Raw genomic sequence first — 72,089 nt, 5'->3', positions numbered from 1 at the left:
AAACCAATCTTCTTAAATTACCTTAATTATTATTTTTGAATCAACACAATTCGATTAGTCCCTGAGGATTCACACCTGGTCTTAACCGCTATACTTCGGAGTAATAGTTATTACTTGGTTTTAAATAGAATATTTTGGTGCGTAAATGACTACATCAATACTTAAAATATTGTAATTTAATTATTTTATGTTTTATTTGTTTGGACGAAAAATATTTTTTATGAATTTGTTTTTTCCAACCATATTCTCGTATTTTTTATGTTTGGTGGTGGTAGTAAGACAGTAGAGTTGGCGGCGGCGGCGGCGGCGATGGTGACGATAATGGTGATTGTGTCCGTGGTGATGGTGGTGTAGTGGCGGTAGTAGTGTAGTGACATTGACAAAATTGTAGTTTAGAAAACGTTTTCTCCTTTTTAAAAGTAAAAAATATTTTATGTCCAAATAGATTAGTCTTTTTTGTTGATTATGAAAAATATTTTATGTTTGAATATTTTTTTTATTATACCAAATGTCAAAAAATAAGAAAAATATTTTTTTATACAAACAAAAGGGGCATTAGCCTCTAAAATGTACATGTAAATAAAATTAATATTTGACTGGGTGGTGGTGGTGAGAAAACGGTGGAGATGATTGGAATTTCCAGTCTTTTTTATTGGCTCCCAAGTCCAAATGAAAGGTACTAGCTTGCTAACCATAGAAAAGTCCAACTGAAGACTTACTGTGCTGTAAGAGCACTTGAGTTTTCTTTTAGAGAAACAGATGAATTCCATGAATTAGACACTACACTATCAATGGAAGGCCTCAAAATACCTTTCTTGTTTTCCTCTTTGTTTTCCATCTTAATAAACTCCAACGCAGTAGACACCATAACCAAAACTCAATCCATAACAGGCAACAATACCTTAATTTCATCTGGTGGAATCTTTGAGATGGGGTTTTTCAGCCCTGGCAATTCCCAGAATACATACTTGGGAATATGGTACAAGAAAATTTCTGTGAGGACAGTCGTATGGGTTGCCAACAGAGAAACTCCACTTGTCAATTCGTCAGGCATCTTAACAGTAATCGACCCTGGAATTCTTGCCCTTGTCAATGCTACCGGAAGTGTCATTTGGTCTGTCAATGTGACGGGATCCACACAGAACCCTATTGCACAACTTATGGACTCTGGAAACCTAGTTGTGAAAGATGCCAATGATAAGTCCGACCATTTTCTGTGGCAAAGTTTTGATTATCCGTGTGATACTCATTTACCGGGCATGAAGCTTGGAAAGAACTTTGAAACAGGCCTCGAGCGCCACCTATCCTCCTGGAAGAGCAGCGATGATCCAGCTCGAGGTGAGTTTACATACAGGTGTGATCCTCAAGGATACCCACAAAATATTCTGAACAATGGTTCTGTTGAGGTGTTCCGAACTGGGCCATGGAATGGTCTCGGATTCAGTGGGAGACCAAATCTTAAACCTAATCCAATCTACACATATGGATTGGTCTACACTAAGGCGGAGGTGTATTATCATTATGAACTCATCAGCACAGTTGTTTCAAGGTATGATGTGAGTTATGATGGCTTTGTGAAGCGCTGGATATGGGTTGATCCAATCCAGAAATGGGAAATTTACCATAGTTCACCAATAGATAACTGTGATACGTATGCACTGTGTGGTCCGAATGGTAAATGTAACATTGCAAACTCACCGGCATGTGGTTGTTTGAGTAAATTTGTGCCCCGGAACCAAACGGAATGGGGAAATGGAGATTATTCTAATGGGTGTGTTCGGAGGACACCATTGGATTGCCATAACGGAGATTTGTTTCTCAAATATTTGCGATATAAAATGCCAGACACACGGAACTCCTGGTTTGACAGGAGCATGACCCTGATGGAATGTGAGACGGTGTGCTTGAAAAATTGCTCTTGTACGGCTTATGCAAATTTAGATATAACAGGAGGTGGAAGTGGTTGCTTGCTTTGGTTTGGGGAGTTGATTGATATGAAAGAGTACAGTGAAAATGGGCAAGATATTTACATAAGGATGGCTTCCTCTGAGTCGGGTAAGAATTCATACCAAGCACAGATTAATTAGATTATACAGATGTAAGAATCATAGTTAAATATGTTGAACATTTACAATTCTTCCTCAAAAAATTCCTCTACAATACATTTCTACATCTAACTACAGTTTAGCAAAAAGAATTATTCATTTTGGTTTTTATCTTGGACTTTGATTTCTGTTGTTGGTGTATCTTGAATTCGATCTGAATGATGCTTATTACCCATCCTTGGCCCGAATGGGTGGATCCTATAGGTCTGACTTGCTATTTGTATTTGCGTCTATTTTGACCTGATTGGGTTATTTATGATGATTTTGTGAACTTCTGTAAATTGGTACTTGAGAGAGAGAGAGAGACTCTATATTGAATATAAAACATTTTTCACCCATAGACATAGGCTTATAGGCGAACTTAATCCTTGTGTGGTTATGTTTTTGTTCTGTTTTAACTTTTTTATGGCCTTTCCCACAGCAATTTCAATATATAGGAAATATTCAAAGGTTTGAAATCTGAAGTCATGGTTGTATTATATATAACTGACTTGACCATTTCTGTTAATGGATTGAGGATTCAACAGTCCAACAAGCTGGTGTCAAAGGCAAGAAAAGGGAGATAATGGCAATGACATTGGCATTGCTAATTGGACTTCTTCTGCTAAACATGAGTGTTGGATTAAAATAACAGATTACTGTTTTCTATTTTCAAAAACAGAATACAGAAATTGTAAACCATACCAAATGTGCCCACAATCTTTTAATAAATCGTTTTCAATGTTTTTTGTTTTTTGTTATTTTTTTTTTTGGATAGAACCAGTTGGCTCCAATGGGAAGAGAAGAGAGAGTATCATAGTCGGCTTGACATTAACAATTGGAATGCTGCTGATATGCCTAAGCCTGACATTGTATGTGTGGAGAAAGAAGAACAGGGAGCAAAAGAGAAAAGGTAATTGATCTAAAAATGACATTTTCTTTTCTGCTATTTTGCAGGAAGCATTGAGTGCTTGTATGACTTGTACAGTACATGCACGCCTTACCACGACAAGTTCTATTGTTTAAATCCATCATTGTTAATTCTTTGCAGGACTATTGAGACAGAGATATAACGATGACACCAATGAAAGCCAGAAAGAAGATTTGCAGTTACCATTGTTTGACTTAGCTGCAATTATAAATGCAACTGATAACTTCTCAGAAAATAATAAGCTCGGAGAGGGTGGATTTGGCTCTGTTTACAAGGTAACCTTGAATGTTAAATTGTTTTAATTAGAATATCGATGCTCAAAAACAAAAAAAGAAAAAAAGCGAAGTTCCTAAACCACGAAGTCATTTTAATAAAAAGTTATTGAGACTGAACTAAAATCTCTCTGTTTTTTTTATTTTTTTATTTTTTTATAGCAAATGCTGAGTTCAATAGATAAATTCATATTTTTGTCTTATGTATGAAAAATGCAATAGTCATTAGTAGAACTTGTAGTGAATGTGTTAGACTTGAGGTAGAAAAAGGCAGTAAATAATGAAGATGACAAAAGGGAAAGATGAAAAAAAACATGCCTCACAACTCACAAATGGTAATTTGTCCTCAGGGTTTTCTTCAAGAGGGACAAGAAATAGCCGTGAAGAGACTTTCGAGGAATTCTAGACAAGGACTAGATGAGTTCAAGAATGAGGTTATTTGTATTGCCAAGCTCCAACATCGGAATCTTGTGAAGCTTTTGGGATGCTGCATTCAAGGAGACGAGACGATGCTGATCTATGAGTACATGCCTAACAAAAGCTTGGACTTCTTTATTTTTGGTTCGGCTTTAAAGCTTAACAAGTCCATCTTTTTTATTTTAGTTTTCTTGGCATTCAAGTGGTTTTATATTTAGAAACTCTTTTCTATGTATATTAAAAAACTTTGCACAGATCGAACCCGTGGCACATTACTGGATTGGACTAAGCGCTTCAACATTATCAACGGCATTTCTCGAGGGCTTCTTTATCTTCATCAAGATTCTAGACTCAGAATAATCCATAGAGATCTCAAAGCTAGCAATGTTCTGCTAGATGTTGACATGAACCCAAAGATATCGGACTTTGGCATGGCTAGAAGTTTTGGAGGAAATGAGACAGGAGCGAATACAAGCAAAGTGGTTGGAACATAGTACGTATATATGCATGTTTTATGTTATTCAATCTTGTTTCCGTAAAATTTTTCTTCTTCTAACGTTTTATTATAGTGGCTATATGTCTCCAGAGTACGCAGTTGATGGGATTTTCTCAGTAAAGTCAGATGTCTTTAGTTTTGGCGTTTTGGTGCTAGAGATTATTAGTGGGAAGAGAAACAGAGGTTTCATTCATTCAACCCACCGTCTCAATCTTGTCGGGCATGTGAGTTCCAATCTACTAATATACATTATATTACATATCAATGTGCTATTAGACCAACATTTTAAATAGCAGTATCACAAGATGAATTTGCATGAATCACGACACGGTTGCATTGAAAGTCAAATGACGTGATCGTAATTTTTTCAAAAACTGTCCAAAAATTAGTTTTATTTTTTTTATTTATTTAAAACAACCTAGTTTGTATGAAAAATGAAAAAGTAGTTTTTTGAATTAAAAATTAAAATGATACGAAAACATTAAGTGTTTTTAATTTTTTGTCATTTTGTTTATGAAAACACAAAAAAAAAAAAAACAAAAACAAAAACAAAAATTAAAAATTAAAAATTAAAAGAACAATTGAACCGAATAAGCCCATATCGACTATGAACCGATATGGGCAGTTCTGCACTGATTTTCATTTTCATCATTAGTTCGTATTGGCCAATATTTAAAACATCGCCTTAGATTTGTTTTTATTTTTATTTTTATAATGTCATCTTCATGTTGAATTGTTCAGGCATGGACACTCTACAAAGAAGGCAGGTCACTAGAACTGATGGATGGATCTTTAAGGGACTCATGTTATCTATCTGAAATGCTGAGATCAATCCACGTGGCACTATTATGTGTACAACAATGTCCAGAAGACAGGCCAAGTATGTCAAGTGTGGTTCTGATGTTGAGCAGTGAAGGTGCATTGCCTCAGCCTAAACAACCTGGTTTTTACACTGAGAGGAATCCACTTGAAGCTGATTCTTCTTCAAGCAAAGATGCACCAAGTTCAACTTCAGTCAATGAAATCACCATTACACTCTTAAATGCTCGATAAGGAATGAAACAGTTAAGGTACATAGAAATTATTTACATAATCAGACACAATCCTTGTTATATAAAATGGGTCTCACTTGGACAGAGTTATGTTTGATTTTATAATTAATTTCTGTACAAATAGAAGAACTGAGAGAAAATATATGAAGTTGGTGTTTTGTGTCTTCCTAAATCTGTGAATTATACAACTTTGTTGTTGTTTGTGGCCATTTAATTTGGGCACAACTTGTCTGAACGGTCTAATTGAACACGTGTGCAAGACCAAGGGTCAGGTGCCCCCACATTTTTTTTAATTTTTAAAATGTTTTTTTTAAAAATAAAATAATATAAGTGCTTGTTTTGGTAATTGGCTCAAATAGTCAAAAAAATTAAAAAATTAACTTTTCTCTCTAATTTTATGTACATCTTTTTATAAAAAAATCAAAAAATTAACTAAAATATTCAACTCCCCAAACAATCCAAGATGTCCCACCAATGCCCTACCCGTGCCACGTGTCGCGTCCCCTCATTTTTTTATGAGGTCTCCTATCTCACTTTTCTATAACAGCTTAAATAAAAATTAGAGATATTAATTTATGGTGATTTGTGCTAAATGTGATAGCATTTTAATGTACTGAAATTAAGAATTTTAATTTCCTATGATTTGTATTAAAAGCAAGAATTTTTTATTAAGAGATTATGCACTTATTGTTATTTTAGTTTCTCAAGTTCTAATTTTGACATTTTAGTCCTCAAAGTTAACCAATTTCAGTCATTTTAGTCCTAAAGCTAATGTCTCTTACTTGCTGACTTCAGCTGAGGGCATTATTGGGAAAAACATCTCCACACGTGGGAAAATGTGTAGCTGGATCCTCGGTGGAAGCTTTCCCGCCCAAACTATGCAACAGAATGTGGGAGAACAGAACAAGGCAAAAAAATCAGCTAAGGGAGAAAAATAAAGTAAAGAAAGAGAAAAAAATTGATAAAAAAAGGGGAGGAAAAAAAGAAAAGAAAAGAAAAGAACCAAAAAAAATTTAAAGAAAAGAATAAAAAAATAAAAAAAGGCCTAGTCACATGACAACTTCATGGACTGATGTTAACCCAGGAAGGGGATTTCTTGGTTGTGCATGTCCTTATATTGTGGCCTTTGTTCCCACAATTCTTACACTTCACTGAGTCTTGGCCAATTCTCCTTAGCTTATGTTGTTTTCCTGGTTTGGTTGGCTCATCTGGTTCCCTCCTTCTTAGTTTCTTAGGCCTACCAAGTTGCTTGTAGTTGTGTGGAGGTAGCATTTGAGGCAACCCTGTCCTAGGCCACATCTTATAGCCATTCATTGGTTGAATCATAGGTTCATAAGCCCTTTGGTAAGATTCATTCTTGTAGTATTGAGCAACGTAAGTCTTCCGGTTCATGTTCTCTGTCATGAATTGCAGCAATGGCATGTGCACATGGGATCCCTGATAGATCCCACTTTCTACATGAACAAGTATGCTCAGTCAAATTCACAGTGTACTGATCACCATAAGGGCAGCTTATCTGGTAGTTTAGTTGGCTAAACCAGTCTGCAATACACATAGGCCATGTTTGTTTGGGCGGACTGGATTAGCATTTCCATGACTAATAGTCCTAAGACTACGAATCCGTTGGATTATGTATCCTATCTTAATAATAGTCCAGTTTAAAATAATTAGTCCGTACTTCAATTATTTAACCAAATATCGGATTAATAATTTTATTGGACTATTAGTCCAATCCCAAGCTCATGTCCACCCAAACAAACATGGCCATACTTGACTGCTCTCTGTTTTTTTCCAACACTTGTATCTTTGGGCATAACTTGCCATCATACTTCTTCACCCACTCACTCCCTTCTAATTAGCATCCTACTCTTTATGTATGTCTTCACTCTCTCAAGCAACTCTATGATTGGCTTGTCCCTTGCATCTAGAATCTGAGCATTGAAACTTTCATATAAATTGTTCAACAAAAGGTCACACTTTACATTAGTAGGAAAATGTGAGCTACTCCACTATGTTGCCGGCTTATTAGCTAACCAATCAAAAGCCTTTTCATCCTCCTCTTTTAACAACTCCATCTCTGCTGCAAACCTTTGTATTGTGGTTGCCATTGCACATCTCCACATCCTATCCTTCAGTGCTAAACCAGGAAACTGTTTCTTGAAGTTGTTGTGTAGTTGCCACACACAATGCCTATGCTCTGACTCTGGGACTAGTTCATTAAGTGCAGGAATTAAACCCTGTCAAATGGAAACCAAAATCAAGTTTTAGAAGTAAGTAAATGCTATATACAAGGTAAAAGTAAAAATTAATAATAACAAGTATTATACCTTTTGTTAATCTGTTATAAAGGCCCAGTGATGTTGCTGTTGAGGAGTAATACCCAAATCTTGGAGAACCAGCCCAATGAACCACTCCCATGAGTCCTTATTTTCAATCTCAACTATAGCATATGCAATTGGAAATAAGCAATGGTTGGGATCAATACCAATTGCTGTCAACAATTGCCCACTGCGTGTACCTTTTATATGGCAACCATCAAGACCAACAAATGGTCTACAACCTTCTAAAAGTCCCCTTTTGCAAGCCTCCAAACAAACATATAATCTCAAAAATCATGGCTTTGGCTCTCTAAGTTCCTCATCATCTGGTGCTTCCACCACTACAGTGGAGCCAGGGTTTGTCCTCAACTTTTCACAATAGTCCCAAAGATTGGAATATTGATTAGCATCAGTTCCATGAATCATTAGAAATGCCCTTTTCTTGGCTCTATAAACTTGACTTGTTGATACATCCAATTTCAAATCCTTTCTAATCCTTTGCTTCATGGCAGAGACAGGCCAATTTGGATTGATTCTGAGTTCCTCCATAAACTGTGCTAAAATCTTAGAGGTTATATTCCTATTGTTGTATGTCTTAGAACAAGTGTGCTTCTTGTTATAAGTTTTCACTGAAATGCATCCCCATCATATTTAGACACACACAAAACCCAAGGACAACCTCTTTTACACACAGCTTTGACCCTTAATTTGTTATTTCTCACCAACTTCACCTTTCTCTATTTCCTCAATGCATACTCTTTTACTGCAGCCTTGCACTCCTTGGCAGAGGTAAATATCATGCCTAACTTAAATTCAGGTTCCATCATGTCAGTTTCAGGTCTGAAATGCTTAAAACGAGCCTCTTGGATCTTGAGGTGTCATCATCAGATGAATTGTCCAAGCTCAACAGCTCATCATCTGAGTCCCCATAATCAGAGTTAATGTCACTCTCCTCATCTTCATCATTAAAGTTCAAGACCCCACCATCCCAATTTTCTCCTTGCACAATGTTTCACCCCAGACCATTCAACATCTGCATCTATGTTAGCCTCATAGAGTTTATCATCATCAATACACATGCCATATTCATCATCTATGTAACCTTCATAGTCACTTGAATCCAAGTCAGAATCATGTTCTCTTCTAGTTCCCTCATCTCTCTGGCCCTCAGTATCAGTTTCATCCCTCTGGCCCTCAGTATCATTTTCATTCATGTGACCCTCAGTTTCACCTAAGCCTAAATCATCCCTCTGGACATGACTTTCACCAACAGTAGTACTAACCCTGTCACACCCCAAGCTCCGTGACAACGCCGCACACTCATTTAAGTGAGCATGCAAGGCTAAGAGTCTAACACATTGTTGGAAAAAATGATTTTTGGTGACTTTAATTTAATATTAAAGTGTGGTGACTTTAATTAAATATTAAAGTGGGTCCCAACCTTTTATTGTGTTAGGTCCAAGTGAGCCAAAAACCATTGGGTTTTGAATAAGAAATTGCCAAGAAATTGCCTCATGATATTAGATTCATGAATAGGATTTTAAAGAGTATTTAAATCCTTTTTCTTGGCTAAAGGGTGCGAATCCTTTGGGCATCCAAACTTTCATATTTTTGGAAAGGGGCTATGGATGCTTGGTGTTTTAATGACCAGCCTTAAAGGCTGGAGGCTCTTCTTCTCTCCCCTTTACATGTATAAATTGAGACCCTCCTATCAAGTTTCAAAATAGAAATTTTTTGCTTCTATTTTACAAGTCAGTTTGCCAGAAAGTTCCTACATTGAGAGATTGTTGCCACTGTTCTTGTTCGTTAAGCTAGACAGAAAGTGCTTCTGTCGTAGCTGGTTTTGACCGTCGTATCCTGGGAGACAGACACCGGGATTCCTCAAGCACTCGACCCGTGAGGCGGAGAAATCTGTTTTAAGGAAACTGCTTCCATGCAGGCTTCAGTTTCGTCTCTTTACCTTTTTATTGTTTTGTGTATTTCTGTTGAAATTTAATTGTAATTATCAGCATATGTTATTGGTATATAATTTGATTTATTCATAAATCTATTTATTTAATTTCACAATTTGAACAACAAGCTTAAAACAGATTTTATATATATTTTCTATGAAATTGATCGAATAGATTTATATAGACTATTAGGTTAGCTTTGTATAATGTTACTAGGAATTGTTGCGGTATTGCTCACTATTTCAATGATTGTAAATTATGCAATGGTACTCTCTAATTGCTTAGTTTAGTTAGAATTATCTATCATAATTTGCATGGAATTTAAGGTTATAAAATATAATTTATGAATGTTACAATTTTGACATGCTAATTCTATTCTAGTTTTAATTTGTTACATGCTTATTATTTTCTAGACTAGATTACATAATTTAATGAATTTTGGAGTTATAGAGTTTTTTTTTTTTTTTAATGAATTGTGTACATGATTAATGTGAATTATGTAATTAGGTGCATTAATCTAAATTATCTAATTGGGAGCATTAATCTAAATTATCTAATTGGGTGCATTCATGTGAATTATTTAATTAGGTGCATTAATCTAAATTATCTTATTGGGAGCATTAATCTAAATTATCTAATTGGGTGCATTCATGTGAATTATTTAATTAGGTGCATTAATCTAAATTATCTAATTGGGAGCATTAATCTGAATTATTTAATTGGGTGCATTAATCTAAATTATTTAATTGGGTGCATTAACTATGAATTTAACTTATTTATTTGGAGTTAATAGTTTAAATGTTTATTATGAATTAATTTCATTCATAACCCATGAGTATAGAACTTTATTTTAAAGTTTTAATTTAATTGGCATTTTAATGCATTGGTTACTTATATAATTAAAAGTTGGCTAGATGGTTTCATTTAATTTATTAAATTTTTTAGATTATTTGTTTGTATTTTGTTGTGGTTTGCTACTAACTTTCTTTGTAGGGATACCAATGCGAAAAACAAATATAAAACCAAATGAATAGTATTTGGGATGTAAAAACAAAAATGTTTGGACTACTAACTTTTGTGTTGAATAGGAATACCTAAGCGTGGAAAGGCCTTTGGACTAAATAGAATCCTTATGGATTGGCTATTTTATTTAAATGTTTGAAGCATGTTTGCTTGAGATGTAGTTGGTTTGTTTACCAATTTGTAGTAACAAGTTTTATTTGCTTATATTGTTGTAGCAATCATTTTACATTGCTTGTAAAAATTTTGGACCTTGGTTTGTTTTAACCTAGTTCATCCCTAAGAAAATTTAATTCTTAAAATTATTTATCACGGACTAGGAGTCAACATGCTCTTAAAAGTTTTGTCAAAAGGTTAACTGGGTTTTAAGTGAGACCGATGTGACCCCTCCAGTCTTCCTGGGAACTTTCTTGACCATGTTCGATTCTAGATTTTGTGGTGAGACTAATTTTTGAATTAATTTTTCTTCTAAGGGATTTTCTAAGGGTTAAGTTTAATTTTTGGAAACACAGAAGTGATATTCTAGTGTAATTTTCAGAAAATGGCAACTATCACTGATGCTGCTGCTACTGCTAATGTTGGTGGAAATTTGAACTCCGGGGCAACTGGATTACCAACCCCTATTGCTGTGACCTCTGTGGTCAACCCTGGTGTTACTCCGGCTGTTTCGGGAGGACCGCTTAGTCAACATGAGCGCCCAGAAAAATTTGCTGGGGAAAATTTTAAGAGATGGCAGCAAAAGATACTGTTTTACTTGACCACGCTTAACCTTGCCAAGGTTCAGAGCGAGGATCCTCCAGCCGTGGCAGAGAATGAGCTTGACAGGTAGAAAGTCATGGCGCTTGACACATGGAAGTAGACAGACTATCTTTGCCGGAACTATGTGTTTAACAGCTTGGCAGACTCACTCTATAGTGTGTTTTGTTCCAAGAGCTCAGCAAAAGAATTATGGGAATCTCTGGACAAAAAGTACAGGACTGAGGATGCCGGGCAAGGAAATTTGTGGTTGGCCGGTTTCTTGATTTTAAAATGGTAGATTTTAAAACTGTGATAAGCCAAGTCCAGGAGTTCCAAGTGATCTTGCATGATATTCATGCTGAGAGGATACTTTTGAACGAGTCATTCCAAGTTGCTGTGATCATTGAGAAACTTCCCAATGGTTGGAAGAATTTCAAGAATTACTTGAAGCACAAGCGCAAGGAAATGTCAGTTGAAGAGCTGGTTGTCCGACTCCAAATTGAGGAGGATAATAAAAAGAAAGGAGGGAGTACCTTCTCAGTAAAGGCCAATGTCGTTGAGCATGGCAAATCTTCTGGGATAAGAAAGAAGCCCCCTGTGAACAAGAGCTCTAAGCTGGGGGCCAAGGGGTGGTGTTGCAAAGAAGTTGGCTTACAAGCCGCAGGAACCAGGTTATCGGTTCTTTGGGAAGTGTTATAACTGTGGTAACGAGGGGCATCGGGCTAGTGACTGCCGCAAGCAGAAGAAGCCATACAAGACCAAACCTCGTGCTCATATGGCAGACTTACAAGAGCACTCCCATGAGGAGGATGATATGCACTTGTCTGTCGTTGTCTCTGAGGTGAATCTGGTGGGTTCAAACCCAAGAGAATGGTGGATTGATACTGGGGCTATACGCCACATTTGCTCCGAGCAGAAGCTGTTTATAACTTTCGAACTGGTTACTAACGGTGAGAAGTTGTTTATGGGAAACTCTGCTACCTCGATTGTTGAGGGGAAAGGAAAGGTGGTCCTGAAGTTGACGTCAGGAAAGGAGCTGACCTTGAACGAAGTCCTATATATTCCAGATTTTCGTAAGAATCTTGTCTCAAGGTGTTTTCTCAATAAACATGTTTTCTCATGGTTTTTGAGTCCGACAAGGTTGTTCTGACGAAACACAAGAGTGAAACTTGTGTTGAAGCGAGGTGGACAAGACGCCGTATGAGTTATGGAAAGGCGTTAAGCCTTCTTATAAATTCTTACGAATGTGAGGGTGTCTTGCAATAGTGGCGATTCCTACACCCAAATGGGTTAGGATAGGCCCGAAATCCGTAGATTGTATATTCATTGGTTATGCACATAATAGTAGTGCATATCTGTTTCTTGTACATAAGTCTGAAATTCCAGACATACACAGGAATACCATCATGGAGTCAAGGAATGCATGTTTCTTTGAAGACATTTTTCCTTGCCGAACCCATGAAGGGGTTTCAAGGTCTTTGGAGCAATTTGATGAGCTTGCTAGTGAGGATGATCATGTTGATGATTCAGGTGATGATCAAATTGTGGTTTTAGATGAGCTCAGAAGGAGTAAAAGGGCTAGGATATCCAAATCTTTTGGTCCAGACTTCTTGACTTATATGGTTGAGAACGAACCTCAAACTTTCCACGAAGCTGTGACTTCTGCTGAGAGTCCTTTATGGAAAGAAGCGATCAAAAGTGAGATTGACTCTATCTTACAGAACCACACCTGGGAGTTGGTAGATTTATCTCCAGGTTACAAGCCTTTAGGCTGCAAATGGATTTTTAAAAGAAAGATGAAGGCCGATGGGCCAATTGACAAGTATAAGGCGAGGCTCGTTATCAAAGGGTACAAGCAACGAGAAGGCCTGGATTACTTTGATATGTACTCACCTGTAACTAGGATGACATCCATTCGCATGGTGATTGCGATAGCAGCTTTGCGCAATATTGAGATACACCAGATGGATATAAAGACAGCTTTCTTAAATGGGGATTTGAATGAAGAAATCTACATGGAGCAACCTGAAGGGTTTTCAGCTCCAGGACAAAGCAAGAAAGTCTGTAAACTTGTCAAATCTTTGTATGGTTTGAAACAAGCGCCTAAACAATGGCATGAGAAGTTTGACAATGTAATGTTGTCAAATGGGTTTAGAATCAACGAATGTGACAAGTGTATTTATGTCGAAGACACTGACAGAGGTTATGTCATTTTGTGTCTATATGTTGATGATATTCTCATTATCGGTAGTAATGATGAAATGATCAAAACTACCAAGAAGTTGTTAAACTCTAAGTTTGACATGAAGGATATGGGCATTGCAGATGTTATTCTGGGAATTAAGATTACCAGAATCTTTGGCGGAATTGTACTATCTCAGTCTCATTATGTTGATAAGATACTTGAGAAGTTAGTGGATCAGATACGAGTGTGTCATCGACACTTATAGACTTAAGTCTACATTTTACCAAGAATAATAATGAAAGTGTCTCACAGTTAGAATATTCTCGGGTAATTGGAAGTTTAATGTATTTGATGAGTTGTACTAAGCCGGATATAGCTTACTCGGTTAGCAGGCTTAGTAGATACACAAGTAATCCCGATGCTTCTCATTGGTAGGGCATTGTGCGGGTGTTAAGGTATTTACACTACACTCGGGATTATGGGATGCATTATACTCGATATCCAGCGGTGCTTGAAGGATATAGTGATGCGAATTGGATATCAGATATAAAGGACTCAAAGTCCACTAGTGGATATGTGTTCACTCTTTGTGGGGCAGCCGTGTCTTGGAAATCTTCCAAGCAAACGTGTATATCTAGATCAACGATGGAATCAGAATTTATTGCTTTGGATAAAGCAACGGAAGAAGCAGAATGGCTTCGCCATTTCATTGAAGATATTTCACGTTGGTCTAAACCTGTGCCAGCTATTTGTATTCATTGTGATTGCCAATCTGCAATTGGTAGGGCACAGAGTAATATGTATAATGGAAAGTCTAGACATATCCGTCGTAGACATAATTCCATACGACAACTACTCTCGAATGAAGTTGTCTCTTTAGACTATGTAAAGTCTAAGGACAACATTGCGGATCCGCTAACCAAAGGGTTAAGTCGAGTGTTAGTCGAAACATCGTCAAAAGGAATGGGGTTGAGGCCTTTGGAAGTTACCGGAATGGAAACCCAACCTAGTTGACTGGAGATCCCAAGATCTAGGTTCAATGGGACAATCTAATTGCGTGTAACGGTGGTATGTCACTGAGGAGGTTAAACCTCCAGCCATTCCTTTTATCAGTGATACCTGCAAGTGTAGAGGTTAAGCTGAGCTTTTAATGACTCTTGTGTGTTAAGTTGTTGAGCTGAGTATTGCAGGATACTCAAGTAGAGTCACCTATGTGAGTGTGAAGTGGGGCCGCTTCTAGAAGAATTGGGCAGGCTAAGATTCTTTGAAACCACTCGCTGAACCAGGCTAGTGTCTAGGGCCACACAGGGCACACCAGTGAGAATAGAATGGTGGTAGGAGTAATTCCCGTGTGAGATCTATTGTCTCAGTTTACATAAATGGCAGAGCAGTTCAAGATGTCTTATTCACTGATCAGCCAGTAAACTCGATAGGTTTTCACTGGGAGAGGTTCAAAGCCAAATGCTACCTTCTCTGATGTCGGGGTTAGTTCGTTGTACTCTCTCTTTGAGTCATTATTGTTGAACGATGTCCGTTTGTTGAGTCTTTCGGTCAATTTTTATTGATGTGGGGGATTGTTGGAAAAAATGATTTTTGGTGACTTTAATTTAATATTAAAGTGTGGTGACTTTAATTAAATATTAAAGTGGGTCCCAACCTTTTATTGTGTTAGGTCCAAGTGAGCCAAAAACCATTGGGTTTTGAATAAGAAATTGCCAAGAAATTGCCTCATGATGTTAGATTCATGAATAGGATTTTAAAGAGTATTTAAATCCTTTTTCTTGGCTAAAGGGTGCGAATCCTTTGGGTATCCAAACTTTCATATTTTTGGAAAGGGGCTATGGATGCTTGGTGTTTTAATGACCAGCCTTAAAGGCTGGAGGCTCTTCTTCTCTCCCCTTTACATGTATAAATTGAGACCCTCCTATCAAGTTTCAAAATAGAAATTTTTTGCTTCTATTTTACAAGTCAGTTTGCCAGAAAGTTCCTACATTGAGAGAGTGTTGCCACTGTTCTTGTTCGCTAAGTTAGACAGAAAGTGCTTCTGCCGTAGCTGGTTTTGACCGTCGTATCCTGGGAGACAGACGCTAGGATTCCTCAAGCACTCGACCCGTGAGGCGGCGAAATTTGTTTTAAGGAAACTGCTTCCGTGCAGACTTCGGTTTCGTCTCTTTACCCTTTTATTGTTTTGTGTATTTCTGTTGAAATTTAATTGTAATTATTAGCATATGTTCTTGGTATATAATTTGATTTCTTCATAAATCTATTTATTTAATTTCACAATTTGAACAACACACATAACCAACAATGTAAAATACTCAAATTAAATCCTTAATTATCATAATGCTAAAATTCATACAAATAGATGATTCTTATCATATGAAATTGTCTACCAAGTCCACTAATATAATCCACTAACAAAAAAAAAAATCCAAGTACTTAAATCATAGTCCTACTCTCGGCACTCCCACATGTAAAAGCCCAGGCAGCTCTACTCCTCAGAATCTGAAAAAAAAATAAGAGTAAGCTAGACAGCCCAGTAAATAACCAACCATCACTGCTAGCTGGATCAATGATACCAAAAAAAAAAAAAAAAATGGTTGATAACCAATAAATATATTTTTTTGCTACCATTCAATAAATGAACAATTATTTTGTACGATGGTTTCATAGTTGAAAATAAACAGTGTAGCAATACATTTTAATTGAAAAGATAACGAGATAATTCGACGGAATTTCGTTGTTCAAAATTGATGGTTCGATATTCAATGGTTCAATGATGCGATTCACAAAACCCAAGTCTTGGTGACTATGGTTACTTAGCCTGTGATAAGGCCCAGAACCACACATAGGCCAGTGGTAAAGCCCCAAAAGAAACTAGTTTCTGTACCAATAAATAACCCCTATTGGCTAGGGTCCAAATTATAGTCAGACTAGAGTGATGTTCAAAATTCAAACAATACACAACTTTTAAACAAAATATTCGATATTTTCAGAATAAACATTTAGTACAATTTTCATAATAGTTCCATAAAATATTCAAATAATTTTCATAATAATATTCGATACTATTTTATACTTGACCCATATTTAATTTTAAGAGAACATGAAGGCTATAAATAAATACTTATAATTTTAAACGATTCAATATGAATAAAAAATGTACTAACAGTGATAGAGGGTTACTTACCTCAAACGCTTAGAAATAATATTCCAACACCAACTCCAACTCCAAACCCCAAACACCCAGCTCCACCACTTCAATCACACAAACCTAATAAATAAAACCTTAAATAAATTAATATTTTTACGTGTTACATAAACCCACAAAAGCCCCACCATATTAGATTAATGTATTGCTTTAATATCCAAGTGATCAAACCATTCAACCCTACTTTATAGCCAAACACACCCGTACCCATGATACAAAACTCTGTTGTTTCTATTACCCACCCAAAGTTACACTTACATATTGCACCCAATTCTCAAAACCTAAGTAGGCACCTATAGATCTTCCAAATCCCCTTAATGCATTGATTGTTTAATTCCTCAACATAAACTTAATAATCAACAGTAAAGGCAGATTTTTACCTCAACCAATGGGTGTCCCAAAAACCCAACGTGCTGCCTCCAATCCCTGTTGCAGCCTCACTTGGACCTCTCTTCTCTTTTTCTTTTCTTTTTTTCTTTTACCTTCTTAAACCCTTGTCGCCTATGGAGCAATTCCCAGCCTCTGTTTTGTTTGTTTCCCAAGACTTAAAGCCACAACAAGTGGGCTTATTAACCTAGTTTCTCAAAGTTACAAAATTACCCATCTAAGTAAAAGAAAATATAATGTCATCTCATAACTAATTCTTTGATATTAATAAATGACCTATATAAATTTATTTAATTATTAACCTATCCAATAAAATAATGCTACACACAACTTGGGTTTTACAAACTCCACCATATGACCCAAGATCAATATATGACAGATATTTTGACAAGTTGGTTAAAAGTCATTTTTTTTAGCTTTTTAGCTTTTTTGGGTCACTGGCCTTGTTTGGTTTGTATTTCAGAAAAAATTTTGAGAAAAATTCTTTACAAATAAATTTTTAAGATTAATCAAACCACACAAATTTTTTCAAAAAAATTTCAAAATTTTGTTTAGTTACCTACTTTCAAAAATCACTCTCTCTCATGCATATCAAATCAATCACTTTTTTTAAAATTCTCTCCCCAAAACAATTTTCCAAAACCATTTCTGAAAAAAGGTAAACCAAACAAGTTTTCCTACTTTTTATCTCGAAAACTACTCTACAAACACAAACCAAACACACAATCTCTCTACTTTTTTTGCACATTTTTTCAAAAAAAAACAAAAAAAAATCAAAAAAATTGACTTTTAACTTACTTCCCAAATGTCATCACCTATTTCCATGTCCAAATAAAAATTATTCTTTTCACCCAAAAGACCAACATCAACCCCACTTGTTTCCTGGTTACAAGCTGTGACAAATAAAATAAAATAGTGAATTTTGCTAAAAAATTCAAACCCATGATAAAGTTTATAGATATTAATAATTAAATTCATAATTTTTTTCACTAATTTGTAAATATTTTTCCAAAACCCCACTGATTTGTAGCTTCCCTAATCAAATAAGGCAAACACAGAAATCAACTCAGAAGTGGTCCCATATGTTGACACATTCTCTAACAAAGTTTCAGCTTTTGCGAAAGAGAAAAAAAATGTAGTATAGAAAACCAAACGACGACAACAACAAAAAAAGCAAAAAATACAAAAACACAATAAAAAATAGAACAATTGCATGTAGAAACTGACAAAAACACACAATAACATATCACGGATCAAACCAAAAATAAAAACCAAAACCAAAACCTTAAAATTCTCGTTCTCTGTCTCTCTCTTTCTTTGGTTTTCAGTATTGCCCTTGCAAAAACAGGATGAAATAGATTTTCTGCTAGTAAGGGAAACAGATGTTTAGTTTCAGGACCAAAATGGCTCAAATTACTAACTTTAAGCACTAAAATGATAAAATTAAAATTTAAAAGACTAAAATAACAATAAATGTATAGCTTAGGAACTAAAATTATTTTTTATCCATTATTTTATTATTGTTGACGAGAAGAATACAACTTTTGAATTTGCATTTAATAGGTGACATCTCTAAATTGATTTTCTAGCTCCGCCATTGCACATGGGATCCATCATGAATCTTACTTCAATAATCTAATTCATTAATTTTATAATCTCATGTAGGTAAACCATCTAGAAATAAATAAATAAATCAAACTGATCCATTAATCATAACACATTATTTCATTATATTTAATTTCAAAAAAATGAATGGTCTAACTTTATCTTGTAAACATAAATTTCAGAACATGAAACTTCATGTTTCGGATCATCTACCATGTATATCATCAAGAAAACAAGACTAAAACGACATACCTGAATCCATCGATGAACGGTTAAACGGAAGCGTCTGATTGTCAATAAAACCTTTGATATTGACTATGTTATTGCCTTCTAATCCTTTCCCCTTTGGTGCCTTATGTTTCTCCTTGAGAGGATTTAGAAAAACAAAACAGTGTTCTTATCTTTTCACCTTAGGAAGGAATAGGGACCATAACCTTTTAAAGGTTGTAATTGGTTTTCATAACTGAAAGGTAATGAAAACCAATAAATTAACCATTATTGGTTTTAAAACTGAAAGGTAATGAAAACCAATAAATTAACCATTATTGGTTTTAAAACTGAAAGGTAATGAAAACCAACTTTAACCAATATGTTTTAATTTCTATTTCTGCCCCTCATAGAAGTAGAAATTATACAACTAGTATCTACACATTAGGTCCATAACACATATACCCTTATGCCTATTAACTAAATTGAATCACTTAAATTGTAGGCTTCTTATAAATGATAACACCACATTTAATTATGTGGTCCCATTGAGACATTATCTAACAATCTCCCACTGGACCACATATGTATCTTGAAAAATGTGCTTAACTTTAGTGAGCTCAGAAATTTGTTATCATAACTTGAGGGTATCCAAACAATCTTGTCCATTAACTATATTAATATAGGATCAAAGCGGTCTTCGTTACATCAATCGTAACTCGACCCACCAATGGTCACGTATACAAATATAGCTAAATGACATAGATCAATCATGGATGCGTAGCATGGAAATTACATGTGATGTGATCCATACATGCATATGTCCAACTGGTCCTACTTAACTTTATTGAGATCAATACTTCACAATACGTAACAGAGCGTAATAAACTGAATACTTCATTTCTGCAGAAATTAATCTAATTACATAGATAAAACTCAAGGCTGACATAAAGCAGTAATATAAATACAAACTCCCACTAAACCAGAATGTTCTCAAATAGAACAACACCCATATGAGCAGTGTGCTCATGAAAGACCTTGGGTGGTAGTTTCTTCGTAAGTGGATCTGCTATCATGGAGTTTGTCCCAATGTGCTCTATGGAAATCTGTCCACTCAGCACTCTTTCTTTTACAACTAGGAACTTGATATCAATACGCTTTGATTTTGTCGAGCTCCTGTTGTTATTGGAATATAAAACTGCAGACTTATTGTCACAATATATCTTAAGTGGTCTTTCAGTGCCTTCCAAAATACGCAACCCAGTGACAAAATTCCGCAGCCATATCCCTTGGTTTGATGCCTCATAACATGCTACAAACTCTGCAGCCATAGTGGATGAAGCTATGAGCGTCTGCTTTGCAGACCTCCAAGAAATTGCTCCACCAGCTAACAGATAAATATAGCCTGATGTGGATTTCCTACTGTCTTGGCATCCAGCAAAATCGGAGTCGGAATATCCAATGACCTCTAACTTATCCGATCTCCTATATGTGAGCATATATTCCTTTGTTCTCTATAAATATCGCATAACACGCTTGACTGCTTTCCAATGATCCATGCCAGGATTACTTAAATATCTGCCTAACATGCCAACTATAAACGCAATATCCGGACGCGTACATACTTGAGCATACATTAGACTCCCTACAGCTGAGGCATAAGGAATCTTCTGCATTTCTTGAATTTCAAGACTGTTCTTCGGGCATTGGCTGAGACTAAACTTGTCTCCCTTAGCAACCGGGGTTTTAACTGATTTACAATTTTGCATGCCAAATCTAATGAGTATTTTTTCGATATAGCTCCTTTGTGATAATCCCAGAATACCCCGAGAACGATCTCGGAGTATTTCGATTCCTAATACAAAGGAAGCATCACCAAGATCTTTCATTTCAAAATTCTTAGATAGAAATCTCTTGGTGTCATGCAATAAATTTATATCGTTTGTGGCAAGCAATATGTCGTCAACATATAAAACCAAAAATATGTGTTTACTCCCACTGAACTTGTGATACACACATTCATCAACAACGTTAGTTTCAAAACCATACGAAGTGAGAACTTGATGAAATTTGAAGTACCACTGACGAGAAGCTTGTTTGAGTCCATAGATGGATTTAGTCAATTTGCAAACCATATTCTTTGGGTCTCCTGACACAAAGTTTTCTGGCTGCATCATATAAATTGTTTCTTTAATGTCACCATTAAGAAAAGCTGTTTTGACATCCATCTGATGCAACTCAAGATCAAAATATGCAACAAGCGCCATAATTGTCCTAAAAGAATCTTTCGAAGAAACTGGAGAGAAAGTTTCTTTAAAGTCAATTCCTTCTTTTTGAGTAAAGCCTTTGGCTACAAGACGTGCCTTATACCTCTCCACATTACCATTTGAATCCCTTTTGGTTTTAAATATCCATTTACAACCTACGGGCTTCGCACCAACTGGTAATGAGACAAGTTCCCAAATTTTATTGTCTTGCATAGACTTATATTCTTCATTCATGGCTTCTATCCACTTATGAGAGTTGGAACTTTCCATGGCTTGACGAAAGTTGATTGGATCATCTTTCGACATTCCATTTTCTACCTCATGTTCCTGGAGATATACAATATAATCATCTGAAAATGCAAATCTCCTTTCTCTGGTGGATCACCTTAATGGCACAGATTAGAGTTTGTTCCTTAGGAACAATTACCTCATCTTCACATTAAGTTACCAAACAGATAATCTCTAAATTAATTAATTTAATGAAAACATCTCAAGATACCTAGCACAACATTAATACCAAGCCTTTGGGTAGTGATATTAACTGTAAGTGGTATTCTTGTTGTAATGATCAAACATTGACAATAAGTTATGTCAAATAACAAATCTATCTTTTGATGGATTTATTATTCACATTAGGTTTCCTTGACAATTGGCACATGTTTATTACCATAAAATGTGTGTGTAATTCTGCCAAGTCTTAATCATGTCTTTGGACCGATAAATACCCGCATGAGATACACAGACATGAACTTCAAAACATTCCATATAAAACAATCTAGACAAGAGAGATCACTTTTGTGACATCTTGTTTGAATTGACTTATATTTAGAATATTAGAAAATTAAATTTCCGTAGACGTTGTATGAAATTACATTAAATTTAAAGATTTCTAAATTTGTTACCCCGTATATGTTATATAATCTGCAGCAATCCCAATTATATACATATATATATAAATACATGATGTTCACCATTTGAAAAATGAACCGCCCATCCGAATTATGTTCTATTTCCAGAAAACAAAACAGAATTTGCAGCAGAGGGAAAAACAGAAATACAAAAACAGAATCTGATTCCAAGAAACTAAATAGGATGAATAAAAGCATATCTATTCTAATAATACACATGATATAACCGCTCTGATACCACTTGTAAACATAAATTTCAAAACATGAAACTTCATGTTTCGGATCATCTACCACGTATATCATCAAGAAAACAAGACTAAAACGACATACCTGAATCCATCGATGAACGGTTAAACGGAAGCGTCTGATTGTCAATAAAACCTTTGATATTGACTATGTTATTGCCTTCTAATCCTTTCCCTTTTGGTGTCTTATGTTTCTCCTTGAGAGGATTTAGAAAAACAAAACAGTGTTCTTATCTTTTCACCTTAGGAAGGAATAGGGACCATAACCTTTTAAAGGTTGTAATTGGTTTTCATAACTGAAAGGTAATGAAAATCAATAAATTAACCATTATTGGTTTTAAAACTGAAAGGTAATGAAAACCAACTTTAACCAATATGTTTTAATTTCTATTTCTGCCCCTCATAGAAATAGAAATTATACAACTAGTATCTACACATTAGGTCCATAACACATATACCCTTAAGCCTATTAACTAAATTGAATCACTTAAATTGTAGGCTTCTTATAAATGATAACACCACATTTAATTATGTGGTCCCATTGAGACATTATCTAACATATCTATGTTTGGCTACCAACACATGACTAACCAACATTTAAAAAGAAAAAGAAAAAAAGTGACTTAATTTTTTATTTTAAGTGACGTTTTTTTCATCTTTGAATCAAAATTCTTTACTTTCAGCGCTTTGGTGATTACTTTGGAGGAGTGGAATAGAATACCTTCTTCCACTTTCGACAAACCCCACTTCTTAAACTTTCAACAACTCATCATCAAGCATATATTTTTATTTTTATTATTTTATATTTTAAAAACAATTGTGCATATCAAATAAGTTTTATTTTTGTTTTTATTTTTTGTAAAATAAAAAAACTAATAACATTATCAAAAGGGTATGGCTTCTGTCCAATCCGGGATTGGACTGGACCGTGCTGTTGGGCCCGTGGGGGCCACCACGGGTCCCGTTTTGATAATCTGAACCGTTCAATGTGTAGAACTCGTCGAGTATTATATGCCTATAAAAAATCATGTTGATCGGATATCGATAGCTATATGATCAAATCAGTTTCGTATTAAAAAAATTGGACGGTGAACAAATTAACGGTTGACAAAAAACTATTTTGATCACATAGCTATCGATATCCAATCAACGTGGCATATAGTACTCGACAATTTCTACATATTGAACGGTTCAGATTATCAAAATGGGACCCGTGGTGGGCCTCAAAAGGCCCAACAGCACGGTCCAGTCCGATCGGACTGGACAGAAGCCATACCCTTATCAAAGCATTACATAAATAACTCCCAAAATTTGTATTGTAAAATATTTAAATATAAAAAATCCTCTAATTGAGATTTCTCTTTAGGCCTTATCTTATAGTTTGGGATTTGTATAATTTTGGTATCTCACTTTTCAATTATGATATATTTGACCATGAATTTTGAATCTCGTTTCAAATAAGGACAATTGAAGACATTGTTGCTCCATTTGAATCGCAAAGTTGTCATACAACTTATTTTGTGTTGGTTAACTTATATGTTGTTTGAAATATAAAGATTTTTTTTTAATGAATAATGTTGAATTTTTTTTTGTTATAAAGTTCTGTTTGATTTGGTTTTCAGAATCTATTTTCAAAATTTTTTTCTAAGAAACTATAAATTAAATTGGTGAAAAAAATTAAAAATACATCATGTTTATATAATTTTATCCTTTGGGAGGGTAGAAATAATTTTTTTTGATATTTATTTTCATTAAATTAGTTTTTATTTTTTCAAAAGTTAAACATGGCGACAATTTTGGTGTCATTATTAAATCAATCAATTAAATTAAAAAAATCCAAAACTAAAAACATTTCATATATTAAATCAGTTATACATTAAAAGTCTAATAACCATCTATTAAATGATAACCATAAAAAAATATCTATTAACAATATATATATATATATAACCATCTATTACATGATAACTATCCAAAACTATCAACAAAAACAACCACTCATATCATCATCCAAACATATACTAAAAATTAATTTGATAAAAAAATAAAAATGTAAAAGATTTATTATTTTTATATAGTTTTATCTTTAGTAGGTAGAAATAATTTTTAAAAATTTGAAAATAATTTTTTGATATTTTTTTTTTTGTCAAATTAATTTATATTTTATCAAATTGACGACTCTGCCCTTGAAATTGAGTAACAATGTCTTAAATTGTCTTTATTTGGACTGAGGTTTAAAATTGAGAGTCAAATGTATCACAATTAAAAGGTCGAAAACTAAAGTGACAAAAATCCCAAATTACAGAGATAGTTAGTATAATTCATCCTTATTTTCATATTATTTTATCTTCTTCTTCTTCTTCTTCTTCTTTTTTTTTGTGAGAGAGAGAGAGAGAGAGAGAGAGAGAGATTACTTATATATGGTGGTCTAAATTAACGCGTGTAGCGAAAAAATTTGTGAGTGAAACATACAGTAACTCACCTTTGTTGGGTGGTTTTTAGGCAGGATTACGATACAGAAATTTTGTGTAGAAATTTTATATAGAATGACACGATATTTTCTTAGTATTATATTTTAAGTTAAAATACTTATTATTGTGTCTCGTAATTGTAAGAACATTATTGCTATGTCATTTTAAAAAGTTGTTTGTAAATCAATTTCATGCCGTCATTATTTTATCAGTGGTGCTACATGCCTCAGTTAGTATACTAACTAATGTATTAATACTAGTTATGATATTATTATTGACCCTACTCATTAACTACATTATAAATATAAAAAATCTCTTAAATTATGACACATCATCAATTGATACACTAGTTAGTACACTAATTGATGCATATAACATTATTCTTATTTTATATATATTCTTAATACTTTTTTAGAGAATGTTTGGTCTACTAGAATGAAATTAAAATAGAATAATCATTTTATCATAATACTCATTTTCTTGTTTGGTTCAATAAAAATAAAAGAAATATATATTTTTTACCAATTTGAAATAAGGATTGGATCCTCTCTTGTCACGACCCAAATCTGCTCCTATAGATTTAGCTTCGTAACCGGTTAGTAATCCTTAGATTACTAAAGGCCTTTTAACAGAATTACTTATAATTAGGGGCTATAGAAGCAAATATAGAAACATACATAGTCCATTGAGCAGTGGAGACATATGACATAAAATTTTAAGCCTTTATACACATATACGTGACGTTATAATGTAGTAGTCTTACGTCACATTCATTACAAATATAGCCAAAAGGGACTTAGCCCAAATACAGTTAACAGAAAACTTGTTCATAATCCAAAGAGAAAACAAAGCCTTATGCATTCACAAAACTTGTCTACAAGATGTATGGAACCTCCTCGGGAGGCACAAAGGCTGGTTGACAAAAGTTGAGACGCCAGGTTCTCAACTCTGAGCCTGGTCACACACTTAGTCATCTACATATATAATATAAATAGTGAGCGGAAGCCCAGTGAATAATAACGGAGTAAAGGGTTTAATGAATGATGTCTGTCACAGATATAACTTTCAAATCTCTTATTGAACAAGAGCATAAACATATTCATGTCATAAACAGAGTCATAAACATATTCAAATCATGAGTAATATATCCGTTAGCATTAACATATCTCTTTGGTCAAGTATATTAAGTTCCACATTGGAACCTCTGGTACCGAGTAACATATCTCATACGTGAGCCACGGTATTGTTTTCCTTGGGCGAGGGCCTGTGCCACGATATTATTTCTCCCGGGTGAGGGCCTCATGATCATAAGCCATAATATTATGTTCCTTGGGCGAGGGCCTCTGCTAAGGATGCCACAATTACATTTTCAAAGAAGTGGATCATCATTCATGTAATCACAACACATTTCTTTCTCTCATTCAAAAACAGTTCATTCATATCACAATATTCAAAAAGTACTTTATATCGAACATAGCTTTACTAAGTTATTACTCACAGATAGCTTCACAGCTAGCTTGATAGCAAACCAATGGATCAACCGCTCATGGTGCGTGACCTACACCAACATAATAGATACATATACTGAAACACAAGCTTGGATTGAACATAACTCATTTCATTTTGCTCATAGTGTGTTTCTAGCCTTTACTCTCATTACTGTGTCTTAATCTTGGCCTAGGAGTGCCTAGAATACAATGAGGATGCCAAAATGCACTTGGAAACACTTAACAAAACTTGCTGAAAATAGGGGTCTTGCTTGAGCATACCTTTCTTCGTTCGAGCGGACACGCAAAATGTGAGTGGTTGCTTAAGCGCACCTTCTCTTGCTCGAGCAATCTGTAAAAGTATTGGTTATGTGATTTTCACGCTTGATGGCCGCTCGAGCGCGAGATTCAGGTCCTCACTCGAGCGCAACTTTTGTCGCTCGAGCGGTCTGCAAAACATGTGAACTTTTGGGAGCATGCATTTTACACTAGAGCAAACTTTTGGTCACTCGAGCAGAAGTGCAAAAATAAAGGTGGTCGCTCGAGCGCAGGATCTGTCGCTTGAGTGGAGAGGTTGAATTATGGAATTTCCAAATTCACCTCCAAGCTGCAAAACTCAAATTCAACGCTGGAAATTATGGTCTTTTGGGCCAAAAACTTGATAAAACTTATATAAACTTGGAAAACATGGTGAATTAAAGATTATTTCACAAAATCAAGGCCCAAAAACTTGCCAATTGTGCAAAACAACTCTTTATTTCTTTGAAAACATAACACGCATAACATGCAAGCTTTAACTTGACTTCAAAACTTCCAAACCATGATCATTTGGTATAAAATGGTATCAAACAAGATGAATTCTCAAAATAATGGTAAGATGAACACATGCATGAGGGAATCTCTTGAAATCAAACTCAAATCGTGCTCAAATGGGCATGCATGCATGATATAATCTTCTTACCAACTCAATAGCTTAATTCAAGATTAGCTCAACTTAACTCTTTTGAATTCATGGCTTAGGCATAAAAATTATACATTCAAAGGGTTGAACTCTTACCTAGACTTTCCAAGGTGAGAGTTAGAGGTTAAATTCTTGAGTCTCCAAGTCCAATCCTTCTTTTTCCTAGCAATTCTCTTAGCTTGAACTTAATCTCTCTCAAAAAATGGCTCTAAGCTCACTCTTCTCACTCCTCCTCACGTTTGGAGTTCAAAGAGAATGAAATGAAGGTGCAAAAATGATCTTAAGGAGTTAAATTAGCCTTATATAGGCTTGGTTAGGGAGTTTAATCAATTAAGCTTATCACTAATCAAATAGACATTATTTTATTCTAATTAATTCATTCCGAATCGGATTTCAATTGAACTTACCATAAATTCCTAAAAATTTCAAATGACTCATATATCAAGTCAATTTCGTGATCGAATGTCGATAAGGCTTTCAATTCCCAGAATAAGACGGAAACACAATAGATCTTCTTACGATAGACAGATAAAAACACAAATAATGCAACACACATACAATTTACTCAGGTTTTCATTTTAATTACTTATCAGGCATAATTAAGTATGGATTAACGTTAATCATGGGTCGGAGTTGTTGCATCTCTAGTTGGGTATTCCAACTAGACGGTCCAGTCTAGTCCATATTCAACCTACCTTGATAATTTGAACAGTTCATCTTGTAGGGTTATTTGAGAAGATTATTCATACAAAAAAATTATGTTAATTATGTATATAAGGAGCCACTTGATTAGATCAAGTTTGTCTTAAATTTAATTAATGGACAGTCCATCTACTTTCTTTTTAAACAAATAAAATTAAATCAAGTGATTATTAATATTTAATCATCTTAATTTTTTGCATCAATGATCTGTTTAGAAGATCTAACAAAATGATTATTATAGGTCATTGAAGTGGGGTCCATCATAGGCCCCATAAAACAAACTATCTAATTGTGTTCATGGTTTTTAGAATCTGGATCTGGATTATAAGATCTTACTGTTCTACAATTTCAATTAAGTCAGATGATTCAGATCACACTAGGATTTTAAATTTAGTAAGATCATAAAGCGACTACGATTCTAATCATAAAATCATGTAGGATCACATATGATTTGGATTCTACTACAATCCTGATCCTACTAATTTTTTTTGTTATTATTTATTTATTATATATGCATGTATATATATATGTGTGTGTATATTTATATAAAAAGTTTGACTTTCCTAATCAAAAATATATAAAAAAATTTGACTAAAAACTCATTTTTAAAACGTCTTATTTAATTTATGTCAACATAAAATATATATTATATCAAATTTATTAATTTTCTTTAAACTTTTTAAAATTATGTAACAAAGATTATCGTCATCAATAATTTTTTTATTTTATTGTGTTTTAAAAGTAAAATCTTATGATCCTCTTATCTGATTTTACAATTCGATTCACAAATTTTTCCCAATAATCCTAGTTGAAATTCCGATTTTAATAACATTAACTATGTATACCTATGTATTTATTCTAATTGTATATGTCACACAGGAGGGTCTTTGATTTTTTCTCTCACTTCAATTATTTCTATTGATGAAACATGGCTATCTAGTGGAGGAATATTTGATTCTTCAAATCCCAACCAAAACACACCATATTCATAATAATATTGAATTTGAACGGGTCTTGGGTTTGGACCGTACGAGGTCTCCATTTTACTACTTGACGGGGTTATGGGCCTGGCGGTGACTGTTGACTGTTGACTGTTGACTGTTGCTCTGGCATTTCGAGTCTCGGGTTAGAGTCACTGACTTTTGGATTCGCCTCGTCCATTGACCGGCAACTGTCGGTTTGCTTGATTTTGTGATGACGCTTCATTCTCTTGTGAAGTAATTTTTTTTTTAGATAGTGTTTGAATAAACAGAAGCTACAGAAGAAATGACTAAAAGAAAAATAAACAGGGGAGTCATGAGCCAGCAACATCAAGATGAACAGCCGAAGCAACCGAAGTCGGAACCTCTTCCATCCAAACACGCAACCCCGGAGAGAAGATAGCCAATCTAGCCAACCGGTGAGCAACCACATTACCAGTACGGCGAACATGGCTTACCGTAAAGGAATGAAAGGAGGACGACACTTGACGAGCTTCCATAATCAGGGGACCAAACCCAGCAAGCTCAAAATCAGCACAATTGGCAGCCATGAAAGCATTAACCACAGTCAAAAAGTCCCCATCCAAGTGTACATATGCAAAACCAAGCTCGCGAGCAAACCGAATAGCGCGTAAAGCTGCCTCCACTTCCACAAAATCTACATCCAACATTTGGCCCACCTGTTCAGAAAGAGAAGCCATTACTTGGCCCAAACTATTACGAGCAACGACACCAAGACCCGAGACATGTTGCTCTTTGCCAATTGCGCCATCAAAATTTAGCTTAAAAAACCCCCCAGCTGGAGGCAACCAAACAGCCAAGGATGCCAAAGGCAGCTGGGGAAGATTAACCTGAGCATCAATAAAATTCAAAAAACTATTAAATGCAATGGACGCCACCTCCCCCGCACAGCTATTGGTTTTTGCAAAAACCACTTGATTACGATGTAACCAAATACCCCAGCATATCGAAAAAACAAGGCCGAAAACTACAGAGCCATGAGATGAAGAGATGTGCCAAATCCAATCAAAGAAAGCACATGTCAACCCCTGTTGCCATAAGTGATCTAAACCCGCAGCCAACCAAACACGTTCGGCAAACTCACATTGAAACAAACAGTGGCGCACAGTTTCCACCCCCTCACCACATACCTCACAACAATCAGTAAGAGGAATACGTTTCTTAATCATATTTGTTTTAACTGGCAAAATATCGAGACAAGCTTTCTAAGCAAAAACACGAATTTTTGAAGGAATTTGTAACTTCCAAACCATTTTCCAAAAAACAGCAGAATTCATCCCATCCTCTGAAGAACCAGCAGCCATGTCAATATTAGATGTAGCCAACTCCAAGAGATATGCCGACTTGATCGAAAAAATCCCATTATTCGAGTAATGCCAAACAAGAGTATCCTCGGGCCAATTTCGATAAAGAGGAATTGCAAGAATTGTGGGGACATCAATAGGAGAAAAACTAGAAGTGATGATCTCCTCATTCCAACATCCCCTATCCCTATCAATGAGAATCGAAACAGGTGCATCCAACAGCAAGTCCATAGGCGGAACAACAAGTCGGAAAGACAAAGGACGTGGAATCCATTGATCCCCCCAAACCTGGGCTCTTTGACCATCACCAATTCGCCATCGCAACCCAGATTGTAAGAGAGATCTCGAACCATGAATGCTTCTCCAAGTTAAAGACGGATTACAACCCAATGAAGCATCCAAAACAGAAGAATTAGGAAAATACCGAGTGTAAGAGAAATTGAATAAGGTATGTATATTGAATTTGTTGTACAATTACAAGGGGAGCTTAGCTCGCTTCTTATAGCCTGACATTGGATGTGAGGCATGCGAGACGCGAGGCACTGAGCTGAAAGCATAAAGCTAACAAACATAATAATAACAACTAAATAATAAACAATGCTAAAGTATACAAAGTATACTAACACTGAGCCGAAAGCATAAAGCTAACAAACAACTAAAGAATAAACAATGCTAAAGTATACAAAGTATAATAATAGACTAACATCCCCCCGCAAACTCAAGGAGGGAAAGCATCAACCAAATTGAGTTTGGAAACAAGATCAGTGAAGCGGCCAGGAGGATGAGCTTTAGTGAAGATATCAGCGGGTTGATCGATGGAAGCAATAGGGAGAAGATGGACAGTACCACAGGTAACATGCTGGCGAATGAAATGACAATCAATCTCAATATGTTTGGTGCGATCATGAAAAACATCATTGTGAGCAATTTGAAGAGCACTGTGATTGTCACAAAAAAGGTCAGTAGCACCAGAGGAGGGAACATCCAGATCAGCAAGAAGCCAACGAAGCCAGAGAAGTTCCTGAGTAGTATCAGCAAGAGCACGGAATTCGGCCTCAGTACTGGAACGAGCAGTAAGAGATTGTTTCTTGCTGCGCCAAGAAATAAGAGAATCACCCAGAAAAAAGCAGAACCCAGTAGTAGATCGGCGGTCAGTAGGATCTCCAGCCCAATCAGCATCGGAAAAAGCACGAAGCTGGAGAGAGGAGCGGGCGGAATAAGGAAGACCATGAAACATGGTGCCTTTGAGATACCGAAGGATACGAATTAAGGCAGCATAATAAGGGGTACGAGGAGCCGACATAAACTGGCTGACAATATGAACTGCATAGGCAATATCAGGACGAGTAACAGTGAGATAGACAAGACTGCCAACCAGCTGATGATATAGGGTAGCATCAGAGAGAAGAGTGCCATCAAGAGGTGTAAGACGACTCTGAGGCTCGAGGGGAGTGGAAGCAGTCTTGCAATCCGTAAGACCAGCACGGGTGAGAAGATCAGAGGTATACTTAGCTTGAGAGATAAAAGAACCCGTAGAATCATGGAAGATTTCAAGACCCAAGAAATAGCTGAGAGGACCAAGGTCTTTCATCTCGAAATGGTGGCTAAGAAACTGTTTAAGGCGAAGAATACCATCGATATCATCACCGGTGATAATCATGTCATCCACATAAAGTAAAAGCAGGGTGGTCCCTTGAGCTGTTTTCAGGATAAAAAGAGCAGTATCATAAGAGCTGGAGGTGAAACCACAGTCATGAATAGTAGAGCTGAACTTGGCAAACCAAGTGCGTGGAGCTTGTTTGAGACCGTATAAGGCACGCCGAAGTTTGCAGACTTTATGAGGTGGATAAGTAGACCCAGGAAGAGGTTGCATGTAAACCTCCTCGTGAAGAACACCATTAAGAAAAGCATTGGTTACATCCATTTGATAAAGATCCCAGTGGCGGGAGGTAGCAACAGCAATCAAGCTGCGAACAGAGGTGAGACGAGCAACAGGAGCAAAGGTCTCTTCATAGTCAATACCATATTCTTGGTTAAAGCCTTTGGCAACAAGGCGGGCTTTGTAGCACTCAATAGATCCATCAGAACAAGTCTTGATTTTGTATACCCATTTGCAACCAATGGCAGACTTGCCAGGAGGAAGATCAACAATGTCCCAAGTATGAGTTTTGGCTAAAGCCTGCAATTCAGTAGTCATAGCTTGCTACCAAAGAGGATTAGAGCGAGCCTCACGATAGGAGGTCGGTTCATAAGTAGAAAAAGTAGTAGAGCCAACAATAAAGTCACGAAGACGAGTAGAAGGTTGTGTTACCCGGCGTGGTCGAGTAGATGGAGGAGGAGCCAGAGGAAGAGACTCAGCAGGAGGGGAGGAGTCCGAGGAAGCAAGAGCAGGACCATCAGAGGGAGCAGGGGCATGGGACAGTCCAGTAGGCAAGGCGATCTCGAGAGAAGCTGGCGTGGGTGGTGGGGGAAGATCATCAGAAAATAGATCGGTGGAAGGATCAGTAAAAAACAGAGAGGGTGAGGGAACGGACAAACGGAAGAGAGAGAGAGAGGAAAACATTTTGTGTTCCCAAAAGACCACATGACGAGAGATACGAAGTTGTTGGGAGAGAGGATCCCAACAACGATACCCTTTATGTTCAATACCATAGCCCAAGAAGCAACAAAGGCGGGAACGAGGTTCAAGTTTGGTACGTTCATGAGGTTGGAGAAGAACAAAACAGGCAGAGCCAAAGACCCGAAGGTTGGTGTAAGGAGGACGGGTGCCGTACAGACGCTCATAAGGAGTGTGATTCTGAATGATAGGTGTAGGGATACAATTGATAGTGTAAGCAGCAGTGAGAGCTGCCTCTCCCCAAAAATGTTCCGAACAAGAGGAAGATAGAAGAAGAGCACGAGTAGTGTCGAGAATATGCCGATGTTTTCGTTCAGCACGTCCATTTTGTTGAGACGTACCGGGACAGGAACGATGAGGTTGAGTACCATGACTCTGAAGGAAGGAAAGAAAGTCAAAATCTTTATATTCCATGGCATTGTCAGAGCGAAAAATCTTAATAGTTTTAGAAAATTGTGTGTTAACCATTGCAGCAAAATTGTAATAAAGTTGTTTGAGCTCAGAGCGACTTTTCATAAGGAACAACCATGTAAAACGGGAAAAATCATCAATAAAAACAACAAAGTAGCGGGCTCCGCCCATAGTGGGAGTAGGAGAGGGTCCCCAAATATCAGAATGGATGAGATCAAATGGTGCAAGAGAAACAGAGTCACTTTTATTAAACGACAAAGCAGGTCGTTTAGCAAGTTGACAGGACACACAATCGAAAACATCAAAGCTGACAGGACCTAAATGACCACTAGAAATTAAAGTTTTTAAACGACCAGCAGAAAGATGGCCTAAACGACAGTGCCAAAGCTGAAAAGGAGATAAACGAGGAGCAGTGGTAGCAGTGGTAGGAGCTGTGATCTGAGAGGAATCCGGAACATGAAGATGGATAAGCTCGTAGAGGCGTCCATGCTTACGGCCTATCCCAAGGGTTTGCCCCGTCCGAGGGTCCTGCACCAAACAACCAGTAGGAGAAAAGGTAACAGTTAGACCATGCTCACATAATTAACTTATGGAGATAAGATTTAAAGTGAGAGCAGGCATAAGATAGACATGGGATAAAGATAAGTGAGAGGTGGAAATAGAACCAACATGACTTACAGACAGAAGAGACCCATCAGCAGTATGGATAGAAGGAACATGAGGAGTAAAAGAGATAGGAGTAAAAATAGTAGAGTCAAAGGTCATGTGACTACAACAAGCGGAGTCAAAGTACCAGGAAGTATTACCTGCGGTGACAGACAAGGCAGGAGAGGAAGGGGTACCGGATTTTTGCCAAAAATGTGGAAACATGGCGTCGATATCTGTGTGAGAGAAGACTGGAGTGGAAGGATCTATAGGGACAGGGGAAGGTAAATCCTCTGAGGCAGCAGCAGCAGTGCGTTGAGCAGGGAGTGATTTAAACGGAGGCCCAGAACGATGTGAGGTGCTGCGGGAAAAATGCCCGGGGGAAGGACCATTGCGAGAAGCACGGGCGGGATTGCAGAAGCAATCTTGCTGGAGATGACCAGGACCAGTCTTGTTGCAAAACCGACAGAGGCGAACAGGACAATTAACCAGAAGATGAGTCGACGGAAGATTGCGATTTTGACAGTAGTTGCGGAAGGTTGACTTCTGTGATGAAGGTGGGGAAGGAGAACTCTTAGTCTGGGGAGTAGCAAGAACAGAGTCCACAGGGGGCGGATGGAGAGTACCAAACCGAGTTTCCTCTGACAGGAGTTCAGAAATTGCTTGCTCAAGAGTGGGTAAAGGAGTGCGATGGAGGAGAGATGCTCGGACAGGCTCAAAACGGGAAGTAAGAGCCATGAGAAATTGAACCAAGCGATGTTGGTCACGGTAAGTAGTAAACAAGGCAGCATCCTTAGTACAATCCCATGGAGGTTCAGAAAGAGCGAGCTGATCCCAAACATAATACATTTGGGAGAGGAAATCATTAATGGTCTGAGTTATTTCTTGGCGCATACGGTGAAGATGACTCAGAAGCTGATATTGGTGCGCAAGGCCAGTAGTTTGATAGCGTTCTTGTAAAAAATCCCAGATGTCCTTGGCGGGAGAGGAAGCAGAGTCAAGTTGGAACCGACCAAACTGAAGGCTGATAGATGTAATAGAAGTATTGCGAAACCAGGTAATGATTTGATAGTTTTTACTATCCCAATCCTCCAGACGATCGATATATTTGGCAGCGGAGTCCGTGGTTGTGTGGATAGGTTTGCACACATCCCCAGTGATGATGCGCCAAAGTTTCTTTCCTTTGAGAAACCCAGACATAGCTTGTGCCCATAAGACATAGTTAGTCCCGTCAAGAACAACGGAAATAGGGTGGTGAGAGGAGTCGAGGCGATCCATGAGGGCAAAATCGTACTTTCGAGGTAGAATTTAAAAAATCCAAGGGTACCAGTGAATTCAGAAGGTCGAAATTAGTGGGAAAAGAGTGAACTGACCAAAAAATAGGACCAGAAAGGCACTAAATGGGCTGGTCAAACTTCGGTCAAACAGATGATGTCATGGGCGACAGGGCTGACGTCACAGGCGCGGCGCACGTTAGCAGAGAGGTGCGCGGCGCACAATAGCAGCGGACAGCAGGCGGCGCACGAAAGCAGTACGGCTGACGTCGGCTGACGCAGAAACACGCGGCTCACGTTAGCAGAGGAAGCCGCGGCGCACAGTAGCGCGGGACAGTGCAGAGGCGCGTAGAGCGCGTCAGAGAACGAGGATGCGCGTGGCCTTAAGTTCTGGCGGTGCGTGAAGGCGCGTGGAACGTCTTCTGGTGATGAATTTGGTGGCGGTGGATTCGTCGTGAGGAGACGAAGAGACTGGTGTGGTTGAATAGGGAAGACAGAGAAGGTCGAGAGATGCAACAATCTGTCCAAATGTGATGCAAATGAGAGACACAGCAGTCTGCGAAGAAGAAGAAAAAAATATCTAGAGACTAGGCAAAACACCTGTGCTCTGATACCATGTAAGAGAAATTGAATGAGGTATGTATATTGAATTTGTTGTACAATTACAAGGGGAGCTTAGCTCGCTTCTTATAGCCTGACATTGGATGTGAGGCATGCTAGACGCGAGGCACTGAGCCGAAAGCATAAAGCTAACAAACATAATAATAACAACTAAATAATAAACAATGCTAAAGTATACAAAGTATACTAACACTGAGCCGAAAGCATAAAGCTAACAAACAACTAAAGAATAAACAATGCTAAAGTATACAAAGTATAATAATAGACTAACACCGAGATTTAAGCAACTGCACCGCCAAGGACTCCGGATGCTTGAGAAGCCACCAAACTTGTTTTGCAAGCATCACCCTATTAAAAGCCACCAAACTACGAAACCCCAAACCTCCCTGCTGTTTTGGCAAGCAAAGTTTGCTCCACCTAAGCCAATGGATCTTCCTTTCTTCCTCACGTTGACCCCACCAAAAATGACTAATCATTGAATCAATTTCATGACAAAGGCCCACCGGAAGCATGAAATGGGACATGATGAAAACAGGAATAGCTTGTGCAACGGCCTTAATCAAAATATCACGCCCCGCAGCCGATAAAAACTTTTCTTTCCAACCATTCAAACGTTTCCAAATATTTGTTTTGATATACCCAAACACCTTCCTTTTTGATACGCCAACAAAGGTGGGCACACCCAAATACTTCCCATTTGTTGCCATAGCCTCCACTCCCAGCAGATGAGAAACGGCATGTTTGGAGTGGTCATCAACATTCTTGCTAAAAAATACCGAAGACTTATCCAAATTGACTTTCTGCCTCGATGCCTCCTCAAAAGCACTCAAAATACTCATCAAAACTTGAGCTTCATCAAAAGACGCCTTTGCAAAAACCAAACTATCATCAGCAAAGAAGAGATGGGACACCCGTGGCCCCGAAAGACTCAACTTCACGCCAGATAACAATTGCCGCCCAACAGCATTATGTATCATACATGAAAGGGCTTCAAGCATAAGGATAAATAAATATGGAGAAATAGGGTCCCCTTGACGCAATCCCCGCGAGGGAAAGAAACGAGGCGAAGGTACACCATTGATAAGCACCGAATATGGGACAGAGGACACACACTGCATAATTAAAGCAACAAACCCGGGAGCAAAACCCAAACGAACCAAAGTACTCTCCAAGAAAGCCCACTCAACACGGTCATAGGCTTTACTCATATCAAGCTTTAAAGCCATATAACCATCAGACCCATGGCGACGAGATTTGAGCCAGTGAAAGATTTCAAAAGCAATAAGGACATTATTAGTGAGGAGACGGCCAGGTACAAAGGCACACTGAGATTCCGAGAACACTGACGGAAGCAATAATTTGAGACGGTTTGCAAGAACCTTTGAAATTATTTTGTAGACCACATTGCATAAACTAATAGGCCGAAATTGCGAAAAAGATTTAGGCTCCTTTACCTTTGGAATTAACACAATGAAGGTTTCATTCAACAAAGAAATATCCTGCTCCCCATTAAGGAAACCCAAAACTGCACCACAAACAGTCTTACTGGTAATGTGCCAAAATTTTTGAAAAAATAAAGCCGGCTTACCATCAGGCCCAGGAGCTTTTGTGGGATGCATTTGGAACAAAGCAACTCTCACTTCATCCTCCGTAAACGAAGCAAGCAAAGTTGAATTCATGGCCTCAGTAATAATAGGAGGTACATGCTCAAGAAATTCTGCTCCAGAACTTAAACTAGAGGCCATGAAAAGGTCACCAAAATAATCCAGAGCAGTTCGTTCAATCGCCAAAGGTTCGGAAACCCACCTCCCAGATGCATCATTAATACCTCGAATATGTTTTTTTTGATGACGTTGCGACGCTGTTGCATGAAAAAAAGGAGTATTTCTATCCCCGTACCGCAGCCAATTAGCCCTAGACCGTTGAGACCACATGATAGACTCGCGCTCCAAAACCTTATCAATTTCCTTACATAACAGCAGAATTTCTGAGGACATAACATCTGACACAACTGGCTGTGATCGCAGCCATTCGAGACGTTTGGTCTTTACCCGCAGTTGATGTTGAAGATGTCCAAACTAGTTTCGGCTCCAACCTTTCAACTCTGCACTAGTTCGAACAATGTTCCTCTGTAAACCATCTACATTTGCGGCAGAGACATCACCATTCCAACAATTGGCAACCACACGTTCACACGCTTCCTCCCGCAACCACATCTTTTCAAACCGAAAAACTCTTCCCCATCTCAGACCAGCTTGAGGCCTAACCCGACGCACTCTAAAACAATCCACAAGAATGGGAGAATGGTCGGACATGGAATTCACAAGAGTATGAAGATGTGCTGCAGGGAATAATGTCTGCCACTCATCATTTACCAATCCCCTATCAAGACGTTCCCGAATCAAACCCGAGGCACGATTATTACACCATGTAAACTGCCCTCCAATAAAGCCCATATCAGAGAGGTGACAGTCACTCAAAACCCGACGAAAAGCCTCAATCTGCAATCTATTTCGAACAGCCATACCACACTTCCCGAATCAAACAGAATTTCATTAAAATCTCCGGCACATAACCACGGATGAGAACTACCATCATGAAGTCGGCGTAAGAGTTCCCAAGAATCCTTGCATTTGACTGCCTCAGGATGGCCGTAAAACCCCGTGAAACGCCACTGTCGTGCCTCCAAACCTTCAGTCACCAAAGCATTAATATGGCCCACAGAGTAACTTTTAATTGAAACCTTAACATCATCAGACCATAAAAGGGCCAAGCCCCCCGACAAACCACAACGGTTTACTGCAAGACAACCCCTAAGTCCCAATTTAACACGAATCCGTTCCAAATCCCGAACTTGAAGCTTTGTTTCCATAAGAAAAACCAAACAGGGACCTTCAACCTTCAGAAGAAACTGAAGAGAACGAACTGTTTGAGGGTTCCCAAGCCCCCGACAGTTCCAGCATAGGAGACTCATGGTAATCGGCGGGGCTGAAAATCAGCCACCGCTGTTGAGTCAGAAGAGGCAACCAGAGTCGCAGTCGGCGAAGACATACAGACCCGTTTACCAGATTCCACAACCACATCAGAAAACCCCACACCTTCATAATCCCGTGCTCGTTTCCCACATTGAACAGGAGGAAGAGTAACCAAAGAACTAGGAGCACAGTGACGAGCGTGTTTTTTCCAACGCCTACCACCACGTGGAGCAGAAACAACCCCCACCTCTGAACCCACTGCGTCAGCCAATGGAAAAGATGAGCACAAAGGTGCGTTGAAAACATTTGACCGAAAAGGAAAACCACCCAGGTTAGGCCCCACTAACTCGGTATCTAAACAGATCACACTGGGAGTAGGAAGAGTAGGCCTAGTAGCAGGATGGCAGCTTGCATCCACTACCATATTATTCTCAAGAGACTGCCCAGGCCCACTAGGCACCAAATCCTGATGGGGAAAAAACTCCCGCTCGGGCGGTAAATGGGATTTTGAAAAAAGCAAAGAATTCGGCACCACGTCCCCACAATCTGCCGAAATAGTTGCCACGACATCCTTAGGAATCGAAACCGTAGTTCCACCCTCGCAACCAGAAGGAACCAAAGCAGGCGGCGTTGGACGGTGTGGCAATGGAGATATACGGGAGACCACCCGTGATGGAGTCTCCAACCGTGCACCCACAGAGGCCGTAAAATCTGGAGCAAGACGACCACCAACTCTAGCATGAGACTCACCAGAGAAACCCTTCAAACGAGTCATATCCATACGAAGAGAGGGCCCATATTGGAGTGGTTCCGGGACCGAGGCCATCAATCGAGATTCACACTCCTTGTCACCATGACCAAGCTTACCACAAAAGTAACAAAAGTTTGGTAAGTGTTCATAAGAGAACGACACCCAAACAACATTACGGCCAGGTAGGGATATCTTCATACCACGACGCAGTGCATGCGAGACATTGACCTTGACACGGATTCGTAGAAAACGATCCCAAGCTGTTCCCACAGCACCGTAGTCCATATCAAGAAATTCCCCAAGTTGTCTACCAATCAGCGAGCCAACCTCACGAGTCATACACCCCAAAGGAAGATCGTAAACATGGATCCAAAAATCTGCAAAAGTCAAATGAACTTCAGAAGGTTGGAGAGAACCATCAAAATTATCAAGGAGTAGGAGATGTTTATCGAAACTCCAGGGTCCATTTGTAAGCACCTTCGTCTTATCAACCAAATGATCAAACTGGAGAAGAAATAAATTCTCCCCAACAACACAGAGCTTAACCCCCCCGAAACAGTCGCCAAATAGGAACCAAAGTAGCCCGCATCACTTCAAGATTGACAGGATGCAACGACAAAAGCTTGCCGATCAAGCAAAGATTTGCAACCAACTCAGTGGCCTTTGTATGATCGACATCCAAGGCCACCAAATCCTCCTCAGCCTCAGTAAGACACAACCCCCTAGAGAGGGCCTCCACCGTAGCCTCCATAAGGAGGAAAAAACCAAGAAGCAGAAACAGAGAACAACCAAGCACCAACCTTTACGCCCTTAGAGAAAACAGAGAGGAAAGGACAACACATTTGGGCATTAAGTTAATTTTCGTGAAGTAATTAAAAAAATAAAATAAAGTAAGGGATAGTTTCACAAAGTATAAATTTTATAAAAAAAAAAATTATTATTAATATTTATAAAATTTATCACAGATTTATAATTAATTTTTAATAATATATATTGAGTTGTTATTTCATCCAAAAAAAAAAAAAGAGGAGTGATTATATCTATAAAATGACTCGTTAAAATAATAAAAACAAACAAACAAACAATTATAATTTTCATTATTATGTTTAAATGAGTAAGAAAGTAAAGTATATGATATAAGTGATTTTTTTTTTTGAACTTTTTTTTTCTTGTATTTTAAAAGACAATTTAAGTATTACAAAAGGATTAGTCTTTGAATTTGAGAGAACTATTCAAGTTTATAAGGTTTATTAAGTCTTGTTTTTTATGAGTCGAATCGTTTATTTGAAAAAATATTGTGTATATCATCTGTAAAAAAAAAAAAAATGATTTGATTGTCATAATTTTATTTTATTGTGTTTATTTTTTTTAAAAAAATGACAAATGTATTTTTAAAAATAGATTACTAAACATACAAAATTGAATTTTCCTTGCGATTTCTGCCTTAACTGGCTTTGTTTTGAATAAACTTTTTTAACTTAGTTTTTGGGTCGAATTTTCAATTTTCTAGTGAGAAATAATAATAATAAAAAAAAAAAAAAAAAAACAAAACGTTCTACATAAACGAATTAGTTAATTATTTATCAAAATTAAACTCCTAATTTTTTTAAGGGTAAATTACATTAACAGTTCCTGTAGTTTAGAGTTTATGTTACTTTAATTCCTGACTTTTTAATTATTATACATTTAATCCTGAATTTTGAATCTTATTCCAAATAAGAAAAATCAAAGATGTTTTCTTTGTAAACAGTCCATTTCAAGGGTAAAACAGCCATCCAACTTATTTTGTGTTCATTAACTTGTATGCTGTTTGAAATGTAATGGCATTTTTTGTTAATGAATAATGTTTGAATTTTCTTAGTTATAAAATTTTGTTTAGTTTGGTTTTTTAGAATCTATTTCAAATTTTTTTTAAAGAAATTAAAAATTAAATTGGTGAAAAAAAAATTAAAAGTACTTTATTTTTATATAATTTTATCTTTTGGGAGGGTAGAAATAATTTTTTAAAATAATTTTTTTTTTATATTTATTTTTGTTAAATTAATTTCTATTTTTTCCAAAGTCAAACATGATGCCTGTTTGATGTCATTATTAAACAAGTCCACTAAATCAAAAAATTCAAAACTAAAAATATTTCATATATTAAATATATCAATTACACCTTAAAAGCCTAATAACCATCAATTACATGATAACCATTTAAAAATATCTATTAGTAACAAATACAACCATCTATTACATGATAATCATTCAAAAATATTAACAAAACAACCACATATTACATGATCATCATCCAAACACATACTAAAAATTAATTTAGTAAAAAAAAATGTAAAAGATTTATCATTTTTATATAATTTTATCTTTGGTGAGTAGAAATAATTTTTAAAAATTCAAAAATAATTTTTTGCTATTTATTTTTGTTAACTTATTTATATTTTATTAAATTGACGACTTTACTCTTGAAATGAAGCAATAATATCTTCAATTTTTCTTATTTGAAACGAGATTCAAAATTCAAAATCAAATGTATTACAATCGAAAAATAGGGACCAAAGTGACACAAATCTCAAACTGTAGAGACTATTAGTGTAATTCGCCATTTAAAATATATTTTACAAGTTTATTTTCAATTTTCACATTTTTTTCTTGACATGAACTTCACTTTGAATTTATAAATTATATTTATTTGATAGTTTGTACTTTTCAATTCTTTTCATTTCATAACCCTCATACAGGCTTTAAATAACTCCTAAAACTTGTATCGTAAAATTTTTAAATATAAAAAATTCTCTAATTGAGATTTCGCTTTAGGTCTCATTGAAGGTTGGGTCGGCCGTGGGACTAGGTCGGGTTAGGAGGTTATCCAAACCAAACTCAAGTTGTACTGAGACCTGTCTAGTCTCGTCCAAGCTTGAATTGCAATCTGAGGTTGTCTGTCCAAATCCGACCCAAGTTGCCTGAACTATATAAATTTCAATTTTTTTGGTAGCTAAATTTGTAATTTATTAAAATTAAACCATATTTACATTTTTTTTTAAGAAAATCATTATTAATATCAAAACAAATAATTTATATAATGTAAGAAAGATATCGCTATGATAGTCTTTACAATTTATGAGTGAGAATAAAAAATGTAAAAGATTTTGTGTTACTTGTATATATAATATATTTTCAATATGATTTAATGATCTAAATTATTTTAGTGCTTGTTTGGGATATTTTATAAAAGATAAAAAGTCAAAAAGTTACTAAAAAAGTCAAAATATTATCACTATTCACAAAAATCCAAGGCGGGAGCATGCACAACACGAGTCAGAGACAAAAAGACTGAATGGCCCTTCTTTTGTCCGGTCCTCGCAGAGAACACAAATAAAGGTAATGTAGTGACCCTAATTTTTTTCATAAATCATTATTTATTATTATTATGATTATTATTACTTTATTTTGTTTTTGGCTTTATTAATTGTGTAGATACATAAGAATTTAATGTGGTATTTAATTAATTTAATGTGTTATTTAATTAATGTAATGTGTTATTTAATTATAAGTAATTAATTTGAATATTGATATATTTATATTGTTTTAAAAAAAAACAAATGTGTTTATATATTGATAAAATATATATCATATTTATATCTATTTATGTTATATTTTTATAATATAAATATAATAGTCAATTAGGTATTATATATTAGACTTAGGATTAATCACAATAGTGTGTGTCGAAGTTTTCCTAGCGGCGTAGCAGCCACGGGAGAGAGAGAGATTAATCAAAGAAAAAAAAGTGGAAGTGTTGTGTGTGGCGGCTGTGCAAGCCGAGAGAAAAAAGGAAAGGGAAGGAAAAAAAAAAAGGTTAGGATTTTGTTTTGGTGGCTCTATTAGTTTTTTAAATATTTTTTTGATCTTTAAAAAATAATTGTGAGTATAAAACTCACTTCTCTTGATTTATATTTAATTCGGTATTTTTATTTATTTATTTTTATTGATTCGATGTTGGTTTGATTTTATATTTGTATGTAAATGATGAATTGAATTAATGATTTGATTAGATGTGTATGTAAGGTTTAGAATTTTTGTATTTATTTATTTTGTGGATGTAATCACATTGATGGATATATGAAATTAAAATTAATTAGAAACCCATAGATAAATTCCTTATACTCCACCATGACTCTATGGATTATTGTTTTATTTGAGTGATGGTGAGGAAGAGTATATAAAAAAAAAAGTGAGGATTATGAGATTTATTTAAATGCCTTAAGTTTGGCATTATTATGTTTGTTCTCATGAGTAGATGAGAGATTGTGTATATATATATTGTTGTCTCGTTCTTATGAGTAGACGAGTGCTTTGATTTAAGCACGTATGCATATGCTAATCATCCGAGGAGTATGGGTCAAACTCAGGACAATATTCCTATGCAAGTTTGACTTTGGAGCGGTATTAGGTGTACGGAAGGCACATGGGATATATGTGTAGGCCGGAAGTGAAGGGCTGAAGTGGCAGAGTTCAGGTACAAAGAATTTAATTATGAGTTTATTGGTATAGTGTGAATTACATTGATTTGTATATCTTGAAAAATAGAAAACGACCTTGATAAATTATGAAATTTGAGTAGAGACATGTATACGTGATTCTAGACAACTTTTGTGTTTTAAATTTTTATTAAAAAGATCGATTAGAACTTGTAATTGGATGATCTTGGTTACAATAATTTTTATTTATTTTAGCAAGACAAACTTTAGATGCTGTTTTAACCCACAAAACGAGCTAATTTTTATTGGTTTCTTTTAAACAAAAGTAAAAAATTATTCTGCACACTTTTCGTGTTTTGAACTTTTCCGAAAAAAATCATCTTACAGCAGTTTCTGTTCATTTTTAGCTTCAGATTTTTCGGTTGAATTCCGTCTAGGTTCTTCTATCAAGTTTTTCTTTCAACCTGTTCAGTTTCTACTAAATTCGTTCACGTTGCCTTTTAGAAAATTTGATTCTATACAAATTTTGTTCTTTAAGTTTTGGTCAATTCAAATTATTTAAGTATGAAACGGTACATTTTTATACTTCTTCAACAAGTTACTTAGGATTAAATTTTACTAACTTTATTTTTTTGCAGAATGGTGGGTCTTACTAACTTTTTATGCAGGGCTGACCCACCATATTTTTATTTTTATTTTATTTATTTTATACTCAATTTATATTTCGTTGTGTACAGGCAAGAAACTAAATACCACCGTATCTCTGGGAACTACCCATTTATCTCGGTGTGGATGAAACTACTTGTCTTGTCCCGTAACAAGAATTAAATATATCTTTGTTTGTGTTTGGTGGACACATGGGTGTTAAATTTTGTACTCATACTAGTATACCTGTATATTGACCCATTTTGTCTCTTGGTAACTCGAGTGCGTTTTGTTTGAGCGCAGCCGAGCTTCATTTGCAAGATTAGTTGGGGCTACGGTGGTGACGTAGGATAACTATAGTTGTTGGACATGTCGTTTGGACTTCTTTTGTTTTCTTGAGCTTTGGGTTGATATTAGTTTATGTATTTTTTTATTTTTTTATGACCTTGGTATTTTAATAATTTGGCATGGTTTGTAACTTTACATTATTTAATTTATTTTGACTATTTATTGTTATTTTAATGGTGGAGGTATTGGTTAGTTATAAAATTATGGTGGATGGTTTGGTTGGCGTTTTGTTAGTTTTTTTTTTTTTTTTTTTTTTTTTTTTTTTTTTTTTTTTTTTTTTTTATCCCTTGTAAACTTTTGAGGATGAAAATTTACTTAAACCCTTTGGAGACATGAACGTTTAGATTTTGTTTCACCCCTAAGATTTGGATGATGGAATATTGATTGGGGTTTAGTCATAATTTAATATTTAATTGTCCAAATTTTGGGGTGTGATAGTTTGGTATTAGAACTCTAGGTTACCCTAGACTTGTGTGAGTTTAGGTGATCCTCGGATTGTGGAAACATGGGTTAGCCGGTTTAGTTTGGTGGTTGAATTTATTCTAAGTATTTGTGAACGAATTTTTGTGTGTTTAACTTGAAGGTGATGGCTGAAAGGTATCTTTAATCTTTTTCAAGAACCCATTAGAGTATTTTTTGATACTAGTGCCTCTCGTTCTTTCATATCTAGGCAGTTTGTAGAAAGAGAACATCTTGTAACTACCACTTATCTAGACCTATTCGTGTTGAAACCCATTTAGGAGGGGCAGTTACTCTTTATGAGATGTGTAAAGAATTTGAGATTGACTTTGCGGGCAAAGTCTTGTACGTTGACCTAATTGTTTTAGGGTTTAAGGGGTTTGTAATTATATTGGGTATGGATTGGCTACGAAAACACTTTGTGACTCTAGATTATGCTAAAAGGACTGTAAATATAAATATTCTCGGTATGCCACGGCTTACCCACACTTCTAGCGATGGAGAAGAGTTGGTGATGACGAGTTTTTTGTACTAGGTAGAAATCCCTAAGCAGGATATTAGTGAGTTAGATGTGGTCTATGAGTTTGAGGATGTATTTCAGGAGATACTTGGACCTCCATTTCGACGGGTAGTAGAATTTCGCATTGACCTAGTACCGGGAACTGCACTGATTTCTAAGGCGACATATAGAATGGCGCTTAAAGAGCTTGTGGAGAAGAAGAAGCAGGTGGAAGAGATGCTTCAGAAAGGGTTCATATGTTCAAGTAACTCCCCGTAGGGAGCACCCGCGATCTTTGTTTCCAAGAAAGATAACACTCTCCGCATGTGCATAGATTACAGAGAGCTGAACAAGGTGACTGTCAAGAACAAATATTCGCTACCTAGAATTGATGACTTATTTGATCAGTTGAAGGGGGTAGCCATGTTCTCTCAGTTTGATCTCAGAACGGTTTACCATCAGATGGGTGTATCAGAGGAAAGTATATCGCTGATTGCTTTTCGGACCCGGTATGAGTTGTACGAATTTATAGCGATCCCGGATTTAACCCGGTTTTTATGGTGTTTCGAACTCGGGTATTGTGATTTAATGCTGTTATTTATGCCTTTTCCCTCTTTCACTCTTTGAATTTAAGTTTTGGAATGTCTTGGGCGTGTTTAGAACAGGTTGGTTGCTAGTTGGTCTAGAACCTTATTGCCTAGAATTTTGGTCTTCCACTCGAGCGAGGTTTGCAAACATCCAGTACTTTGTGTATCTGCAAAAATACCGTGGAAGTGTTTTTCATGCTTGAACGGCATTTCTTACGCTCGAGCGGGTCTGAGCTCGAGCGACATTTCTTGCTCTCAAGCGACTGTCTAAGTCTGTAAAAATTCTGGAAGTGTGTATTATACGCTCGAACGGGTCTTATTGCGCTCGAGCGGGTAGTGTCTTGTTGTTGTGTTTTGGTACTCGAGCGGCCTTTCTTGCACTCGAGCGGATCATAAGTTTGTGTCTGACGCTCGAGCGCCAAACTCTTCGCTTGAGCGGACGCGCGTATATCATATCGCGAAAAGTACTTTTTACATCACTTTTTCATTTCTTTTTAGCCAAAACCCTGAAGTTGAGAGCCTCTCTCTCTAAAACACTATTTCTCTCTGTCTCTCTACATTTTGGCCTACATCTATTGATCTTCTCACCCTACTCCCTTTGATAAAAAGGTGGAGCTTCTCAAGATCTCCATTTTCATCCGATTGGAAGTTGGTTTCGCCATTTTTGAGGTTCTATTCTAGCTTGGCTCATCTACTCTCTTTATGGTAGGGATCTTTTACGCTTTATTATGGTTTTTAACTTAAGTATTTTGTAGTTGTGTAACAATGGTGGGTTTTGTGGTATTTTGAACACAAACCTAGCGTTTGGGTGATATATAAAAGAGGGGTTTTTGGATTGGAATGAAATAAAAGAACATGGGGTTTGAAAATGAAGTCTTGTTGTGTCAAAAGAGGTGATTTTGGTACTTGGTTGAGATTTGGGGAAAGAAGGGAAATTTGCCCTAGAATAAGCATTATATTTATTTTGTATAAATAAATGATATTGATGTTGTAAGCATGGAATTGGACAAGTATGGAGACGGATAGTGAAATGAAATGGATGATGTGTCTCATCTTTAGAAATTTTGAATAAATTATCTGTCTTGAGAATGTATATTTGTTTAGAAATAACTATATTGGGTTATCGGTGGAGGATAGCTTTGATTGTTGTAGAAATTGCATATGGATTAGGTGAATTGGAACTATCCCATGGTTAACTATCATTGAATAGGATTATGTTATGAATACTTTGCATATGTATGTACTTTGGGAGTGGAAAAGGGATATGCTCCATATGTGATTATGTGTTTATATACATTGTTTATGTATGTTTGTTTCAGAAGGAGAAAGGGGATGGACTCCACTATAATTAAGTTGGCTGGAGTGTCCTGGGTGAAAGTCCTGAAATCTATACATGGGTGCCGATCCCGCAGATGAAATATCCGTAAAAGGGCAAGATGGAAATCTATACATGGGTGCCGATCCCACAGACGAAATATCCGTAAAATGGAAAATGAATGTGGATGTGTTGATTTTGAAAATGTTGAACTACTGAGTTGTAGTCTCGCTTAAGATATTGAAGAAAACGAATGAAATTGGTTTATGTAGCAAAGTGAAACAAGAAGGGGAATAAAATGAGCTATGAACTTGTTATGTTGTGAATACAAGAGATGATGAATGTTTTAGCCTTAACATTGTTTATGCTTACTACTCTTATACTTTTGTTAAATCTCATATACTGTGTTAGATTATCTTTATTGGGCTGTGGCTCACCCTATTTGGAGAAAAATATTTCCAGGTAATGATGGCATGCCTCCACCAAGGCAATAGCATTGGAGAGTTATTTGGGAAGTACGAGGGCTTCTTGTTTTGTTTCACATTTTGTATAGCCGAGGGCCTTAATTGTAAGGGCTAGTTCCACTTTTGTGGTAACCAAGTTAAGACTTGGAAAGGCGTAAGCCCGAAGGGCACTTATTTATGTTAAACTCTATTGTAATAGTAACTTTATATAATGAGAGAATTGTTTACTCTGATGTATGTTGCCTTCTTTATATATGTTTATGGGTTATATTATGGTTATATTTTGAGGGCATTACAAATTTCCTGTAATGTCTTTTGGTTTGACCAATGCTCCTGCCTATTTTATGGACTTGATGAACAAAATTTTTCAATTATATCTAGATAAGTTTGTGAGTATCTTCATAGATGATATTCTGGTGTATTCTAAGAATGAGGAAGAGCACAGACAACACTTGAAAGTCGTGTTGCAAACTTTGAGGGAGCAGTAGTTATATGCTAAGTTTAGTAAGTGTCACTTTTGGGAGAAAGAAGTTTGATTTTTAGGACATGTTGTATCTAATCAGGGGATATCAGTAGATCCTAAAAAAGTTGTTGCGGTCAAAGAATGGAAGCAGCCCACGAACCCTGCAGAGGTGAGAAGTTTTTTAGGACTAGCTGGTTATTACAGGAGATTTATAGAAAAGTTTTCCATTATTGCAGCATCTATGACCAAGTTAACCCGCAAGAATGTGAAGTTCGTATGGACAGATGATTGTGAGAGAGCTTTCCAGGAGTTAAAGCAGCAGTTGACTACAACACCGGTGTTAACTATACCAGTACAAGGGGAAAAGTTAGTAGTGTTTACTGATGCGAGTGGAATTGGTTTGGGATGTATGTGGATGTAGCATCAAAAGGTTGTATCTTATGCTTCTCGATAGTTAAAACCTCATGAGAGGCGATACCCTACTCATGACTTAGAGTTGGCAGCAGTTGTTTTTGCGTTGAAAGTGTGGCGACACTACTTATTTGAGGAACACTTTGAGTTATACACAAATCACAAGAGCCTCAAATATCTTTTTTCTCAAAAAGAGTTGAATATGAGGCAACACAGGTGGGTTGAATTCGTCAGTAGTTGTGATTTTGAGATCCTTTACCACCCAGGGAAAGGAAATGTGGTCGTAGATGCACTTAGTCGATAACATGGGATTATAGCTTCTTTGGTGATTCAGGAATGGAAGTCCTTGGAGTTAATTTTGATGCATGATGTTCAACCAATAGAGAGTGCTGAGAGGGCATACATTGGTAGTTTGACTGTGCAGCCGACATTACTGGGTAAAGTTCGTCAGATGCAGAATTTAGATGGGTCTCTCGTCAGCAAGCTCAATGACCTTGTAGTGGATTTGATCGATGATTGTCCTACTGATTGGTCTGTCGACTCAGATGAGGGATTGCGATTCAAGGGCAGGTTGTGTGTACCTAACATTGTTGAATTGAGAAAAGAGATTATGAATGATGCCCATAGGTCCCAATATACCATTCATCCTGGTGGGACTAAGATGTATGAAGAGGACGTTTTGGTGGAAAGGTATGAAGAAGGATGTAGGAGAGTATGTTTCTCGATGTTATGTGTGTCAATAGGTTAAGACAGAACACCAATGACCATTTAGACTTTTGCAGCCTCTCGAGATCCCTACTTGGAAATGAGAGTACATCTCTATGGATTTCGTGGATGGATTGCCGCGGTCTAAGCGAGGCAATGAATCTATTTGGGTGATACTGGATCGACTCACCAAGTCTGCTCATTTTATTCCTATCAGTGCTCATCGAACTACGGATAAACTGGCTAGGCTGTATATTCGAGAGATAGTGTAACTTTATGGCGCACCAGTTTCTATAGTTTCAGATCATGATCCATTGTTTGTGGCAGAGTTTTGGGAGAGTTTTCAGAATGCTTTGGGTGCTAGGTTAGACTTGAGCACGCTTATCATCCTCAGACAGATGGGCAAATTGAATGGGTAAATCAGATCTTGGAGGATATATTGAGAGCTTGTGTCCTCGATCTTGGTGGTAGTTGGGAAGAACACTTGCCATTGGTGGAGTTTGCTTATAATAATAGCTATCACTCCAGTATCGGGATGGCATCTTTTGAGGCTTTGTATGAGAGGCCATGTCGATCACCTGCTTGTCGGATGGAGGTAGGAGATGCGCCATTGTTAAGGACAGAGTTGGTGAGAAAAACCATGGAGAAGGTGAACATTATTCGGGAACGTATTAAGACTGCACAGAGTCGTTAGAAGAGTAACGTTGATAGAAAACGTAAGGGGGTTAAGTTGAATGTTGGAGATTTTGTGTTTTTGAAGGTCTTGCTGATGAAAGGTATCATGCGGTTCGGAAAGAAGGGAAAGTTGGCACCTATATTTGTGGGACCATATGAGATCACTGAGAGGATTGGTAATGTGTTTTACAAATTAGCTCTACCACCTGCTTTAGCTATGATTCACAACGTGTTCCATGTATCTTTATTTTGGAAGTGTGTGCAAAGCCCTTCTCAAGTAGTATCACCAGAAGTGTTGGAGATTAGTGACGATCTAACGTATGTGGTGCGATCAGTTACTATTCTAGATCGGGATGTAAAACAATTGCGGCGCAAGCAAGTAAACTCGGTTAAAGTGCAATGGAGCGAGGATGAAAACGATATCACATGGGAATTAGAAGAGAAAGTTCAGCGTATGCACTAGAAACTTTTTGCTTAGTACTATCTCCTATCGAATCCCGGGATGAAATTCTTTTGAGGTGTGTATATTGTAGTGATCCTAATTTTTTTCATAAGTCATTATTTATTATTATTATGATTATTATTACTTTATTTTATTTTTGGCTTTATTAATTGTGTGGATACATGAGAATTTAATGTGGTATTTAATTAATTTAATGTGGTATTTAATTAATATAATGTGTTATTTAATTAATGTAATGTGTTATTTAATTATAGATAATTAATCCGAATATCGATATATTTATATTGTTTTTAAAAAAACAAATGTGTTTATATATTGATAAAATATATATCATATTTATATCTATTTATGTTGTATTTTTATAATATAACTATAATAGTTAATTAGGTATTATATATTAGACCTAGGATTAATAGCAGCCACGGGGAGAGATTGAGAGAGAGAGAGAGAGAGAGAGAGATTAATCAAAGAAAAAAAGTGGAAGTGCTACGTGTGGCGGTTGTGCAAGCCGAGAGAAAAAGAGGAAAGGGAAGAAAAAAAAAAAGAGTTAGGGTTTTGTTTTGGTGGCTCTATTAGTTTTTCAAATATTTTTTTGATTTTTGAAAAATAATTGTGAGTACAAAACCCACTTCTCTTGATTTATGTTTAATTCGTTATTTTTATTTATTTATTTTTATTGATTTGATGTTGGTTTGATTTTGTATTTGCATGTAGATGGTGAATTGATTTAATGATTTGATTAGATGTGTACCTAAGGTTTAGGGTTTTTGTATATATTTATTTTGTGGATGTAATCACACTTATGGATATATGAAATTAAAATTAATTAAGAAACCATAGATAAATTCCTTATATTCCACCATGATTCCATTGATTGTTGTTTTATTTGAGGGTTGGTGAGGAAAAGTGTATAAAAAAAAAGTGAGGATTATGAGATTTATTTAAATGCCTTAGGCTTGGCATGGCATTATTATGTTTGTTCTCATGAGTAGATGAGAGATTGTGTATATATATATTGTTGTCTCGTTCTCATGAGTGGACGTGTGCTTTGATTTACGTGCGTACGTATATGCTAACCATCCGAGGAGTGCGGGTCAAACTTAGGACGACATCCCCATGCAAGTTTGGCTTCGGAGCGGTGTTAGGTATACGAGAGGCACATGGGATATATGTGTAGGCCTGAAGTGAAGGGCTGAAGTGGTGGAGTTTAGGTACAAAGAATTTAATTATGAGTTTATTGGTATAGTGTGAATTATATTGATTTGTATATCTTGAAAAATAGTAAACGACCTTGATAAATTATGAAATTTGAGCAGAGGCATGTATACGTGATTCTAGAAAACTTTTGTGTTTTAACTTTTTATTAAAAAGATCGATTAGAACTTGTAATTAGATGATCTTGGTTATAATAGTTTTTATTCATTTTAGCAAGACAGACTTTAAATGCTGTTTTAACCCACGAAACGGGCTCATTTTTATTGGTTTGATGCACATTGAAGTAAAAAATTATTCTGCACACTTTTCGTGTTTTGAACTTTTTCGGAAAAAATCATCTTAGGGAAGTTTCTGTTTGTTTTCAGCTTCAGATTTTTTTATTGAATTCCGTCTACGTTCTTCTATCAAGTTTTTCTTTCAACCTGTTCAGTTTCTACTAAATTTGTTCGCATTGCCTTTTAGAAAATTTGATTCTGCATAACTTTTGTTCTTTAAGTTTTGGTCAATTCGAATTATTTAAATATGAAATAGTGCATTTTTATACTTTTTCAACAAATTATTTAGGATTAAATTATACTAATTTTATTCTTTGCAGAATGGTGGGTCCTACTAACTTTTTATGCAGGGCTGGCCCACCATATTTTTATTTTTATTTTATTTATTTTATACTCAATTTATATTTCATTGTGTACGGGCAAAAAACTAAATGCCACCATATCTCTGGGAATTACCTATTCATCTCGGTGTGGATGGAACTACTTGTCTTGTCCCGTAACAAGAATTAAATGTATCTTTGTTTGTGTCTGGTGGACACGTGTGTATTAAATCTTGTACTCATACTAGTATACCTGTATATTGACCCATTTTTGTCTCTTGGTAACTTGAGTGTGTTCTGTTTGAGCGTAGCCGAGCTTCCTTTCCAGGAATAGTTGGGGCTACGGTAGTGACTTGGTATAACTATAGTTACTGGACATGTCATTTGGACTTCTTTTGTTTTCTTGAGCTTAGGGTTGATATTAGTTTATGTATTTTTTTATTTTTTTATGACCTTGGTATTTTGATAATTTGGCATGGTTTGTAACTTTACATTATTTAAGTTATTTTGACAATTTATTGTTACTTTAATATTGGAGGTATTGGTTAGTTATAAAATTATAGTGGATTGTTTGGTTGGCGTTTTGTTAGTTTTTCTTTTATATTCCTTGTTAACTTTTAAGTATGGAAATTTACTTAAACCTTTTGGAGACGTGAACATTTAGATTTTGTTTCACCCCTAAGATTTGGATGATGGAATATTGATTGGGGCTTAGTCCTAATTTAATATTTAATTGTCCAAATTTTGGGGCGTGACAGGTGAGCTAGGGCACAGAACTTGGCACCTCACGGGTAGTTCTCACCTCGTCATCTTGTCTTCTCCATACACAGTCGTACACACTCTTCATTGAAGTCGCGACAGTTCGTGACGCTCACACCGTTGACAGTTGGAGCTCCGCCACAACCTCCCCCTTACATCATCACCAAACCCGTCCCAATACACGAGTGTCCGTCATGCTCACGCCGGAGCTTCGCCACCACCTCTCCTTATAGCATCACTAGTACCAGACGAGAAAGACTAGCCGCGGTCCAGATCTGCACCACCGCTGAACAAATCTTTACTATTTCAGCCCGTCCACCCCTAAGTAGAAGGTAACATCTACGTTTATGTATATATTTTTGCCCATGTACAAAATCCGTAACAAATCCCTCTTTTGCACAAATTGTTTACCTTTTTTTTTGCCTTACATACTGTGGATTGGCATATGAATTTGTGTTTGCAATTTTCTAGGTTTGCCAATAATTTGGCAAAGTTGGTATTGTCTCTATTTTCATTTCTGTCCTCTTTCCCCCTGTTTCTTTGTTTATGTAATGAAATTTCTCTCCTCTGTTTTTTTTCTCTCTCCTTTGTACCCCTGTTTGTTCGGATTGGCGTATTGTTAATTGTTACGTTATTTGTCTGCTCTTCCCCCCTCGTGTTGTGTCTGTTTGAAAACAAGAGAACACGTAAATATGAAATGAAACATAAGTTACATTATGACTTTTAATTTTCGTGATTTTTTTTTTAAAATTTTAACTTACATTTTCAAACACAAAATTGTTGTATGCCTCAGCTATTAAAACAATCCTTGTTATTTTGAACACGTTGAAGTGCAATCTGTCAAAGCTCACAACTGCCTCACCTATTACAAACGGCATGCGATATTTGTCTTGAAAATGACAACGAATTTTGTGAACATGTGTATCCAGACTCTTGTAAAAGAGAAAATGAAAAAAATAACACAAAATAGAAAGTTGAAATTTGACATACTGTTTATTACAAAAATTTGGTTTTTCATGTTTTTCACAACACTTTTGACCCTAAGTAATACCCAAAAACAGTAGTTTTCATTTGTCTTTAAGAATTATTAGATTATATTTATACACTATTGTTTCACAAAATATTTACATGATTCAGTATGGGTTTTTTTTTTTTTTTTTTTGGGGGTAGTAATAGAAAACTATAGGAAATTACATGATACAAAACTGTTGGCCACTAAAAACAATAACCTTTTATTACCTGTGAAATTAATCTGACACACACAGTTTAGAAAGAAATCAAATTAATGGTGGCACTTAAAACTTGTTGTCTAAAAATTCCCTTTATGGTAAGATTAAGATATTATGAAGAAATAAACTACATTCTGAAATTTGTCTCACACACATGAGGGAAACTAGTGTCATTTTCTTCTAAAATACATGGAAATTGGACATAAAAATGACGAAACATATGATAATGCATTTGTCATGTTAATGAAATGTGATGCCACAACAAAGTAGGTATGAGGGGATGCACAAATGCATGATTTCCCATTTTATTGCACACATACACTACGTCCACACAAGGTGAAATTATTATATAAGAGAACTTGTAAACCATGTCTAAGTTATCATTTCATTGCTTTCATCTATGGTTATTCCCAAAATAGACGATGGCTTCGTTTGTGTCCTCTGCCACGTCTGCGCGTACAACACCCTTCTGTGCTTGTGGCTTTGGCCCTTGTGTTGTGAAGATTTCAAGATCTTCCAAAAATGCAGGTCGTACCTGTGAATTATGGTAGTTTATATTATTCATTAAAGATAGTTTAGTCTTTCGGTTGTTAGGGTTTGATTCTATTAGACTATATATATTTGTACTCATTTGATTTACCTTTCAATTAATCAATACACGAGTTTGTTATCATGGTATCAGAGCCACGACCCAGATGTTAGCATACCTTTCGTAGGTCATCATCGACTATCGTAGCCCCTTTCTCTCTCTCTCTCTGCAAGGCCGTCGTTGGGGTTTTTTGTGTTCTTTGTTCTTTTCATCGCACGTCGAAGTACTATGCTCTTCCTGGTTGTTGGTTTTGGTCTCTAGGTTGCGTCTTCAACTTGGTTTGACCCATCTTCGTGTTCAATCGAAGCTCTTAACGACGTGGAAGACTCTATCAATGACCTCTTCCTTTGTGATGTGATTGTTGTGAGACGACATCGACCAGACGGTGCTACAAAGGCATCGATTTTGACCCATTTAGGGTTAGGGTTTGAACAACAGGAGCTTAAATATGGCCAAGTATGGCTACTCTAGTTCACACGATCAAAGTATGGACTTCTGGTTTTAGGTTCTCTCTCTCTCTCTCTCTCTCTACTCTGCCTTGGTTCTCTCTGATTGGTTTTTTGTGGTGATAAGGTTATTATAAGTTTGACCTAATTGAAATTTGTGGTGATAAAGATTATTATAAGTTTGACTTAATTGGTTCTATAATTATAGCAATTACAACTTTGGTTAGGCACTCTGCTTTGGTTTTACTGTGTTACTTAATTATAGTATTATGACTGATGATAAATTGCAAGCTATCACCGCTAAGTTAGATAGTACCAATTACTCTTATTGGTCTCATGTAATGAAAAATTTTATAATGGGTAAAGGCATATGGAACTATGTGATTGGTGTGACTATTAGACCTACGGAATCTTAAGAAACTGAGGCTGATGTTGGTAAATGGGATAAGGAAAATGCACAAATTCTTACTTGGTTTCATAATTCAGTTCAAACTATCACTGATATGAATTTTTCCAAGTATTCTACTTCTAAACAAGTTTGGGACTATTTCAAAACCATGTACCTTGAGTCTAACTTTGCAAAACAGTATGAACTTGAGATGTCTATTTACAGTGCTAGTTAGAAAGATAAGTCCATTAAGAAGTTCTACATTGAGATAACTACTTATTGGGATCAACTTGCTTTGATGTAACCGTCAGATTTATAGTTACTTGACAGTTATACCAAGTATCGGGAGAAGCAACACCTTGTTCAATTTCTTATGGCCCTTCGTAATCAATTTGAGCCATTTCGGGGAGTTATTCTTCATCGGTCTCCCTTGCCTTCTGTGGATGGTGCTGTTCGTGAGCTTATTGCGGAAGAAACTCGGTTTAAGGTGGCACATGGTGCTCCTGCTTCTCAATTTGTTTTTTCCACTCCTCCGCTGTTGCCCACCCCACATTCTCCTTTTTTTTAGGTTATTGGTAAGCCTAAGTCTCGGGTTTCTATGGATGAGTGCAGCTTCTGTCGTCAGAAAGGCCATTAGAAACATGCTTGTCCTAAACTTTTGTAACCTAAGGGTCGTTTATTTGGTCCACCATCCTCTAAGTCAACATCTTCAGGACCTCACTCATCTGCCGCCTTTTCTGCACCAGTTTCTGAGAATGGTCCGTCTTCGAATATGCAGTCTATGTTTGAGCAGTTCAATTCTTTCATGGTGGCCAATCTAAATCTTTCATCCCAGGCCTCTACTATGACTACAACTCAGTTAGGTTTGTCTGGTTTATCTTTTTCAGGTAATATCCACAGTTCGTGGATTTTTTATTCTGGTTGTTCACATCATATGACCCCTGTTGCATCTCTCCTCAGTAATTGTGTCTCTCCATCTTCTTCTATCACTATTGCTACAGCTAATGGTTCTTCTATGCCTGTACACTCTGTTGGTTCCTCTTTCCATGTGTCTCTTTCTCCTGTATTTTATGTGCCTCACCTCTCACTCAGTTATCTGATTCCGATTTTGATGTTGTTTTCTCTTCTTCTCATTATCTTCTGCAGGATCGGGTATCTAAGAGGCAGATTGGGATCGGGTGTAGAGTTAGAGAACTATATATCTTGGACAGCTTGCGTGTTCCTCTAGAAGTGTTTTCTATAGCATTGTCTTCTTTTTGTTTAAACAATAAGCCTTCTTTATTTTATATTTGGTATTCTAGGTTAGGTCATCTGTCGAGTGATCGTTTGAGGATGTTAGTTCAGTTTGGACATTTAGGCAATTTTTCCATTGATGATATTTCTAAGTGTCGTGGTTGTAAACTGGCTAAAATGTTTGCTTTTCCTTTTAATTAAAGTAGTTCTATTTCATCTTCTCCTTTTCAATTGGTTCATACTGATGTTTGGGGTCCTTCCCCTATAGTTACCAAGGATGGTTCGCAATATTATGTGTCTTTTGTGGATGATTACAGTCGGTTTACCTGGGTTTATTTGATGACTCGAAAATCTGATTTCTACAAAATATATTCTAATTTTCACTCCATTATTCGCACTCAGTTTTCCACCACCATTAAAGTTCTCTATTTTGATTTGGGGGATGAGTATTACTTGTCTGAGTTTGAGGAGTTTTTAGCAACTCATGACACTATTCATCAATCTTCGTGTTCTGACACTCCTACCCAAAATAGTTGAGCTGAGCGCAAACATCACTATCTCCTTGATACAGCTCGCTTTTTGTTGCTCTCGTCTTTTGTCCCGTCTATTTTCTGGGGAGAAGCTGTGCTCACTGCTGCATATCTTCTCAATCGAATGCCTACTTCTCTTCTCTCAGGCTCATCTCAGTATGAGCGTCTTTTTGGTGTTACTCTTAATTATTCTCTTCTTTGTATTTTCAGTTCTATATGCTTTGTGCTCCTTTCTAAATGGGAGCGCTCTAAGCTTAGTTCTTGTTGTGTCCTCTGTGTCTTTTTAGGGTATGGCATTAATCATAAAGGTTGTCACTGCCATGATCCTGCCACCAAAAAGCTATATATGTGTCTAGGCATATCACCTTTTTAGAAAAACTACCCTATTACACTATACCTTCCACCCCTGTCCCTATTAACAAGGATGAATTGGTTCATATTAACCCATTTCCTCCTGATGTTTCTTTTGATGAGTTTGTTTCTAATCTTGAGATCTCTACTTTGCCTCTTCCTAGCACTTTTGATATCTCGCCAGCTATTTCCTCTCCAGCTCGTGGTTCCCCTGCTCATCTTCTTGTTTATCAGCGCCATAAAGCACTTCTGAGCTTGCATGTCTCTAGCTCTACTGTCCCTCCAGTTGTTTCTTTGGATCTCGCTCCTCCTGCACATCGCTTTCCAAAGCGAGACCGTCATCCTCCAAACTGGTATGGTTTTGGTAATACATGTTTTTCCCTTTCCCATTAGTCTTTTTTCTTCTTCTTGTCTTTATACTTATTTTGAGCCCAAGTCTTACAAGAAAGCTTGTCATGATCCTAATTGGATTGCTACCATGACTGACGAGTTAATTGCTTTGGCTAACACTCAGACTTGGGATTTGGTTCCATTACCTGCTGGCAAGAATATTGTAGGCTGTAAATGGGTCTATAAGGTCAAAACCCTTTCTGATGGTTCTTTGGAACGGTACAAAGCTCGTTTGGTTGCCAAGTGCTTTTCTCAAGAGTATGGGATTGATTGATTACAATGAGACTTTTGCCCCCGTTGCCAAGATGACCACTGTTCGCACTCTTATCTCTGTTGCTGCTGCCCATCACTGGCCTTTGTTTCAACAAGATATCAAAAATTCTTTCTCGTGCTAATCTCACTGATGACAAAATTGTCGACACTCCTCTTAAGTTGCATGCTAAGTTTTCTGCTTCTGATGGTGTTCCTCTTGAGGATCCCACTTTGTACCGCGAGTTAGTTGGGTGCCTTGTTTATCTCACCATTACTCGTCTGGATATCTTCTATGTTGTGCACATTCTCAGTCAGTTTGTTTCTGCTCCTCGTTCCACCCACTAGGCTGCTTTGCTCTGTACTCTGCGTTACCTTTGTGGCACTTTGCTGTAGTGTCTGCTGTTATTTGCCTCTTTGGACTTGACTCTTCGTGCCTATGCTGACGTTGATTGGGTAGGTGACATCTCTGATTGCAAAACCACTTCTGACCCTTGTGTTTTCCTCGACGATTCTCTCATATCTTGGAAGAGTAAGAAACAATCTGTTGTTGCTCATTCTACCACTGAGGCTGAGTATCGTGCCATGGTTCATGCTACTTTCGAAATCGTTTGGCTTCGGTGGCTTCTTTTTGATATGGGTGTCTCTCTTTCTGATCTGACTCCATTGTATTATGATAATCAGAGTGCTGTCCAAATTGCCCATAATTTAATCTTCTACGAGCGGACCAAGAATGTTAAAATATATTGTCATTTTGTCAGACAGTATCTTCAGAATGGCACTATAACTCTTCCTTTTGTTTCCTCCTCTCTTTAGTTGGCCCATTTTTTTACGAAGATTCACACTATTGCTCATTTTCGTTTTCTTCTTGGCAAACTTTCGATGCTTTCTGCACTCGCATCCTCAATTTGAGGGGGTGTGTGAATTATGGTAGTTTATATTATTCATTAAGGATAGTTTAGTCTTTAGGTTGTTAGGGTTTGATTCTATTAGACTATATATATTTATACTCATTTGATTTACCTTTCAATTAATCAATACGCAAGTTTGTTATTAGTGCCTACTACCAATGCCCTCGTGCAGTGGTGAGTATTCACATGAAATTGCTTTTACATAGTTTCAACCTACACTAATACGTGTGTCTATTCAGCCATGTCATTCTTGGATTGGCTAGTGTGAGGAATATGGCCAAACACCCATGCCTGACACTTCAAACTCACTTATGGGCTGACATCCACAACCTGCAACACTCTTTGTATGTCTGTCAAATTATGACGTTCGTCTTGTGTGTAGTTGTTGTACTGTTGCTGTTTCATAGTTGATTTGCTTTGGTTGGTAGGTTGTATGTATGTAGTAGTTGGCAGGTGGTATGTTTGTTTTTCCTAACTGACTACAATGACTACTATGCTATGTTGTATGGTTACGCAATATTCTATTGTTCTGTCTTCTGTTATATGCTTGTCCATCATGTTGCCACGTTATGAAATTGCATTTTACGTTTGATATGTTTTTTTGCACGAATACCACCATTATTGCTGCACTGCAGTATCGATATGGATTAGTCCCGAACACTATCTACGCCTTCAAAAATTTTATGTAAACGAGGTACTACTCACCATTAGCCTCAGCGTCAGACTCAACCAGAGCCAAATGTGCATAAGGCAGTTTCTGACTCTGACGCAATCCAGCTGTTCTTGGAACTTGTTGTGAAGGAGTTGGAAGCCGGTTACAAAGGCAGCTTCTATACGATGACAATGCACAAATACAGAGCTGTGTCCAAAACAAGTACAATTTGCTGAAAAAGGATTGGCAGTCGTGGTTACACCTTATGGACCCAAGGCACGGCCCAACCGATATCAATTACAATGAACAAACCGGTTTGATACAAGCATCCAATGAATGGTGGGCCAAATATGAGAAGGTAACATTTCCATGTCTTTGTCTTTTGCTATCAGTACAAATCCATGTTCACTGTTGCACTGTTGACATTGAATCATTCAATATAAGCATAGTTTCTTCAAATTCTGCATGATGACAACACAGTTCAGTTGCTCGTGAACTGTGAAACGAAGCAATCCATGGATATATAGAGGACTGTGCCAAGGTGATAGTGGGGTTCATTGTACACAATACAACTCTCAGCAACGGTACATGATAATTCTCAATTGCATAATGATTATTTTCTATCTTAAATTGTTATGCCCTCTGGGTTTGTCTTTTAGTTAAATTGGTTAAATTGGTCTACATTGGTATTCCATCTAAATTGGTTAAAGCTAAACTTTCATATTTGAGTTAAATTGGTGTACTTTGGTATTCCATCTACATTGCATATATACCATCTAAATTTATATATATCTAAAATTTCAAAATTCTAGTTTGTCAATTTTGCCATCTAAACTTTCATATTGTAGTTAAATTGGTCTAGTTTCAAATGTGCCATCCAAATTTCTTATATGTCACTTTGCCATCTAAATGTCAAATGTGCCATCTAAATTGCATATATGCCATCTAAATTGCCTATATGTCACCCATTCCATTCCTGTATGCTTGTTTAAGGGTTTGCGATTGATATAGGCTAATAAGGCTAGGCTGGATTGACTTTTTATCAGACTTATAGGAATGCTAAATGTTACTACATTTTATTTTTGTCAATTGTGGCTCTTGATTATTTATGTTTTCATATGCCTTACATAAATGTGATAAAAACTTGTAGTGATGTGCTTTGCATATGAGGAAGCTGTTATTGATGTGCGTCTCATCTTTCTTTCGACATTCAGCTCTTATTATTGAGTCAGCAAACAGTATAGATTGCTGTATAGCATATGAGTTATATGTTTCAGAAATAAATTTGAATATCTTGCCTGGTTTCGGTGCCAAACTAGTTTGGTCAATAGATATTGAGAACTATATAGTTCCCTTTTGTACATAACCTTTGATTCTCAAGTATTCTGGTGTGAAGGAAGCATATCATCTAGGAAGTACACTTTTTGATTTGCATGCCATGCCAATGAAATTACTACTTCAACTGTAGAATTTCAAACATTTTGATGGGTTTAAAATTTCAATTTTTTTTCCACCTAATTTAGAATATTACTCCAATTTCGAAGTTGCCTAAATTTACAAATTATAGTCAAAATTAAAAATTTTAATTTTTTTCATTGGCTGAATTTCACCTAATTTTGCCCATGTTTTGAAATTACAACTAAGCATTTTTACTTATTTGATAATACTATAAGTAAGATGATTTTTCAAATTATGAATTTGACTTCTCTGGTTTCACCCAATATTTTTTATTCAAATTTGACCAATTAGAAATTATAAATTTACCATCTCTTTTAACTAAATACTCGCAAAGATTTGGCAAATTTTGAAACATGTTACAGTGGTGACAATGTTCTGTCATAGTTTATTCATGTCAGTGGTATGGTGGGGGTTGTCTACAAATTATTCATGCTGCAATTACTCTTGGCATCAAGGATGAACAAATATTTCATCTAGATGGTAACCTCATCCTAAAATTCTCAATTCTGCTGCATAGCACTCCTCTTTTTCTTTATTTTTTTTTTTTTTGGCGTGTGTTGTGTTCACGAATTCTGCACAATTTTGTGAGAAAGCATACACCCTAGACTGCAATTTCACTACACAGCTTTTGCTTGCTGTCTTCATTTTTTGGTTGCTGTCTAATTTTTTCTTTATTGTTTTTTGGCGTGTGCTGTGTTCACGAACTCTACACAATTTTTGTGAGAAAGCATACACCCTGTATTGCAATTTCATTACATAGCTTTTGCTTGCTGTCTTCATTTTCTGGTTGCTGCCTAATTTTTTGTTTTTTTGTTTTTTTGGCGTGAACTCTGCACAGTTTTGTGAGAAAGTATACACCCTGCACTACAATTTCATTACACAACTTTTGCTTGCTGTCTTCATTTTCTGGTTGTTGCCTAATTTTTTGTTTTTTGGTTTCAGGTTGACAAGAATGCTTTGAAGTTCAAATCGAAACCATTGGAGCACGTGGAACTAATGCGCAGGGTGTATGAAGGTGCCGCAGCAACAGGAAAATATGCATGGACACCCGGTGCAGATTTCGATCCGGTCAGAACGGATGACGTGCCGAAGCCTATGGATGAGGAAGATTGCGAGGACAGTAGCGGGCTGCCCCCCTTTCCAGCTTGTATAGCACAGTGAGCACACAGTGGATGACTTTTATGCTTATGTGGACTAGACTCCAGCTACAGTACACACTGCGTCGTTGGCAATTCACGTTAATGACACACCTACGAGTGGAGTGACGAAACGTAAATTCCTCGCCACCAAAAACAAGCAGCGAAAAGAAAGGCAGAGCGAGGGAGCTTCATTGTTGGCCAGTAGCATGGAGAACCTTGCGTCCTCTATGAAATCATAACAACGTGAGGTATGAGTGCATCATGATTACGGGATTTCCACGCAGGAGGTGATTGGCAAGTGTCTCGTACGGTTATACTCCCTGCACGGTGTTGACCTGGAAGACCCGCTAATACCTTTTGCTGTGTCGCTCATGGACAACTCGACAAATCAAGCCATATTGCTGCAGCTGCCGACGAACGAGGCAGTCATTAGTTGGCTGCGCATCAAGATGGCACAAAATTCTGGTGGCCTATCCGCCCCATCTCGGGATCCGAAATGGGGGGTGGTTTTGAGGACACGTGTTTTGAAATTATACTACTGAAGTTTCACTTAAAACAAACACTTTCATATGCTACTGATTATGATTATCCTTGTTTTTAATTTGTTTTCATTTTTTTTTCGCCTGTGAAAATACTGCGACGTTTATCTATCTACTTCCATTTGGCTAATGCATTTCGGTTTGGTTTATGCATTTATGTTCCAGGGACATTTCATATTTCACCATTGACTTGCAAGGACAGTTTCTGTGCACTACTAACATTTATGTTGCAAGGACATTTCATATTTCATACATTTTTCATATGTCACCATTGACTTGCAGGGAAATTTTTTATCACCTACGAAGTTTTTCACAGTTTTACAGTTCATGGACTTTTAAAAAATTTAGGTTCAAGACAAGGTTAATGACACACAAATAAATATTAAATGAAATACATAACACAATATATGGTGGTTATTTTGTAAAATTAAAATTTTCAAATGGGTAATTAATTATTATGTTTCTCCATTTCCGTGTGCTTCATATAGGTAACATGGCGGATGAAACTGGTCCAAGTAACATCTATGGAAATGCAGGGTTACAGGAAGCAATCGAAGAAATCGCGAGAGAAATGGTGTTAGAAATTGATCATAACTTGGTAGAAGCATGCAACAGTGCGGCAAGGTATTATTACAACCATTATTACAGAGTCCCGAGAAATACATCAATATTGTTGAGACGGTTATGGATGTACGAGTTGTTTAACGGCCACCCGGGCCGGTTTGAAGATGTTGTTAGTATGACCCAACCAGTCTTCTTGTTGTTGTGCAACGCGCTTCACGATTTGGGGTTGATAGTGTTGCAGCAGGAGCATGGAGTGCCACTTGAAGAGAAGGTCGCGATTTTCATTTCTATTTTACAGGGAATTTCGTGGAGAAATTTGTAAGAACGGTTCCAACACTCAAATGGGACATTGGCACGGCATTTCCACGAGATTTTGCAAGCCATGATACCATTTACATTGATTCATAGTAGGAGTCTTGCGCTGGAGCAAGTCCAGCAAGGGGGCCATCCACATTTACGTTCGAGGCGGGAGTATCGGCCATTCAAGGTGACGGCGTGTATCAATTTCGTTGCCTAATGTTTTAACTAGAAACTTAAAATTTTTAATTTACATTTTCTAAAATGCTTATGTTGCGTAGGACTGCATCAGTGCACTGAACAGCATGCGTGTGAGGGCCTGTGTCTCCGAAGAAAATGCCAGTTCGTACTATGGCCTAAAAGGCGTGCCAACGCAAAATATTATTGTCGTTTGTGACTTTGATTTGTGCTTCACGTTCATCTCCACCGGTTGGGACGGGAGCATGCTCGACAGCAAGGTGTTGAACTATGTCAGAACCGAGCCTAAACATCGTTTCCCACACCCTGCGCCCGATAACAACTTCTCTCTTCGCCGACTTGTTTGCGTGGACCATTTTTCACATTTTCTGGAGATTATTTATGAACACACTGCATAAAAAAAAATATATATAAAAAATTAACACCACCATGAAAATATATATATACATTTGTAATTTGGAAAGCATAATTCATCTTAACTTTATTAGGAAATTCATGTAACATCATTTATAACCATGCGTAACATGTAATATGAAATTTCATACAAAATTGTTCCCATCTCGGAAAACCAATGTAGGTGTCCACCCTTTTCTGAAGTCATAATATTTGACAATATATTTTGAACATTATTCGAACAACATTGCAGTACTGTACAATATTGCAGTAGAATTTTCAAATATGAAGGCCAAAAGTATATAACAACCCTGTCGTTATATGAATTCATGAAAAAATCATCCTCGTATTAATAGTTTATATTTTTTTACCATGTGCAAGAAAATACTATTTGGTTGGTAGCAGCTACAGCTTGACGATAGGATGTCTAGCCCCGTACAAGTAGGGGTGCAACTTGGGCAGGTTCGGTCGGGTTGAGGGTTTGCCCAAGCACAGCTCGAACTGTATTTGGCAGTGCCCAAGCCCACCCAAGCCCAACCATCAACCCGAGCATTGCTGCCCAAGCCCGTACGAAGCTTTATAATTTGAACTCGAGTTAGCTCGAATTGCCCGAAATTCACAAGTCTAGGTGAATCTGCTTCCACAAAATAATAGAAGAGAGCTCTGCCATGTTCAGTATCTGTAACTGTAACAACCCTCATACTGTTTACCGATTAATGACTGATTGGTTACCGATAACCATTGATTACCGTTAAACTGAACTGATTATGACTGATAATTGAACTGATTCAAGTACTGAACTGACTGACTGGAATCTGGGAGTAATTGCCTGACTGTATCTGTTTAAATGCATAGCACATCTGTTTGAATTGCATTCTATCTATTGATTGATTATTTGATCTGTTCATGTTTTATGTTTAAACTGCTAATTGAAGGCCTTATCGGCGGCCGAACCGGGAATTGGCTAGTGTTTTATGATCCTTAGAATTAATGTGAATTTATGGTATATTTACCTGAGAACTGATTTGGTATGATTAAATTAGATTAAAATGAGTTAAATTGCATAGTTGGTCTTATTTACCATTTTGCCACTAGAGTGGCCCACTACTTGAACCCTTTTGATCTCTTCATACACTCAACAAAACATTTCTTCTTCCACTTCTTGCACACAACCGACCCTTGGAGAGAGAGAGAGAGACTTGAGGAGTTGATTTCATCCCAATTTTGCTTGTGAATTGTTTGGAAATTGAAGAATTGTTGAGAAGATTGCATATTAGAGCTCCCTTCTTGAACTACAAGACTAAAGGTAGCTCCATTGTCTTCTTGTTCATGTTTTGAGTTGATTCTTGCATGGTTCATGTCTAATTGTAGAGCTAAGCCATGTTTTAGTCCATATATGTTGAATTGGAGCCTAGTTCATGCATGCATGCCTTTATTTTGAAGTTTTGGAGTTGTCTTTCATAAATTGTACATGCATGCTCATATCTTTACAAGAGACCATGAACTCATCATGTTTTTGAAAGATTTGGCTCCTTAGAGCATCAAATTGAAGCTTTGAATTGATTTGAATTCTTGCATGTTTGCATGTTCTCCATGTTCATGAAAATGGTTTGAAATTGGGTTTGAATAAAACACCCTTGGGCTTTGATTTCTCAAATTGAGTTTTGAACCATGTTATTCTATGTGTTTATAAGAGTTTTCCAGAAAATGAGCCCAAGAGGATCGGTTTTGAGTTGTTAACAACTTGGTTTTGAGCTTGGAGGTGCAATCTGGAATTTCCAGATTTCGCACTTCCGCTCGAGCGGGGGAAGTGCCGCTCGAGCGTGGAATCCGAGCATCCAGTATCTCTGCACTGTTTTACAGTCCGCTCGAGCGGAGGATTGGGCGCTTGAGCGGAGTCATGTCTCAAGCTCGAGCGGGAGTCGAGCGGAGATTTCACCCATCCAGTACTTTTACAGTACGCTCGAGCGGGAAAGTTGACGCTCGAGCGTGTACCTTTGTTGCATGTCCGCTCGAGCGGAGTGACCTACGCTCGAGCGGGACTCTGTTTTTCTGGAAATGCTTTTAAATGTACATCTTTGCATCCTCATCTCATTCTAGGCATTCTTAGGCCTAGTTTTAGACATCTCGTTGAGGATAGATGTAGAACACACCGAGGCATTAGGGATTAAATTATGTTATCTCCCAACTGTGTAGCTTAGTGTGTTCAATCTGTTAACTGTGTAGGGTTGGCGACTGGGGAGACACGCTCTAGCATACTGTAGCCCGAACTCTGTGAGTAACGATTGTGTAAAGATATGTTCACAAATGATTATTTTCTGAACAACTGAACTGTACTGGTTCTGAACCGATTACTGTTAACTGAATGAATGTATGTCCTATATTCTGAACTGTATTGTGGCATCCTTAGCACCTACTGTTACTGTTACTGTTACAGAGATCTCTGTCGGTTCCCTTGTTGGAACCACTACTGTTTACTGACTGATGGCCATCATTACTGTTCGGTCTTCTAGACCTACTGATTACTGTTATGCTAACGGATGTACCGCATATGACTGTTTACTGTACTGAACAACTGAAATACTGATTGAAATGAACTGTTTTCATACTGTAAGGACATTCATTCTTAACCTCTTTATGCATTATGTTATTCACTGGGCTTTAGCTCACTGCTCATATATATATGTAGGTGTACAGGCACCAGACCGCGGCTAGGAGCGTCAGGGTCACTCCAGTTTTGTCAAGCCAGCCTATGTGCCTCACTGCGAGGTTCTGAGCCTATCTGTTAGGCTTAGGGGTGTTTTAGATTTTCTCCTTCTGGACTGTCTTACTGTTCTGTATAGACTGAATGTTTTTCGTACTGTTATGCAGGGATTAAGTTCCCTAGTCTGAATGATTGTAAATATTGTGCATACTGTTCTGTACTGTTTACGTATAAATGTATGAAAAATCTTTTCATATAGACTGTCGCAGCTCATTGGGCACTGTTTATTTACTGTTTTGGCTTCCGCCAGGCCCTGTACTCTGTTTTACTGTATTACTGTCCTGCAGGCCTTCGGTAATCTCGGATTACTGGCCGGTTACGGTGCTAAACCCATAGGGCCGGGTTTGGGTCGTGACAGTAACTATGTAACTTGAGTACTGCTTAAAGGAAATATTGCCTGGTTGACCTGGGAGTGACCTGATTAACCCTCCACCACCACCTAAACAACATCTTGATCTTGATGAAAACAACACCACCCAAGAGATCACACTAGTATAGACTAAGAACCACTGGAATTGAATCATTTTCCACCTACCCAAACAGAAACTTTCAAATCATTTTCCATCTTGATCTTGGTGGTGTCGTCGTTGTTAGTCGAAGCTTATCTCCACCGTTCTTCAAAGTTCAACTCTCTTGAACAAATGAAATGAGTCTGAGAGAGAGATAAGGTAGGGTTTTCTTTTTAGATTTAATCTAATGGTCCACATGAAAGATGCTAATCCAAGGATGAAAGACTAGCCAAAAAAATAAAAAATAAGGACAACTATTTAATTTAATTTATACATATATTATATAATTTATATAATATATTAAATACAATTCGGTTCGGGTTGCTCGGATTGGCCACTGATTTTGCCCAGGCCTGGCCCGAATAACAATTCGGGCATAAAAAATCTGCCCAGGCCTGTTCAGATTACAAGATATAGTTGCCCAAGCCCTAAAAAAACTCGAGCTGGGCACGGGTTGCTCGGGTTGAGCTCATTCGAGTTGCATCTCTACGTACAAGGGGTACAGATATCACCAAAATACCCATCGGAACCAAATACCACAGAACTACTTCGATCAATTCAACAAGGCACATTCCTCCTTACGTAGTTGTATCGAGCAGACATTCGGCGTTTGGAAGTCGAGATGGGCGGCTTTGCAGAATATGCCGAAGTTTAAATTTTTTGATCAGGTGCCCTTTGTATGTGTGTCGACAGCATTACATAACTTAATAAGCCGCAACAGTGACAATGACACGGTCACGCTTGATATCCCAGACGACAATGAGTACGTGGCCTCACAAATGCCCAACTACCCCGAATACACCCAGGTTGCAGATATCATGGAGCCAGGGGACTCAGATCCCGAAATGGCCATTGTCAAAGCGAATATTACGTACACACTGTGACAACAAGCGCACGTGTAAGGCCGAAACAATTTTTGGTGTGGCATGTGTTATCTTCGCTACATCTTGTATTAACTTTATGTATGTTGTTCCCAAAAAAATTGTATTATGTCATCATCTCTTCCACGGTTAGAAGTTGTTGTACAAAATTATCAACAACTACAAATAATTTTGTTCAAATCGACAACTTTTAAAAAAGCAGTCATGTATGAGATGTTGAAAACATTATGGTCAATAATTGTTTGGATTATTTTTATTTATTTATTTATTTTCCAAAGACTATTGAGCTTGCTTGGTTGTGTTTTTCCAAAAACACTTTTAAAAAAATTCTACTTTCTTATTTTTCGTATTTTTTTTTATTTTTATTGAATTTTTTAATATTTTAAGCAATTTTTTTTTTTTACTTTTTAGACATACCTAACATAAATATACCTAAAAAGTAAAAAATTTGTGAAAAAAACCTTTTAAAAATTCATTAAATACCAAAAATATAAAAAAAAAATAATAGAATTCAGTAAATTTTTTGTATTTTTATATATTTATTAAAATTTTAAAATATTTTTTCACAAATTTTTTACTTTTTAGATACATCTAAGTAAAGTGCATCTAAAAAGGTCAAAAAAATGTTTAAAATTTTAAAAATATTCACTAAAAATAAAAAAACACAAAAACCAAAAAAATAAATTTTCAAAAAACTTAATCTAAAAAATTCAAACCAAACACACTGATTGATTTTCATGTTGTAGACCAATAATTATCAAAAAAAAAAAAATAATAATAATAATTATTTGACTAAGGAAGAGCTGCAGCTGTAGCACCACATGATTTTGTTCAAATCAATATACTTACAAAAGAGAACATTACAAACTAGTAAAGACAACAACAAAAAATTATAAAAAATTAATTTTTTATATGACCGAGGGAGTGCACCACTTCTATACAAGTACAAACAACAACAAAAAACCAAAAAAAAAAAAACCCAATATTTTGAAAACGTTGTACCAGACAAGGGAGAAAAAAAATTATTTTCCTACAAATACAAAGGCCACAGAGGTCTGCCAGAACCGCACTCACATACAGAAGATTCCATGTCAGTATGCATATGGGCAAAAATGTAATTTTGCTATTTTATCTAATATTTTAATAATTTTTTTTTTTGTAAAAAGTCAAAAAATTATCACAAACAACCATTTTTTTCCCTTCACTTTTTTATCCAAAAAGTCAAAAAGTGTACTTATATAGTTTATCCCAAACAACTCCTAAGTAATAATTTATATATATATTTAATATTTTTATATATCTATATATATAATTCAGGTTTCGGGTTGCATAAATTATTTGATGTCTTTGTCCAAGTCCGTCTAAATTTAATTTGGACTTTTGAATTTTTGTTCAAATCCGTACTGAATTCAAAAATATCTTATCTAAGGCTTAAAAAAATTCAAATTGAACTCGAGTTGCTCGAGTTGCACTCCTATCTTCCGGTGGAAGATCAAATAATGACTATTTATACCAGAACAAATAATTATCTTGATTCATTAAAAATTAGACAAGTAAAAAAATTTCTTATTAAATTACATTAAAAAATAGTAAACCTCAGTTCCACGAAATCCTTCAATTTTAATGCCGTGCCAATTATAAACACCGTAAAAGACTTGGACTATTCAACAAAACATCATTGATGAAATCCAATCGTTATATTTAAATATTTTATATTTTAATTCTTTAAGCATAGAAGATGATCATAGAAGATAAATTATCAATATAATAAAATAGAAAAATTGTAATAATAAAAAAAAAAAACTCTAAAGTTTGACTCTAGTAATTAAATAAATTATGAATTTTTAATTTTATAAATTTAAATCCTAAACTTTTTATTTATTTTCAATTTAAACTATTTGCCTATTTTTGTTAAACAAACCGACAAAAAAAATAATATTTTAGTTATTAAATTCAATGCAGATGTATATAAAATGTCTAAAATATTATTTTTTATTGAGTTTAGTGACTAAAATATTATTTTTTCTGTTAGTTTTACTTAACAAAAATAGTCAAATAATTTAGATTGAAAATAAATCAAAAGTTTAGAATTTCAATTCACAGAATTAAAAACTTAAATTTTATTTTTTTTATAAGGGAGAATACCTATTTTTTTTGTTGTTGTAATTTCCCTTATATTTTTTGTGATAAAAACTAAGGATGTAAATTTTATATAACAACTTTCAAACATTTTCTTCCCTTAAATGGTTTAAAATATCGTGTAAATTCCTCCTTTCTACCAAATTGAAAAAACTGATAAAACTAAATCGTTACTTACCATTTGTGTCAATTCTTTGACCAACAAATCTAAAAAATCGGATTTAGCGCTAACTTTCTCTCAATACTAATTGAAATCGAACCGTTTACACCTCTATACTTCATGGTTTAAAGGATTTCTGATCATGGCTCTTCAAGTAAGAAAAATCTAAAAACCAAATAAATTTAAAGATATTAAAAGATGAAAAAGAAAGGACCGATGGAACTACTAGAGGTCTTTATTTTTATTTTTTTTACTAGTTTTATTTATATTTTATGGTCGAAATGAAAAACAAACAACAATTGTAGAACTAGGGCCACTAAACAAGTTGAATAATAAATTATTTAAATTTAATAAATTTTAAAATGTATTATTTAAAAAAGAAAATTACCAGAATCAAAGATATGTCTCACCTATTTTATTTATTTATTTTTATTGGTATATCTCACTTAAGGGAGATTAATAGAAATCCGACCCTTTGGACCAG

General features: G+C 36.4%; 3 protein-coding genes across 5 annotated transcripts; 1 reads left to right on the top strand and 2 right to left on the bottom strand.

Moving 5' to 3' along the window:
• Nucleotides 1–687: 687 nt before the first annotated feature.
• Nucleotides 688–5,424, top strand: LOC114261003 (G-type lectin S-receptor-like serine/threonine-protein kinase At4g27290). Of its 3 annotated transcripts, none has more exons than XM_082880064.1 (7): nucleotides 688–2,055; nucleotides 2,863–2,997; nucleotides 3,136–3,290; nucleotides 3,638–3,848; nucleotides 3,960–4,197; nucleotides 4,274–4,424; nucleotides 4,942–5,424. In XM_082880064.1, the coding sequence occupies exons 1-7, from the start codon at nucleotides 792–794 to the stop codon at nucleotides 5,251–5,253; spliced, it is 2,466 nt and encodes an 821-aa protein (XP_082736190.1). In that variant the 5' UTR covers nucleotides 688–791; the 3' UTR covers nucleotides 5,254–5,424. The 3 variants fall into 3 exon arrangements, with proteins under 3 accessions (XP_082736190.1, XP_082736192.1, XP_082736191.1); XM_082880065.1 differs by having other exon boundaries at nucleotides 691–2,055; nucleotides 2,869–2,997; XM_082880066.1 differs by lacking the exon at nucleotides 4,942–5,424 and having other exon boundaries at nucleotides 4,291–4,359.
• An 890-nt stretch (nucleotides 5,425–6,314) lies between these two features.
• LOC145796358 (uncharacterized) lies at nucleotides 6,315–8,119 on the bottom strand. The gene is made up of 5 exons (XM_082881443.1): nucleotides 7,941–8,119; nucleotides 7,649–7,826; nucleotides 7,287–7,489; nucleotides 7,120–7,196; nucleotides 6,315–6,706 (listed from the first exon to the last, which is right to left on the bottom strand). Exons 1-5 carry the CDS (start codon nucleotides 8,117–8,119, stop codon nucleotides 6,315–6,317), a joined length of 1,029 nt encoding a protein of 342 aa, XP_082737569.1.
• Nucleotides 8,120–29,210: 21,091 nt separating this feature from the next.
• Nucleotides 29,211–30,086, bottom strand: LOC145796357 (uncharacterized). The gene is made up of 2 exons (XM_082881442.1): nucleotides 30,048–30,086; nucleotides 29,211–29,747 (listed from the first exon to the last, which is right to left on the bottom strand). The coding sequence occupies exons 1-2, from the start codon at nucleotides 30,084–30,086 to the stop codon at nucleotides 29,211–29,213; spliced, it is 576 nt and encodes a 191-aa protein (XP_082737568.1).
• Nucleotides 30,087–72,089: the final 42,003 nt, after the last annotated feature.

The sequence above is a fragment of the Camellia sinensis genome, chromosome 7 (assembly GCF_055761805.1).
Source record: "Camellia sinensis isolate YWXY chromosome 7, ASM5576180v1, whole genome shotgun sequence".
In the NCBI taxonomy this organism is placed as follows: Eukaryota; Viridiplantae; Streptophyta; class Magnoliopsida; order Ericales; family Theaceae; genus Camellia; species Camellia sinensis.
This window is presented reverse-complemented; position numbering and strand designations above follow the sequence as displayed.

Bases quoted from the DNA above. Each gene is read 5' to 3' on its own strand.
- LOC114261003 (XM_082880064.1), top strand. From the start codon at position 792: ATGGAAGGCCTCAAAATACCTTTCTTGTTTTCCTCTTTGTTTTCCATC. The intron at 2,998-3,135 runs GTAATTGATCTA...AATTCTTTGCAG, and splicing joins CAGGGAGCAAAAGAGAAAAG to GACTATTGAGACAGAGATAT. The intron at 3,291-3,637 runs GTAACCTTGAAT...ATTTGTCCTCAG, and splicing joins GATTTGGCTCTGTTTACAAG to GGTTTTCTTCAAGAGGGACA.
- LOC145796358 (XM_082881443.1), bottom strand. From the start codon at position 8,119: ATGGAGGAACTCAGAATCAATCCAAATTGGCCTGTCTCTGCCATGAAG. The intron at 7,827-7,940 runs GTTGAGGACAAA...GGCTTGCAAAAG, and splicing joins CTTTGGGACTATTGTGAAAA to GGGACTTTTAGAAGGTTGTA. The intron at 6,707-7,119 runs GTAGGATGCTAA...TTGTTCATGTAG, and splicing joins AGTGAAGACATACATAAAGA to AAAGTGGGATCTATCAGGGA.
- LOC145796357 (XM_082881442.1), bottom strand. From the start codon at position 30,086: ATGATTAAGAAACGTATTCCTCTTACTGATTGTTGTGAG. The intron at 29,748-30,047 runs GTATGTGGTGAG...ATTGATGCTCAG, and splicing joins CTCTTACTGATTGTTGTGAG to GTTAATCTTCCCCAGCTGCC.